General features: G+C 53.5%; 2 protein-coding genes across 2 annotated transcripts; one reads left to right on the plus strand and one right to left on the minus strand.

Annotated features, from left to right (window-relative positions):
- The first annotated feature begins 7,196 nt into the window (after positions 1 to 7,196).
- On the plus strand, positions 7,197 to 12,407 carry DLX3 (distal-less homeobox 3). The gene is made up of 3 exons (XM_061391426.1): positions 7,197 to 7,745; positions 8,782 to 8,972; positions 10,551 to 12,407. Exons 1-3 carry the CDS (start codon positions 7,421 to 7,423, stop codon positions 10,896 to 10,898), a joined length of 864 nt encoding a protein of 287 aa, XP_061247410.1. The 5' UTR covers positions 7,197 to 7,420; the 3' UTR covers positions 10,899 to 12,407.
- Positions 12,408 to 26,977: 14,570 nt separating this feature from the next.
- On the minus strand, positions 26,978 to 32,772 carry DLX4 (distal-less homeobox 4). Its single transcript, XM_061391427.1, has 3 exons — positions 32,142 to 32,772; positions 28,572 to 28,768; positions 26,978 to 28,167 (listed from the first exon to the last, which is right to left on the minus strand). Exons 1-3 carry the CDS (start codon positions 32,404 to 32,406, stop codon positions 27,925 to 27,927), a joined length of 705 nt encoding a protein of 234 aa, XP_061247411.1. The 5' UTR covers positions 32,407 to 32,772; the 3' UTR covers positions 26,978 to 27,924.
- Between the last annotated feature and the right edge of the window lie 37,266 nt (positions 32,773 to 70,038).

Here is a 70,038-nt window from a genome sequence, read left to right on the forward strand (position 1 = left end):
TGTCTGAGAAAGTCCTTTTCAAAATATTATTTATTTACTTATTTTTGGTTGTGCTGGATCTTTGTTGTATGTGGCATGGAAAACAGACTGATGAAAAAAAAAAAAAAGAAGAAAACAGACTGATGATTAACAAAGGGGAAAAGGAGGGGGAAAGAGATAAGTTAGGAGTGTGAAATTAACAGATACAAACGGCTATCCATAAAATAGATAAGCAACAAGGGTTTGCTGTACAGCACAGGGAACTAATAATCTATAGCGGAAAATAATCTGGAAAAATGTATATCTGAATCACTTTGCTGTGCAACTAACATTTTAAGTCAACTCCACTTAATTAAAGAAAAAATTCTATGTGTTGTTACTTTTTCTTTCCTTACTCTAAAAAAGATTTCACTCCACTCTGATCTTGCTTGCATGGTTTCTGAGAAGTTTAATATAATTCTTATATTTGCCCTCCTGCCCGCCCCAGCCCCTGGCTTCATTCAGGGTTTTCTCCCCACCCCACTCCCCCGCCAGTATGAATAAACCCCAACCACAAAAGTGTCCCCTCCGTGATCTCCTTCCTTCCTCTAACCTCCTGGGGACCCCAGCCTGGACTCTCCTCCACTTTCTGCCAGTCATTCTACTCTGCACATCATTTTTTGCCCTGGAAACTACTTGGGTAACCCTTGCTAATGTCTGCTCCTCCTTTGTCTGTCAAGCAAAGTCCACCTTGGTCAACTCTACCATCTGCCCACAGCTGGCACTGAACCCAGCTGGAGAGCAGCCCACCACTTGGGACTCCCACCAAGCCTCCCAGAATCACGAAACCCCATGACCTCCACAAGTAGGAGAGCTCTGGACCCCTGGATATTCTTCCATGTCTCCTGGTCAGTCCTACTCCTGGTCCCCATGGCAGCTGCTGTTTGGGACTTTCTTATCTTTCTCCACTATCCTTAAGCCTCTGGGACCACCCACCATCTCCCTTCTCAGCTAACTTCATACCTGCTTCGCATATACACTCATACATGCATGCTTGCATGCTCAGTCACTCAGTCATGTCCAACTCCTTTCGACCCCATGGACTGTAGCCCTTGGCCTTCTCTGTCCATGGGATTTTCCCAGCAAGCATACTGGAGCAGGTTTCCATTTCTTCCTCTAGGGGCTCTTCCAAACCCAGGGATCGAACCCACATGTCCTGCGTCTCCTGCATTGGCAGGCAGAATCTTTACCACTGAGCCACCGGGGAAGCCCCACCCCCAAATGTCTTGAATCATTCTATTTACTCTGAAGTGTTTCAAGCATCCAGAAAAGTACAGAGAATGGCATAGCAAGCAGCCATGTGTCCAGTACCCAATGCTATCAAATTACCTTCTGTCCCCAAACTTGAGAGTGGGCCCGCCTGACCCACAGACCACAGACTGCCTGGTCTCAAATTGTACTTAACTTCTGTGTGTCAGTTTCCCCGTTTTTGAAAAGGTAGAAATGAGAGTGCTCAGCTCATAGGACGGTGGGCAGAGTGAAAGAACCTGTAGAACATATAAGTAGAACATTTTGAACAGTGCCTGGCACTGAGTCTCAGTGAAAGTCAGCTCTTGTAGGAGCATCTTTCCCTTGACTCAATGGAGAAGAGAACCTGCTCTAAGGTAACCCCTTGGGCAGGCTTCCAGATTCTTCCCTTCCCATCGATTGATGGATGACACTCTTGATTAAATTCTCCCTGCTGACGGCTGAAATTGACATCTCAACAGTCTTCCTCTCACTTAAAACACACAGACACCCCTCCCCATGTCCCAAGTGCCCTCCAACAACCACCTTCTCCACTCCTCCTCCTTTCAGAGTCAAACTTCACTTGGTCTCTGCACATCCTCCTTCCCACTAACCCTTCAGCTGGCCATACATTTCCCTTCCCTTGAACCCACTCTTCCTGATATCATCAAATGCCTCTTTGAGATATCATCCTGTGGGTACATTTTGGTCCTCATTCTGGCTATTCACAGTAGGGCTTGACCTTGCTGACCACTCCAGCCTCCTTGAAACACTCTTCTGGCCCCCCTCAAACTCGGGGCCACCTCCTTCTGCATTGCCTCACACTTTCTGTGCACTCTCTCACAGGTGCTGCCCTGAGACTCTTGGCCCTCTGTTCTCTCCCCACCGCCCTGTCCTAGACCATTGGACCCACGCCATCAGACTTCACTTACCACAAGATGCCCCAAACCCCTAATCTGTGTCTCCAATCCCAGCTTCTTTACTAATGGTTCAGATCCATGTAGCCAACTGCCTGTTAGACAGCTCCTCCTAGATGTCTCAAAAACACTCAGACTCAACATGATCAGAATGCAGTTCATGGCAAAACCACTCTGGAGAACTACTTGCAGAATTTTCTAAAGCAGAACACATGCTCACACCGTGCCTTGCAATCCCACTCCTCGTGTCCAACAGCAGTGTGTACATACCTGCACCAAAGCCCATGAACAACAATGCCCACGGCAGCAAACTGGAAACTACCCAAATGCCCATCAACAGCAGAACAGATAGATAAATGTTGGCACATTCATTGCTAGAAGATCTGCCTACAGTACTGAAAATGAATGATCTACAAATATGTCCAACAATATGAATAAATTTCACAAACATTACGTTGAGCCAAAGAAACCAGACATGATGTGCAGAACTGACCGGTGGTGCTAGGAGTTTAGACCATGCTCACCTTGGGAAGCTGTAGCTGAAGGTACTGGCAGTGTTTGTTTGTTTGTTTTGGCCGTGTTGCGTCTTAGTTGTGGCATGTGAACTCTTAGTTGCGGCATATGGGATCTAGTTCCCTGACCAGGAATGGAACCAGGCCCCCTGCCTTGGGAGCCCGGAATCTTAGCCACTGGACCACCAGGGAAGTCCCAGTGCTGGTGATGCTGTTTCTCAACCTGGTACTCACACCGGGAATAAACTCAGGTACCAGCCATGTTTGGTTTGTGCAAATCATTGATTATGGTTTGTGCACTTTTCTGCATAAATTTGATACTCTGATGAAAAGGTAAAAAAAAAAAAAAAAACGGGACAGGTCCTCTTCCTCATCAAGCACCCCCTCTCCCTGATGTTGTCTTTCCCTCAGATAATGGTCTCAACTTTCCACTCAGTTGCCCAAGTCAGAAGCTGGGTGTTACTCCATGCTCTTCCCCTCTCATTGTCACTCACAACCAAGCACATTCCGTCTACCTTCTAACCATCTCTCAAATCCACCCACTTCTCTCCCCCTCTGCTGCTTCTTCCTTAACCCAAACACAGCTCCCCCTTGGTTTCTGCTTCTGCAGCAGCCTCCCAGACTCCAAGCATATCCTTCTGATTCATCCCCACACAGCCACCAGAGGAAACCTTCTGGAATGAAAATTCAATCTATTCTGGTTAAAATTTTTCAGCGAGTCTCCATAGCCTCCAGATAAATCCCACTCTCCTGCTCCAGAGTCCCAGGAGCTCTGTGTTCTGGGGCTCTTACTCCACTGCAGCTTTACCTCCAGCCTCCAGCCTGTGCTTCCCCATCCCAGTACATCCCTCACTCACTGTAGTGAAATGGTGGCATGGATATTCACTTCCCCCACTAAACCTGGACCTCCATGGAGGAGGCCACTGTGTCTTCCTTGTCCACTACTCCATTCTCAGAACCTAATATGGCAGAAGCTCAGGAAATATCTGTTGTATGGAGTCCTTTGATGCACCCAGGGGTGCATCTGCAAGGGAGTTGGAGAGGAGATAGAGGGAATTTCCCCTTTAAGAGACAAGAGTCCTATCATCAAAATCTTAGAACATCAGAGATTGAAGGGACCTCAGAAGCCATCTAATAATCCACTTTTTTGTTTACAAAGGAGAAACCTAAGGGAAGGAGTCACTGGCTGGACAAGGATGGGTGGGAAGAGGGAGAGGTGGTAACTTCAGAGTAAGGCAAAGTCATGGTGAAAAGTGAGTATTTAGTGTTGATAGGGCTTCTAAAATAAGTAAAGATAACATTCTTTCTGGGTGTGATGGGGGGATACTGCAGGTGGCCTGCTTCCCAAGTCTACCGGAGTGCAGCTGGACACGCCTCCTCGCAATGACCACTAGGTGGCGCCAGCTCACCAGACAATGAAGAGAACAGGAGCTGGCTGACTCACCCTCTCTGGCTCACCCTCTGGCTGGGTCCTTCCTGCGTTCCTTCCCTCAGACCTGGCACTCTGTAAATCCAGCTGCTCTGGCAGTGCCCAGGTGGCATAATATCTGGGCTGTAAGGAATCGCTTGCTTCAACAGAGAACATGTTCTCGTACCAGAGAGAGGGTGTTCGATGGACTCCAAGGCATTGGCCAGCACTGCCCCTTCTCCCTCCTGCCAGCCTCCCAGAGGCATCAGACTGTCTGCCCTCCATCACCCCTCCACCAGGGGCAGGACTATGCCCGGGCTGACACCTGCTCATCTTGTTGGCTCAGATGAGGCGCAATGGGTGGCACTGGTCCCACTGAATCCTCTGGCAACCTCACCACCCTGAGCTGGCAGGTGCCTGCCCAGGGGCTGGTGGCTCCAGTCTTGCTGGCCTGACGGGCCCCTTTGGGGCCACATGGCCTCATCTGGGAAGCTGCTCCTATCCTGGAGTGGGACAGCTTGATGCCAGAGCCTGCCCCAGGCTGCCGCTTTCCCTAACCCTGCAAGCGTACCCAACCGAGATGATTCAGCCCCTCTCCAGTATTAGGGAGTCCTAGTTATTCATTCATCAAACATGTATTGAGTGCTGACGTTGTGTGTGTGCCAGGACCTGCCCTTGGTATCTAGAACATAGTAGTGAACTAAACAGATACGATCCCTGGTGTCCTGGAGCACAGAGGGCAATGAGGGGTCAGATGCTAACTTCACATTACCAAACAATTATTTAATTGCTCTCTTCAGTCCCTAATGCTGCAGTTTAAATCTGCTTTTAGAACTCTTACATTTTCATAGCAGAATGCAGCATAGAAATTATCCTAACGTAACCCACCATCACCACCACCTTTTCATGATTCCAGGATTCCGAGCTCCCAACCCACTGCTCCTTCACTTTACTTAGGAGTGCCAGAAGGAGGGAAGGGAGTGAGGCTTCACTGAGTACCGCGTGAGTAAGGTAGACTTCCTTCTGTCTCTGCATTACTTGGCGTTTCTCTGTCTCAGTTGACGGGTGAATGAATGAATGAATGAACCCCCAAGAAGGGGCTTATCCAACTCTGGAGGGCTGGGGGCTCCAAAGCAGTCCCTGCCTGCCTCCCCCGCTTCCATTCTGGGAGGGAGGGCCGGCCCCGCCCAGTGCCCTTCCTGCCCCTAGCGCCGCGGGCTCTCCAGGCGCCCTCTTGGCACCAGAACAGAGGGCATCCAGAGCGGGTGGTAACTCGCCCCGCCACGGGCTCGGAGCGGCCGGCGATAGGCGCTGGGGGGACGCGGAGATAGACAGACAGATAGCGCTCCCCAGGCCCAGCCCCCGCCCCCACCTTTCCCACGCCGCGGCCTCTCCACTTGGGCCTGGCAGGCACTCCTGCCCCTTGCACCCCGGACTGTGGCTTTCTGTCTTCGCCAACGGCAGCTCTCAAAGCCCTGAGAACCCTGACAGCCTACCCTGGCGGTCTGGCTTTGGAAAGGGGCACAGAGCCCCTTCCAAAGCTTTCTTCTAAAGCAAGCTTCTCCACCGGACAGAGTCTACGAAAGAGACCCCTCCTCCGGGCTGGGCAAGACTTGGGGATGCTGGAGGGCCAAAGACTGACCAGAAGGTGGCGCGCTGGCACTATGCGTCCTGGGACAAGTTAGCCGAGTCAGGCGGGGGAAGAGGACGGGAGAATTGACCGCGGAGCCCTATGTGAAGGTTGTATGCAACTAGGAACTGATATTTGGAAGAGACTCCTTCTCCCCCCAACCAAGAAAGGCGGAGAACAGAATCGAAAGTGGAATGGATAAATGAGCTAAAGCTTTGGGAGCAGTTTGGATGACTTAGAAAGCTGGCCTTGTAGGCCAGACAGAACTAGGAGGTGGGAGTCCCCAGGGAGGAGAGCCTCTTTCTTGGGGGGGACAGGGTTCAGTGGGCCATCATGGTTCTCAACTACTTGAGGTTGGGAAGGTGCTGAGAGTTTTATGTGCATCTGTATACAACTACAAATTCACACGCAGACACCCCATCCCGTGGTCCTCCACTCACACTGCTTTCAGACTCCCATATACACTGGCTCACTCTCTCACATGCACACTCCTGCACTCATGTGCATTCTTTGTACGAACATGGACTCTGTATGTGCTGCAGAACACATGAAATCCCCACATCACACACCCCTGGTCTCTAAAAATGCTCACTCTGTCTGGGTATGAGAAGTCCCAGAAACACAGAATCTGCCCCCAAACTTACTGAAGCACAGAGAGCCAGCCTGTGTCCCACCCATCTTCATGGGGACCATGTTCTTTCCCACAAGCCTAGGTCATCTCTGAAACTTTTGGAGACAAATTTAACATCACCACACACAGGCTGTGCACCTCCTGGAGCTTCCCTGGACCCAGTGATGACTTTTTTAGGCCTGATGCACTTTTGTCTGATGGACCCCTTCATTCATTAAAAACATTTTTTAAAGTTACCTTTTGTGATTGCATTGCTGTAAAAATGATATAGTAATATATATTCAAACTTTTTCTTTAACCTATTTTTTTTTTCTTTCTTCTAATTAAAAAAAGAAAAAACTAGAACATTTTCATGAGCCTGGGTCCTGCCACTTTGGGCATGTTTGCCCGTCATTTGCCCCGCCACCCCACACACCTTTAACCACCTACCTCACAGACACCCAGCGGCCAAATTCCCCTCCTCTATGGCACCTGAGCCCACCTTCCACTCACAGGCAGAGAGACAGACAGACGGACAGACCTGGGGACTCTTGCAAAGATACCCTTGTCCCACTCTTTCCTCCAGGAACACCGAGGGGTTATCTGGGCTGGGGAAGGGATCCACAGGAGGAGGAACAGAGGGGTCTGTGTGAGTGTGTGTGAGAGAGAGAGTGTGTGTATGACTGTGCGTGTGTGTGAGTGTGTGTGTTTGTGTGTTGAGTAACAACAAAGAATGAGAGAGAGAGAAACGAAAGAGCGCAAGAGCATGTTTTGCCTGGAAGGCAAGACTTGCAGCCAATCAGAGCGCTGGGGCCTCCCTCTGCGACTCCACTATTGAGTCTATAACCGGCTGGCCGGGCGGAGCTGGCAGCATTTGACTGTGGCTTGGGACGCGACGAGAGGCGCGCCGCGACCGCCCGAAGACCCGCGATGGTCTAAGCGCCCCTCGACCGACCCTCCCCAGAGACGCTGCCGGGAACCCTCCCCCTCGCCCTCCGGACACACAACCCCGCCTCGTCTCCTCCGCCTCCCCCGAGCTCCTGCCCGCTTCGGCGTTCCGGCTGAGGCCAGCCCGGGGGTGGTACGGCGCCCGCCAGGATGAGTGGCTCCTTCGATCGCAAGCTCAGCAGCATCCTCACCGACATCTCCAGCTCGCTCAGCTGCCATGCGGGTTCCAAGGACTCGCCCACCTTGCCCGAGTCTTCCGTCACTGACCTGGGCTACTACAGCGCTCCCCAGCACGACTACTACTCGGGCCAGCCCTATGGCCAGACCGTAAACCCCTACACCTACCACCACCAGTTCAATCTCAACGGGCTTGGAGGCACAGGCGCTTATTCGCCCAAGTCGGAATATACCTACGGAACCTCCTACCGGCAATATGGAGCCTACCGGGAGCAGCCGCTGCCCGCTCAGGACCCAGGTGAGGACCGCGGGGTCGCTGAGAATGGGAGGCACTGGGAGGTTCCCGAGAGAGAGGAATTGGAGCCAGAATCTAGGGGAGCGTCCCGGCTAAGAAATGTACTGTCTGAAGTTAGAGACGGTGAGCTAGATGACCCCAGAGTGGACGGACGACCTTCCAGTCCAGAAACTGGTCGCCTTTGGGGCGTGGTGCACGCGGGACGCCGCGGTCGGTCCCGGGTGAGGATCCGGGTGAGCGAGGCGGAGAAGGAGAGGGCCCTGGACAGTCAGAGAGCCTCCGGATCCAGGTGCTTTCCCGGCACTTCAGCAAGCGGCTCTCCATCGGGCTCCGGGCAGGCGGCAGGCGCTGGGAGTTCTGCGACCGCAGTTTGGAACTGGGCTGGGGAGGGGGAGAAAGATGAGGGGGACACGCGGAGAAAGACCCCTCAGAATTCCGGAAACAGGGAGGGAAGCAGCAATTGAGAGTGAAGAAACGGGGGCAAAAAGAAAAATGGAGGCATAAAAATATGTTTTTATAAAATATAAAATATTTTTATTTATAAAGTGGAGGCATAAAAATGGAGAGACAAAGTGAAAGAAAAGACAGAAGAAAGGATCTGAGGAAAGGGCGAAGGAAAAGGAAGTCTGATGTGTCCGCAACTTTTTCTGAAATCTAAAATTATTCTGAAAAGAAAAGGTCTAAAAAACAAACAAAAAAAAAAGAGCGAGAGAAGTGACCGACGGCGAGGTCCTGTGAGAGGGCGGCGAGCAGGCGGGTGGCAGGGACTGAGGGGAGCGAGGCGGCGGCAGTGCGCGTCCAGGGGTGGCTGGCGCCGGGACCCGGGGAGCTAGGAGCCCGGGAGCGCAGCGTCGTGGGCGGCCGCCGGCCAGGCTCTGCGGCCGCAGCTCCCTCCCGGGGCGCCGGCGGCGGAGAGCGCCGCCAGGAAGTCCCGGGACGAGTCGGTGGGCCGGAGGGTGGGGGCTCCCGCGGGGCTCCGGAGGGCGACGGTGTCTTTGGCCGAGGCTGAGTCGCCCACCTCCCGGTGCGTTGCCTGCAGTGTCCGTGAAGGAGGAGCCGGAAGCTGAGGTGCGCATGGTGAACGGGAAGCCCAAGAAGGTCCGAAAGCCGCGCACGATCTACTCCAGTTACCAGTTGGCCGCCCTGCAGCGCCGCTTCCAGAAGGCCCAGTACCTGGCTCTGCCCGAGCGCGCGGAGCTGGCCGCGCAGCTGGGCCTCACTCAGACGCAGGTCAGTGGTGGGCGGTCGAAGGCCGTGAGGACTCGGTGGGGTCCTCCGGGACCCCGGGATACCCCAGGCACCGCTGAGCCTGGATGGCTTAATAAGTTGCCTGCAGGCCCTTGAAACCCTTGTCTGTGGGTAGAAGGACCCCCAGATCTCAAACTCGGTTGAAGTTTGTGCATTAGCACGTGTACAGGTGTGCATATTTGTGAATCATGCGACTGAGTGTGGACTGAGTGCGTCTATCAGAAGGAGAGGTATCCTCCCTCTACCCCAGAATCCCCAGCTTCCACAGGCTCCCAGCAGCGTTGGTCACTGCTAGGAGTCCGCATCATGCTCCCCACCACCTCACCCCACCACCCCAGGCTAGGTGTGTGTGAGGGCTGTACATACATGTATATTCATGTCTGTTTGCACACAGGCTAATATGTGTACAGTACATGTGGGAAACGCACCTAAGGAGGAAGGCCTTTCAAGGGCCACTGTGTTTATTGATGGACACATGTACTTGACTGGGCACCGTGGTGAGTGTATGTACAAAAACGTGTGCTTGTATCAAAAGACTGCATTCCTGCTCAGTACCCAAATGCTCCACCCCTTGTGTGCTTGGAGGCAAGAACAAATTCCCCACAAAGGGGGGTAGGGACTCAGAGGTGGCAGTCCCCCAGCCCCAGCCTGTCCCTAAAGCCCCCAGCAGCCTGTCACTGCTCAGGGGAGGAGTGGCAGACGCCTGGCTCCCTACAGGTGTTGACAGGCGGGCCTGGGTTGCGGCTGCGTGGGGCCCAGTCCGCCGGGAATCTGGGTCACCTGGTGAGGAGCTGATTCATTGTTTGTACCAGTCATGGGGTGGAGAGCGGCAGGCGGAGGGGGAGATACCCCAAGGGAAATTTGGGGAATCATGGCTCACCTGCTCCTGAGTCCCAGATCACCCCCACTAACCAGCCCTGAAGGGCTCCTGAGTGTGCGAACATGGGAGCTCATGTTTGCAGGGCGTTTATCTGGGTGTATCTGTGCATGTGTGTATCTTTATAGACTGGTGCCTGTGTGTGAAGTGGTGAGTGGGTATGTTCATGCACATGGAGATGCTTATGTGGGTGTGTATTTGTCTCTGTATATCTGTGCACCTTTGCTTATGGGTTTCTAATGTGAACAAAATGCTGCAAACTGCCTCCTCCCCTCTGGAGTTCAGTGGTTACTATGTCAGGTGTATGGCTGGCTGCTTCGAGTTCTTTGTCTGTCTTAACTTTTTTGAGCATTATAGTGACCCTATGAGGTAGGTAATCGTGCTGCCAGCGTCCCCATTTTGCAGATGAGGACAGCAAAAACCAGAGAGGTCGGGTAACTTGCTCACAGTCACACACTTAGTAAGTGGCAGAGCAGAATTTGGACCTAAGCCGCCAAAAGTTCTAGCTGAATTTCTATCCCCAGTAGAAAAAGATGCTGGCCCAGAGGCAGGATGCCTGGATTTTGCCTGGGTCTCATGTGACAGTGGGTTCTGGCCCAGCCCTCTCCAGATTGACTTCCCCAACGGGTTTTTCACTCGGTGTTCTAAGAGGCTAACTAGCTCCCCCTTTCTTCTTGGGGCAGGTGAAAATCTGGTTCCAGAACCGCCGTTCCAAATTCAAGAAGCTCTATAAGAATGGGGAGGTTCCCCTGGAGCACAGCCCCAACAACAGCGATTCCATGGCCTGCAACTCACCACCGTCACCTGCCCTCTGGGACACCTCTTCCCACTCTACTCCAGCCCCTGCCCGCAGCCAGCTGCCCCCGCCACTCCCGTACAGTGCTTCCCCCAGCTACCTGGACGACCCCACCAACTCCTGGTACCATGCACAGAACCTGAGTGGACCCCACTTACAGCAGCAGCCGCCTCAACCAGCCACCCTGCACCATGCCTCCCCTGGGCCCCCGCCCAACCCTGGGGCTGTGTACTGAGCACCTACCCGTCCTGAACCTCTCACGAAGGAACCCCGGGACCAGGCAGAAGGCGCCTCCGTCCTAGCTGACACTCAGGAATCATCGAGGAGCACAGGGGAAAGGACATCCCTTTCCCCTTCCCTTGCCCCTTCTTCCAGGGACCCAAGAGCTTCCAGAGGAAATTTACATGGACCAAGGATGCCCCCTGAACCTCCCACTCACTGCCTAGACACTGGGGTGCCCCTCCAGATGTTTGGGCACTCCACTCCAGCTGGGACAGCTGTTCCCCTTCTGCTCCAAGAGCCTGGATTGGCTTCAAATGGCTCATCACCTTCCAGATTCTAAATCTTAGTACTCGGTCCCCAGACTGGATTCCTTGGGTACTGGGGAGACTGTGGAGTGTGCGCAGGTCAGGCTTGGGCTGGGCTGGGGCACCAGGCACTGTGGATCCCAGGACCTGCCAGGCCCAAGATCCTCCCCCAAGCCACCTGTGGTTGTCTCCTTCCTGAGCATCCCCTCTGCCAAAAAGACATTGGACCGTGAGACTGGGACTCAGGGTGGGGACCTCAGCGAGCCCTGCCCTGAACTTCTAGCCCTCGTTTAAGATTTGAGGGTTACACCAAAGAAAAGCCCCAAGTAAGGGAAGCTTTTAATATTTGTGGCTTTAGAGAGAAGAATTCAAGGAGCACCTCGCCTCCCCAACTCTGGTCGAAGAGGAGGGGTGGGTCCCAGGCAGCCTTCCCGACCACCCATTTCTTCTCCCATGTACAGGACTTTGCACAACTTTGGTTTCAAAAGCTGTTGAAAAATAGGAAGACAAAGGGCATTGTTAACAGTTAGGACCAATCTCCCCTGCGTGGGCGCCTCTGCTCACCCCCGCGCCCCCACCCCGCCTCTTCCCACCTCTTCCTCTCCTCCAGTAAGCTGGCGCCAAACCCCAAATCTCCAAGGAGACACACCAGGAAAGACAAACCCCCGAACACCCCCTTTCCGGTGGCCTTGGAAACAGATTGTTCCCGCCAAGACAGAGAATGTCGGGTGAGGTGCACGGTGTTATAACTCGGTACCTTTAGGGGTGAGGGGGTGGCTGGCTGAAAGGCTGGTAGCACTGGCTCTTCCTGGCCCAGATGTCCCCCCAAAGCTAACTTTCCTCCACCCCTGATGTGGTCAAATATCGAAGAAGAGGAGGGGTAGAAGACTCTAGCTATATATATAGTATGTATTTTTTTTTTAAAGCAACAGAGAGAAGCAGTCTCCTCCCTCCTGTGGTTTCCTATTTATGTGGCCCTTTCCTCCTGGATGTACCTGCCTGTGCGCAGTGAGCTGAGAGAAACAGAGATGTGGGCTCCGGCTGGATTTGGGTTTGGTGGGAGGCGCAGGCGCGAGGAGAGACATGGTGGATCTCAAAGAGTCCCACCCCAGGGGGACGGGAACGAAGCCAGCTCCCACCCTCTCCCAGCCTTCTCATTTCTGCTTTCTTATTGGACTCACCTTTATATATAACATTAATAAAAAAGAAGAAAATAACCACTGAGCTCTTTGAACTGGAGGCTAGAGGCAGGCAGCTCTCAGGGGAGGGCTGGGAGTCAGGGAAGTTGTTTGGTGGGGAAGGACCTCTGAGCAGGGGCTCCTAAGGGATTTAGAGCCCTGGGGACCTACTGCTGGGGCTCTGAGCTCAAGAGCTGAGTTGGGCTTGGCTGGGGGAAACAGATGCTTCTGACCACACGGCTGGCCCACGGTCTGGGGAATGGAGGCTCCCAGCCCTTGGCCTCCCTGACTCCACTCTGCTTGGCGTCCCTTGTCGGCGTGATTTAGCAGCCCCCCACCGCTGCCTGCCGCTGCTGGGTCACCTCAGGGCTGCTCTTTGATCCTGGGCTCACACACAGACATGCTGCACACATGTGTAAACCCCCTGCCTCCATGCCCAGGCATTTCCTTACCACTCACCCTCCTGTCTGTCCCTTTCAGTTGGAGGTGAGGGCGAGGCCTTAGGCAGGGATAACACCACTGCTCCCACAGCTGGCAGGGACCCCAGGCCATTGAGATCCAGGCTGGGCCATGGAAACAGACAAGGGGGGTTCCACACTGACCTTCTCAGGGAGTGCTTGGGCCCTGACTCACTGACGGCCTAGGCCAGCAGTCTCGCCCCCTCCTCTTCCAGCTGCCCAACTCCAAGACTCTGGAGACAGAGAGCTGGAGGTCGCAGCAGGAACGGAAGTGTGCGTGAGCAAACATCTTGGCCCAGATGGGAGATACAGATGGGATTCATGCACACGCTGTGAAGCCACCTCTCACACATGTACCGAGACTCACATCTCTCTACCATCACACATACATGGACTCATGTTGTCCTCTGAGGCCAGATACTGAATGCACACCTGAGACACATTAGCATCACACAAATATACGAACAATAACACTCCAAGGGATACACAGGTGCACACACACACAGCAGAGACAGCTCCCTATACTGGAAAAAGTCTAGACTGGAGACTCAGCAACACCATCCAGCAGCCAGGGTGACCCAGCTCAGCCTGGAAACTCCCTGTCGGAATCTCAGCTTCTCACCTGTTGAATGGGAACAACAATCCCCACCCATTCGGGCCTCTGGGGCGACTGTGAGCCACAAAGCAGAATAAGGATGAGGAAGCAGAACAGAAGGGCCCTGTGGAACAGCAGGACTCCAGAACCTGGGGACCTCCAGCCTCCACCTTACCCTTCTGCCTCTCAGAAAATAGGCCTCCCCTCCCCCTTGCCTGAGGCTGGCGGAAGGGAGGAGGGCCTCCAGCCCACGGACGCCAGCCGGGCTGGCAAGGGTTAAGTGGCAGCTGCCAGGCGGGGCTGAGCTGAGCAGTTTGGGTTGAGGGCTGCGTGCAGGCAGGAGCAGCGAGGCGGCAGCCGGGCAGACTTGCTGGAGACACTGCATTTTATTAGGGCTGGGCTGCCAGCAAAGGGAGGGAGAGGGAAAAAAAGGGCAGAAAGAGAGAGGAAGGAAGGAGGGAGGCTGGGCGGGCAGGCTGGCTGGCGGGCTGCTTCGGGATGAAAGGATGTTGTAAGCTCCTAATTCCTCCCTGCTCATCCCTGCTCTGTCAGGCTGGATTAACTGCCCGGGTGACCTCCCTCAGGGTCAGCCCCACCCCTGACCTCCCCTTCTTCCTCTCCTCACCTCCAGGCCAAGCAGGTCACCCTCTTCACCAGCCTAGGGTGGGGCATGGGGGGGCACGGGGACAGGTGCTTAGGTGGGGGACCTGGCAGAGTGCCCGGGTGGGGCGGCTGAGCCCATCTCCTGCCAGGTGCTTCTTGACTACACCCATTGCCTCGTGACAACCTTCAGAGAAGAAGAGGGGGGCGAGGGAACCCCAGTCTGCCCCGAGGGTCACTGTTCTCCAAACCTTAGTAAGGGCTGGATTTGTTAAACCCATATTCTGTGCCAAGCACGTTACATGTGATCCTCAAAACAGCCTGGAAGGTGGGTGGTATAGTGCCCATTTTTCAGATGGGGAAACAGGCTCATCTGAGAGATACAATCTCCATCAATGTTACATAATTACATGCATGTTCAGTTGCTCAGTCGTGTCCAATGCTTTGCAACCCCACGAACTCTAGCCCACCAGGCTCCTCTGCCCATGGGATCTTCCAGGCAGGAATACTGGAGTGGGTTGCCATTTCTACTCCAAGAGATCTTCCCAACCCAGAGATACATAACTAATACGTGGCAATGCTGGGATTTGAATGCTGGTCTGTCTGGAGAATGGGTGCTCTTTGTAGGCTTTTCTGCAGCACACTTCACTAAAATGCCCAGGGTAGGGTGTCAGAGAGCTGAGCAGCTCTGCCTACCCCAGCCCTCCAGCCTTCCTTCCTGGGTTCTTCCCTGGGAGGAGTGTGGGGGGAGGGGCTGGCCTTCCTCCTCAGGGCTGATCCTTGGAAAAGCTTGATGCTAGAGTCAGGAATGTGCACGCTGGAGTCAGCTGACCTGGGGTGAATCCTGACTCCACTACTGACTGTCTGATCTCAAGCAAATCCTTTAGCCTTTCTAAGCCTAGTACCTATAGCATAGGACTAATGCTACCTGCCTAGCAGGTAGTTGTTGAGAGGACTAAATGGATAGTGTGTATAAAATGTTTCACAAGGTACACAGCACATACCAAGTACTGCTCAGTATATCAAAGTTGCTGTTGACGATGGTGACAGGATGATGGGGCTTACTACCCACCTTGACTCCTGCCCCGTCCCACCCTCGATGCCACTGATTCAGACCCAGGCCCCTGGCTGCACTTGCCATCTTGTTGATCTGCCCACCTCTAGGTGCACTCCAAAAAGGAGTGAGTCAACCCAGTGTTTTCTGAACACCTGCTCTATTTCTCACACTGTTCTAGGCACTGGTGCCACAGATGACTGAGGCCTGGGCAAGGAGGCACAGTTCTGGGTGAGGAGCTCCAGGGTCAGAAGCAGGGACTACCCTGGAGAGGCCCCTGGCTGGGCAAACCTGACACAGCCAAGGGGGTTGGGTGGGTTGTCAGAGGAAAGGGGCAGGGCAGCTGGTGGTGGGTGGGAAGGAAACGTGGAAAGGCTTCGTGGTGGGGGCAGCATTTGAATTGTGCCTTGAAAAAAGGATGGCAGCATGAGAGGCAGAGATGGGGGTCTGGGAACATACTCCCTGGAGATCCCACCTGCAGAATAACTCCCCTCCCAGGACTCACCGGGCACAAGGGAAGGAGGCTTGTGGGGGAGCCTTGAAGGCTTCTTGAAAGGCAATGGCAACCCACTCCAGTGCTCTTGCCTGGAGAATCCCAGGGACAGGGGAGCCTGGTGGGCTGCCATCTATGGGGTCGCACAGAGTCGGACACGACTGAAGCGACTTAGTATATAGTATATATATATATATATATATATATGCTAAAGGGAGGGATGGCATGGACCCAGAGAGTTCTTAAATACTCCCCTGGATGCCAAGCTCAGGGAAGGGTCAGGATCTGGCAGTTGCCAGCCCCTCAGACATGCTGGGAGCCACCCTAACTCTGAGAGCCTGGAGAAAGAAAACCCCTACCCCTCTACTGGGAGGAGAGGGCTCCTGCCCTTCTCACTTGCGGAAATGGATAAGAAGGATGATCTCAACCCCTGTCTCTGAGGCCCCTCCCTTTAAGGGGTCCTGGATACTAGGGGGTCTTAGAGACTTCACCCCAATTCAGCCTGCACACACCACCTGCCTCAGCAACATACCATCACTACCACCTACTCCCCAGGCCAGCGGAGCCTCCCACCTCTGCGGGAAAGGGGATTCCAGGCACCGAGACCGGACATTTGATGTGCAGCCTCCCCACCTAGGTGAGGGCTCTGGTTGGCTAAGTCAGGCTGAATTGCATCAACCATGCCCGGAGGGGATGGCAGAGGAGGGCTGGGGGGGAATGAAGGGGGGAGGAGAAGGGAGAGCCTTCAGCCAGCACCCTGGCCTCTGTTTTTCCAGCTTTAATTGCAGCGTTAATCACCTTAATAAGCTGTTTACCAACCACCCAGCAGCCTGAGACTGGGAGGTTTAGAAGCCAAAAAGTGCTTGGAGATGAGTTTCCTGAGCCCCAGGGAAGAGGGGCAGGAGGACAGTGCTGATGGGGGCCTTGGTGGGGCTTGGGGCAAAGGGAGCAGATGGGGGGCTGGCAGAGAAAGCTGGGGGAGTCAGGAAGGCCAGCCTCCAGCTCTTTGCAGGGGCCCAGACCCTCTGCCCCAGAAGCCCTTGAGTCAGTCCTCAGGGAAACCTTCCCAGACCTTCAGCCCAGGTCCCCAGCCCGCGTCTTTCTCCTTTGTCACTCAGCCAGCTAGTCACTGCTAACTGGATGACTCTTCTCTTTCCAGGCCCCCAGTCCTCGCTCTGTGGAGGCAGAGCCTGGGTCTCACCTTTACTGTCTTGTCCCCAGCTCAGAGCACTGGGCAGGGATGGCATGGAGAATTTTTGTTCACCCTGGGGAGGGTTGCTGAGAGGCAAACAGGGGGCGGGGGATGTCTTTCATACCAAGGTCCCTGGGGGTAGAGCTTTGGACTGGGATATAAAGCATGAGGACAGGGGTTGTGTATGTTCACTCTGTGCTCGTCATGCTGGCTGGAGAGCAGGATTTCAGTGGACACCAACTGTCCAGGTGAATATGTGAAGCCTTCTCTTGGGATCCCTCATACAATCCCTCCCACTCCCATTAGATGAGGGATTGTGGGGCTGAGGGGGGAATGATAACCACCTCCCGCTCTCAGCTGTTGAGGGCCAACCAGACAATGAGAGGAACACCCAGCACCCAATCACTAGCTGCTTGGCGAGCAATGCAGGAGCCAAGAGTAGCTGCAGCCTCAGGGGTCATCATTGCATCTACTCGTCCATCGGGAAGTGTCTCCTGAGAGGCTGTGTGTCTTGCCCAAAGTCACATAGCAAAGGAGGGGTAGTGAATTTAGGAGACCTCCTGGCAAAGGAGAGACTTTGGGATTGGTCTGTTGAGCCCCAAGGTGGGCTGTCTGAGAGAAGGAGTGATGTAGGGATCCAGGGTGGCTAGGATAGACGCCCTGGCAGGAGGCGAAGCTGGGGAGGGGGCTGAGTGGGGAGGGGCCTCAAGGCCCAAATGCCTGGGCTGTCTCCTGGAGCAAGTGTGAGCAGGACTGGCAGTGTCTGCTGAGTGAGCAGGGTCCCGAAATTCACACCCTGGAGGACTTGCTGGGGCGGGGGAGGGGGTGCCCCCCAACCCAGGCAGTTCAGCTTATACCTGGCAAACTGGCGGCAGCAGCATTGTGCCCTTCCCTGCACACTGAGGGCATCTGGCCACATCCTGCAACACTTATGGCATTGTCCCACACCTGCCCCTGGGAGCAGTCAGGCCTGCCCTTAGTTCAGGAATCACCAGTGGTGCTGGGTAGGGGAGAGCAGTGACGTGCCTTCAGCTAAGAGAGGGTAAGGGGAAGCTGAGGAGAGCAAGAAGCCACAAGAAGCAGGAGTTTGGCTGGTAAGGAAGGAAGTCTCTCAAATGCAGACTTGGATCCTCCCAAGATCAGGCAGTGAAGAGGCTAATGAAGCACCTACTGTGCACAAGGCTTGTGCCAGAAACTGTCACGGGCACAGTCTCATTTAATCTTCTCAGCTGCCTGGCAAAGGCAGTGCCATCATTATCCCACTTCCCAGGTGAGAAAACAGACTCAAGAGGTTCAACAGTTTCCCCTAAAGGCCTCCAGTGAATGTGTTTCAGAGTTCAGCCTCCTGAATCCCTGGCCTGTGGCCCTTTCACCATCCCATGGCCTCTAAAATTGAAATGGGGAGAAGGTAGGGAGGATGCCAGGCTTAGCTTTCCCCCTTGTTCCCAGATCAGCTCTGTGTCCTTAGAGATACCAGTGTTTCATAGAGTAGGACACATGTGCAAACACCCAGGCACACGTATGCACATTTCTGAGCGCTAACCCTGACTTTGACATTTACTATGTATCTTCAGCTAAGTCATTTGCCCTCTCTGAGGTTCATTTTCCTCATGTATAGAAATGGAGCTAAGCATATGTAATTTTCAGGGTTCCTTAACACAAAGCTTGGCACACGGATGGAGCTCAACAAACGATACTGCCAGTTCTAGATGAGACCAGTGGTGTGCAGTTAGGACACTCCTCAGTTGACTTGGGAGTTCTAGGTGCCCTCAATGGGCCCAAAGTTTACCCTTTTGCCTAACGAGGGGAGTTCTCATATATACAATTCCTCCCTCTACTCGGAAAGTCCTTTCTTGATTCCAACCTAAGTCTGCCATACTTCAGATGGAATGGAAGGACAGCCACCCAGGACAGAGCCATGTGCTGGGCCTTCCCAACAGAAGGGAAGAGGGTGGAGTTTAATACAGGCACACCTTGTTTTGTCGTACTTCACTTTATTACACTTCACAGATCCTGCAATTTTTCTTTTTTTTTTTACAAATTGAAGATTCATGGCAACCTCAGATTGAGCAAGTCTATTAGCACAATGTTTCCAACAGTATTATTTTTTAATTAAGGTATGTGCATTTTTTTAGACATAATGCTATTGTACACTTAATAGACTACAGTAGAGTGTGAACAACTCTAGTACAGTGTAAACATAACTTTTCTATGCACTGGGAAACCAAAAAATTTGTGTGACTCACTTTATTGCAATATCCATTTTTATTGTGGTGGACTAGAACCAAACCAAAATATCTCAGAGGTATGCCTGTATCTTTTAGTTACTAATCAGCTAAAGAGCTGCTTCTTCACATCTATATACATCTATCTATATCCAATATAACAGGAATATATTTCCATATTTATTGCAAGACTAGAGAACAGCATCCTATATTTATCTTATATCCAGCCACTATACCAAAATTTCCCTACTTCTGGAATATTTTCCCCCTAAGGTCTCTTTGGTGATGGACAGGGAGGCCTGGCGTGCTGCGATTCATGGGGTCGCAAAGAGTCGGACATGACTGAGCGACTGAACTGAACTGAACTGAACTGAAGGTCTCTTGTTTTCTAGCTACACAATCAGATATCAGTAAAGGAGGGTGGAGGGCTTCCCCAGTGGCTCAGTGGTAAAGAATCTGCCTGCAATGCAGGAGACACAGGAAACCCGGGTTCGATCCCTGGGTTGAGAAGATCTCCTGGAGAAGGGCATGGCAACCCACTCCAATATTCCTGCTTGGAGAATCCCATGGACAGAGGAGCCTGGTGGGTTACCAGGAGTCCATGGGGTTGCAAACAGTTGGACACGACTGAAGCGACTTGGCACACATGCACATCAGTAAAAGAAATCTCTTTTTTTTCTCTGCTTTTTTGTCTAGGAGGAGGGATTCTTGGGTTTCAGTAGAGGCAATCATTCACAAATGAAGAAGTCAGGAACCTCAGCTGCCTCTGCATGAACTCTGGCCCAGGCAGGTTCTGGATGATCTCACTTTCGGATACCTTCCCATCTAGGGTACTCAGAAGGCTGTCCTGGAAACACAGTTGGAAGTCCTCACCCCTTCCAAACAGTAAATGCTGGAGAGGGTGTGGAGGAAAGGGAATCCTCTTGCACTGTTGGTGGGAATGTAAATTGATATAGCCACTATGGAGAACAGTATGGAGAGCCCTTTAAAAACTAGGAATAAACGAACTACCCTATGACCCAGAAATCCCACTACTAGGATTATGCTGAGAAAACCATAATTCAAAAAGACACAGGTACTCCAATGTTCAGCACTCTTTACAATAGCCGGGACATGGAAACAACCTAGATGTCCACTAACAGATGAATGGATAAAGAAGTTGTGGCACATATATACAATGGACTATTATTTGGCCATAAAAAGGAATAAATGTGGGTCAGTTGAATTGAGGTGGATAAGCCTAGAGCCTGTTACAGAGAACGAAGCAAGTCAGAAAGAGAAAAATAACATATGTTAATGCATATATATGGAATCCAGAAAAATGGTACTGATGAAACTATTTGCAAGGAATAGAGACAGACATAGAGCACAAACTTGGGGATACAGTTGGGGAAGGAGAGGGTGGGACGAATTAAGAGAGTAGCATTGTCATATATACCCTACCATGTGTAAAAGAGTTAGTGAGAAGCTGCTGTATAACATAAGGAGCCCAGCCTGGCCCTCTGTGATGACCTAGAGAGGTGGGATGGCAGGGGTCGGGGGAGGCTCAAGAGGGAGGGGATATATATACACACACACACATATATGACTGATTTGTATTGTTGTATGGCAGAAACCAACACAACATTGTAAGGCAATTATCCTCCAAATAAAAAGGAAAGAAGTCCTTACCGTTTAGCCAGTGTCCTGCACAACTCCCTCCCCTCCACATAAAGCAGCTCGGTCAGCCCACCACTCTCGCCATGGGAGTGTTTGGGGAAGACAGTTGGTCTGAGGTTCTGCTCACAGGTGGAGACCAGCAGAGGAACAGGGATAAGTGGACAAGATCCCTCAGGGACAGAGACAGAAAAGGTTTTTCTTGCTTGGCAGTCAGAGATAATACAACTAATCCTTGCTGAATCCTGATTGTATTTAGAGGCTATTGTGTTTTAACTCATTTAGTTCTCATCACCCTAAGAAGCACAGGCTATTAACCATTCTCTTCATTTTCCAGATGAGAAAGGCGAGGTACAGAGAGGTTAGGAAACATGCCCAAATTACACAATGATATAAACCAATGTTACCTCAATTAAAAAAAAGAAGGAAAAAGGAACTTGCCTATGGTCATAGAGTTGGATTTGAACTTGGGCATCTGGCTCTTTATTTTTTTGTGTTCCTGGGGATGACTATACTCTTCATTATGTGGTAAGTTGGTAGATCAGAGGAGAACTGAGGCAAAGGAATGGGTCACCGTACATGCTGGCATACCTGGTATATTTCACAGCACATTTAGGGTGGGCTCTGTCTCCATGACCTTCTGAGATATCATTCCGATCATTATCCCCACTGCACGGGTGAGGAAATAAAGATCCAGGAGGTAAAGTGACTTGCCCAGAGCCTCTCAGCTGAGTGTCTGCATTCCAGGGACTCCATGAAGTCCCTCTGGACGAGGAAACACATTTTATTTTCCAAGGGGCCAGGGGAAATAGTTCATATTGTTTAGATGGGGCTGCCAAGGGGCTGGGAGTGGGAGGGAGTTGAAAGCAGGGATGAGTCCCAGGGCAGATTCAGGCTTTGGGAGAGAGGAGGGAGAGGGGAGAGGAGGACGTCACCAGAGGTGGGAGCAGCCTCCATCAGTGGGTCCAGCTGATCCCGTGGGCTTGGGGAATGTGACAGGAGCCCAGCAGAGGCATGTCAGCAGCCTCCCGCAGTCTGGTTTCCCCCAGGATCTGTTGGAGCAAAGAATTCCCAGTGGCTTCAGGGCTGGGAGGAGGAGTCTGCAGCAGGCCCCAGCTTGCAGGGGCAGAGAAAGCAGCTCCTGGGGCCAATCTGAAGGAGTGGTCTGGTGGCTCTGTGGCAGACCTGGTGGGCAGTGGGAGGGGTAGGACCTGGACAAGGGTCTCATGGCCCTATCCATACTTAGACCTGGCCTGCCATCCCAAAGAGAGCTGGAGCACCAGGCCTGGGGAAAGGGGGCGTCCAGCAGAGAAAGGAAGCCCTGAAGGGGAAGCCCCTCAGTCGGAGAGGGGAGCCGGTGCCCTGCTCTCTGGCAACCTCCAGTCTGAGGAAGGAGCACGGGTCCTGACATGTCAGGTTAAACAGGCCAGAGAACATGATCACAGGGACGGGCTGCCAGGCCCGAGGGGATTGCAGAGCAGGGTCCCCCCAAGGAGCCTCGTGATCGGAGTGGGATTATCTAGATGTCATGCTCCTGGCCTCACGATTTGGCCTGTCTGTTATTCATCAGCTTGAAGTAGGGAGGGGGAGAGGATGAGGGACTAAAGGCCAGAGTGGAAGTCCTCAGGCCCGCCAAAGATCTGACCCAAAACTCATCTGAACTCTTGAAAGGGCACGGTTCAGATGAACCTCAGAGGAATATATTCCACATATATTCCACAGAAAGTGGAAATGAAGTAATCTCTCCATTTTGGGGCCAGAGAGGCTGAAGGCCTGGCTCTGTGAGAGTGTCTGTCCTCCAGAAACCTTGATGTTTGGAGGAGCTTGAGGCCAACTCCTTTCCCTTCCTGGGCTGGCAGACACATCCCCCGGGCTGCCAGTGGGGCTGAGGACCTTAGAGATGAGACGTCAAGCTGTTGGGGTTGAAAAGGCATCCAGTCTCGTGGGAAAAGCGAGGCCCTGTATTCTAAGAGCTTCCAGTCTGACAGAAGACACAGGCTGCGCTGCAGTGCCCCAGACTGGAGTGGAAAGTGCTGGTAGACACACATCAACCCCTTACACACAGACACACAGACATTTAGGAAGGGAAATTATCTAAGCTTCAGAGGGGGTGTGTAACTTGCCCAAGGTTATACAGCAAGCAGAAACCGAGCAGTGCTTTCCTCACCACCCCATGACCCCTGCAACCCCTCCTCCTTGAGTTGCCGTCAGGGCCAGGGCACAGAAGGCTCAGTGGAGCCATCTGGGAGGACAGCCTTTGGGTTCCTGTGCCAGGGCTGGAATCTGTGGCTACCTCTCAGAGCCACCGGATGTGCCAGGAATGGCTGGGACGGGAGCTCTTGCTAGAGCTCGGGAAGGGAAGCAGGCAAGGCTTCACGGAACAAAGCAAATAAATTCATAATCAAATTATCAGATTCTGTGGCCATTCAGCCATTCAGTCTCCCTCACCAACTGCTTACCAGGGAAATATTCCCAGAAAATAGATCAACAACCAGGAAAAGGGGATGGGAATGAGAAGTGAATGGGAGAAGCTCACACACAGGGAATCTAGTCTGTGTATTTCTGGGGATGTTGCAGTCTGTTTCCGCATATGTTTAAGTCCCTGGGCATTTCCTTCTTGGTTCATCCCTCTGTGTCATACTTTTCTCTATGAGTATGTAACCTGGAGTGTACTTCTCCAAATATGTCCGCGTACAACCGTGGAAGGCTCACGTGTGTCTCGTGTGCGGTTCTGCCCACTCCATGTGCACCGATGTGTCCACCTATCTGTGTGTGCACTCTGTTGTGTGGCAGTGTGTGTACTTAAGATGACCCCGTGCCTGGGTCCTTACATCTGTCTGTTTCTGTGTATTTGTCTGGAGCTTTTGTACTTTGAGGTTTAGGGTAGAAGAAACTTTAATTCCTTGCTTTAAGCAATCTGAGCTGGCCAGGAAAGGGGGAAGGGGAGGCATGAAGAGGCGGCCACTTTTCTCTCTGTAACTTTCTTCATCTTGGAAGGGGAGAGACAGCAGTCGCCCAGGGACTTGCTGCCAGAATTTCTCCCTGGCTGCCCCAGATCCAACAGCAATGCTATTCGGAGAAGGGGCGGGGGAAAAGCACTGGAGAGGGGAGACTAGAACTGAAGGGCCCCTCCTCTTCACCCATCCTTGACCTGGGAGAAGCCAGGAGACAGATGGGAGAGAGGGGAAGATATGAAAAAGAAATACTTTGGGGTCAGTGAATTTTTCTTTACCATCCTAATTGTGAAAACATTACTCATCTCTTGGAACAGAGGTTCCCAGGCGAAGTCGGGGTGGGGGGGCGGTTAGAGGAGTTTTTGCAGAGGCCTGAAGCCCATCCCCACACATTGGTCTTGGTCACTGCCTTCCCCCACCTTCCTCGCCAGCCCCCTCTTGGCACCATCACCTTCCCCCAGGCCAAATGAGCCCTGGCAAGGAAAGGGTTATCCCAGGTCAAAATTAGGGGTGGGAAACACCTGTGAGATGCTTTTCTGAGGGAATAAGCTTCAGTGGCCCCAAGGACAGAAAGCTGAGAGGAGACAATGGCAAAAGCTGAGGTTGGACGCCAGGCAGAGCTAAAAAGCTGATTATCAGATCAGGGGAGGAGAAAGGGGGGTGTATCGTTACCTGCTTGGAAGCAAGAAGTAAGTTTTGTCCTCTCTGTCCTTTCCCCTCTCTACCGACATCCCTTATACATTCTGGGGAAGTCCTTGATCTCTAAGGCCTCATCTACACAAGCCTCAGCTACCCGGATAACATTCCATTGACTCTGGATACAATCCCAAAGGCAAGTTCAGGCATCCAAACCCAAGTGAGGTTTGGAGCTGAGTAATCAGCTGCTAGGGATATGCAGACTTTTTGTCGGGGGAACAACCAGCTCCCCACCCCCATCTTGCTGGGCAGATCTCAGGGTGGGGGAGGAGCAATCTGTCACTCTGTCTTCCCAGCCCCCTCCCACCGACACAAGCTCCCTCTTCCCACCTGCAAGTAATTTGGCCAATGGGAGGGCAGTTCAGATGGCAGTGTGGAATCCCTCTAGATCTGTGTGTGCTTGGTGGGGAGGGGGCTAACTCCTTTCCCCCCAGACCCCATGTGCCCTTTTTCTCTTCACAGCAGCAAATTACTTGTAATTATCTCACATTGCAAGCCTTCAGGAGCTGCTCCCAAAATTGCTTTAATTGAATTAATTGAATCTCATTTTGTTGGGGGAGAGATGGGGAACATGTCTTAAAATAGCCTTGGGGGAGAGGGAAGAACAGCCCCAAGTCAGATTTCTTGTGGCTGAGACCCATGCAACTGAGCGAGTGAGCTCTAGGCACAGCTGCTGGTGCTTCTGCATTTAAGACCTTGCCTGTGTCTGGCTTTCAGAGGTGCTGATCCAGGATGTGTGGAATTCTCTAGTCTTCAGCCCCCTTTCTCCTGCCTGCTCTGAATGGATGGCAGTGGCAGTATGAACTCAGCCTCACTGTGACCCCTCCTCTTCAATACATACAGCTGCTATAAACACCATTTATTATTAATGAGTGCTTACTATGTTCCAGGCACCATGTCAAACATGTTACAAGCACTATCTCTTTTCAACATCACAACCACACTGGGAAGCAGGTCCTATTAAAGTTCCCATCTTGGGGGAAGGAAAAGGAGGCTGAAAGAGAGGTTAAGCAACTTTCCAAAAGTCACACAGCAGAGCAGGACTCTTTGGAGGCCAAAACTCCAGTTCTTAACCATTCTATAGTATCCCGCTCCCTTAATGACCCAATTTTCCCAGAGAGGTGTCTGCACAGAAAGGACCCCCAGGCTCCCTTCCTGCAGCTCCAGTGGTTTGTGGGAAGAGAAGGGGGTGCCTCTCCTACTGGCGTCCACTCCCATCAGCTGTTAGGAGCCCAGGGAAACTGGACCAGCTCCCAAGTGGACAAGGATTCCTGTTTCGGCTGGAAAGGGAGGGGGGCGCTGTCAGCTCAGCTGGCCTCTGGCTGGAAGAGTAATTATACTCCTGCTACTTGACTTTACAACTTAGGCTGTTGTTTTAATGATGCGACTCGTGTTGGGCTGTCCAATTAATCTCGCCTTTGGAGGCTTTCCGAGATGGGGCGGTAGATCTTATCTCAGGTCTGTGGAAAGAAGAGTGCAGCAATGTGGGAGGGAACAGCTGCCCTAAGGACCTGTGGCCTCAGTGAAGACCCAGAGGAGGAACCTGGGGCTGGGGCCACTGAAAGCCAGTGGAAATGGGGGTTGGTGGCCAGGGGCAGGAGAAGGTGTCAGTGGGGAGGGAGCAGGTGTCTCTTCTCCTGGCATCCTCATTCCTCCCTGCTCCTGGACCTTGGCTTTGGTCCACCATGTGTCATCTGCCACCCCCAGAAGATCACTCCATGTGTATTTTGGAGAGTAGGGGGTGGCCCCTCAGGGCCTCGGAGGGATTGACTGCAGGCTCCTGAGGTGGGGGGCTCCCACTGCCTCCCCTACATAATACTCCAACTTGGGCTTGTCTCTATCCAGTCTGGGTTGGCGTGAAGTGCCTGGGTGGGCTTTCCAGCTTGCTAGGGAAAAGGTTTAGGTAGTAAGAGGGAAGTCTGACTTGGGAGCTTCTAGCCTGGCATTGGAGGTCCCTCCTCCAAGGTCTCGGGCCAGGCTGGACTGGATTCCCTGAATTATTTGCCATCCCCTGTCCTCAATCCCCGAGAGAGAGAGAGAGAGAGAGAGAGAGAGAGAGAGTTTGTACTATGCACTCACTGTCCCCTGTACTTCCCTAGCCTGGTACTTACCACACAAGTGGCTGGTCATTCTCTAGCTCCCTGTTATCCCACAGGGACTGCCTCAGTCACCTTGATATACCTAAGACCTAACACAGAACAGGGGCTCTTTACATGTATAGATGGAGAAGTCCAGTTCCTTCCAGGGTTTTCCTTCTTCTCTCCCTCCTGCTCCCCTTTCCACTAGCTGAGTTTGGGCCTTTCCACCCCCAAGAGACACTTCTCCCAGGGGAGGACTGGACTGCCTCAGTGAGTGTGTCCTCTCCCAAGGTGAGCAGGGACTCTCCCTGGACTCAACGTGGACACAGAGATGTATCCGGTTCCCTCCAGAACTAGGCCAGGAGAGCATCTGCTATAATGATCACTCAGACTTTGATCATTCCCAGTATTAGCATCTTCTGGTTTCACACTGGTGTGTCTGAAAATGTGGACATTATTAGAACATTCCAGAGCTAGAACCAGATAGCCAGGTAGAGGTAGAGGACTCAGTGCCTCTAGTTCAGTGCTGCAAGAGCCAGCTGGGAGAGAAGAGAAAGCTGAGCAATCAGCTCCAGAAGTCAGAACAAGAACAGACCTCAGCCAAGGCCTGGGTTTCTGTACAAACTTTAATTTCTGGATGTTCATCACATGGGGGATGCTGAGAGCTTGCAGGGGGAGCGCTGCTACTCAGATTGGATATAAATATGAGCAGTTCCTTTGGACTGAGACGGCTATGAGGAACTGAATTGCTAGGTTCACCCCATCTGTTTGGGACATCTCTACTTAAACATCCAAGAGTCTGTTTGTCCCTATTCTCCACAAAGTTTTACCCTACTGAGTTCCAGAGAGTGTATGCCTGTGGATTTGTTTAGGTATTCCGGATGGGAATCAGACTCTTAATAAATACTTGTTGAACTTGATGGATAATTGGATCCATTATCTACTCAAAGTGAGAAGATACGGGGGAAAGAGGGGCTTTCTTAGGAAAGGAGCAAAAATTACCCATAGGTCCACAAAAGTCCACATTTTTGGTATCCCATCTTCTTCACAGGATGGTAAATAGATGTATCAGTTATGGAGGTAAAAAAAATCTAGAAAAATCAGTGGGTGTGTCTCAGTGGTGGTCAACTTGAAGACTTGTCCGCTTCTGTCCACATCAATGGGCTGGGTAAGGCCCAGGGCACACAAAGAGAAAAAACACTTAGTGTTTGTTGCTGGTTGAATCCCAGACTGTAGTGGGACTGCAGTCATTTCAAGAAGGGGTGACAAGACTAGGGGTCGTGGGAAGTCTGAACTCCAGCCAATAAGTTTTTTTCCAGAGCCTCTGACTGGAGGGAAAGTGTCCAGTCCTGGGTGGGGGTGGGGCAAAGGCTAAGGCTATTTGGGTTATGAGGCAAGGAGGAAAAGACTCATCACCCCATCCTTTTCCTCCTCTAGCTCCTCATCCTCCTGAGAACACCCATCTGGTTTCCTCCCAGCCCAGAGAGGGTGCAGGTGGGTTGGGTCCTGCCTGGGCTCTGCAGGAGGCTGGGGCCTGACCTGCTCCTCCTCAGACTCACATCATCTGAGGTGGAGCTAGGACATCTGGGGAGTGATGCTGATACCAAGCTCCAAAGCTGTTGCCATAGCCACCAGTGGGCAGGGCCCCTGCCTTGGGTAGATCCCAGAGGGCTGGAAGAGGTGGAGAACAGGGAGACAGGGAGGGGGACCTCCCAGGGAAGTCCCCTTCCTGTCCCCCAGAGTTCTGCTTCAGGAGCTTCTTATACTTGGAGCGTTTGTTCTGAAACCAGATCTTTACCTATGGGGAGAAAAGGGGAAACAATGGAAGATCAGGAGGAGTGACCAAGGGAAAGGGGTGCAGCAAGAGGGACTCACTTGTCCTGGGAGAAGAGCAGATGTTGGGAACATTGGCTCCAGGCCTCCATAAGCCCCTGAAGGGCCTGAATTCTGGCCTCTGAGTTAGTATCCAGTTCTCCCAGTCTGAGTACCCTCTTATATGCCCTGAATCACCCCACCCACCCCTTTTCCGTCCCCCATCCCCTCCTACCCCCCACCCTTTTTAACACACTCTCCTAGTCTACTCCAGGCCAGCTAAGAGAACTGTGAAAATAAGGCTGGGGACTCATCAGTCATTCACACCTGAGGGTGAGTTCCCAGGGAACACACTTGGGGAGGGCTGGTGGAGGATGGGACTGGCCCCACCTGCGTCTGGGTGAGGCCGAGCTGCGCGGCCAGCTGGGCCCTCTCGGGCAGCGCCAGGTACTGCGTGTGCTGGAAACGCTGGTTCAGGTGCTGCAGCTGCAGACTCGAGTAGATGGTCCTCGGCTTCCGGAGCTTCTTGGTCGAGGCCTGTGGGCGCCGCTCCGGGGGCTCCGGGGACAGCGGCGGCTTCTCCGAGTCTGGGGGGCGGCACGAAACTGTGTGTGCACGGATAGAGAGGCGGATGCGCCGTCTCACTGCTCATCTGCATCTCGTTCACATTCTGGCCACGAATTAGCAAAAGCTCAGGCACGGGGCTCGGCCCTGCTCTACCTTGCGCTCACCCTCCTTTCAAACCCCACGTCCACTGCGTGCCGGGTGGGACTAGCCGCAGCTCTTGCCCTCAGGCAGCTCCTACTCTCAACGGTCCTACGACCCTAAGAGAACTGCGCCAAGGGCCGGAGCGAGGGTAGAGGCGGCGCCCCGCGGCGGGAGGGCAGAGTTCAGCCGCGCGTGGTGGCGCCAGCTTGGGGCGGGGCGGGGCAGAGGGCTGGGGCGAGGCTGGAGAGGACGAGGGAAGGGCATTCCGGGCGGAGAGAACTCAGACGCACTGTTCAGAGGCCAGAGTCAGTGTCTGCGTGGCAGCCTCCCCGCTGCCGGAAGACGGGCGGTCGGAGGGGCCAGACAAGAGTGGGCCTTGAACGCCAGGATGCGCAGTCCTCCCAGCATCAGAGTATGGAAAGTGCCCCAGGCTTTGCCATCACCTCCCGTATTGTGAGGGCCTCCTTCTCCTGAGGCACGCCCTCCAGGAAAACTGACATCTCTTCCCTCCCCCAAGGCCTGCTGGCTGAAAGAGTAGGCTTTCAGGGGCTCTAGAAGTCGGTTGGTGCAAGACCGCCCCCTCCTCCGCCCGGCTGCACTCACAGAGGGGTTCCCGATTGGCACGCAAGGTGACCGAGGTTCGGAGAGCGCAGGCCCTCGGGGCGGCTCCGGGATAGCGCTGCGGTGCCGCCGCGGGAGATGCGGCCACCTTCTGCTTTCCCGTTCAGCCCCTGGAGGAACCTCGGTCGAGTCACAGCTCTGCCCTGGGATGGGGAGAGCAAGGGGTTCCCCTCTTCTGATTCGAGCGTCCCACCCTGCGCCACCCTATCGGGACATCGAGACCTTTCGTGCAAAGGGCAGGGCCGGGATGGACGGAGCGGCCGAAATGTCCACGGGCTTAGGGTTCGTTGCCCGCCGCCGAGCTCAGCGGACCGAGCCCTGGGCCCCGGGTGCCTAGACGCAGAGGGGGTCCGACCGCGTCTCCCACCGCCTCGCCCCCGACATTCTTCCTCCTTTAGGGCTCACCCCACCCACACTTCAGGTCCCCTGCCCTCGTCCGGCCGCGGTGACCCCGTGCCTTCACCTCCCCCGCATCCCTCACCCGTGGTCTCCGGCGCTACGGGCTTCTCAGATCCACCCCCTGGACCCCCGCTTCAGCCAGTTCCCAGAAAAACCGTTGGGTTTCCGCTCCCGCCCGCGCCTGTCGGGCCTCCCCTGCTTCAACCCCGCTGCTCGCCGCCCCGGGCCGGCCACGGAGCGACCACCCGCGCCTCTTGGGCTGCAAAAACTGAACAGTTCGAACTCTGAGGCAGAGACAGCAGGAAGCCTGCTTCAGCTGCGAAACTCTCAATGCCCTCCTCACCCTAACTCTCCCAGCAGACCCCACTCCCAGTTTCTTTCCCCACCGCTGCTTTCTCCACACCAGTTGCAGCAAGTCAGGACGAATCTGCCCAGGTCGCAATTCGGGAGAGCGAGGGCCTCCCTCGAGGCAGCGCAGCACCCGCCTGCTCATCGGGGCGGTGGCAGACAGCTCACTTAGAGCCAAACCTCTCCCTGAGGCAGGGGTGAACAAACTGGGGGCAAAAGGAAGACCCTCGCAAGTCCTCTCTCACACCCCAATCATTTAATCTAGAGTGAGCCAAATCCCTCAGGTTCAGTGAGGTTTTCGTTGGATCCGGGGAAATTTTGTAAAGAAAAGGAACTCTCCACTCTTTAGTCCTTAAACCAAGAAAAGGGAAGGGAAGACAGGACTGAAAATACCAACCGCAATTCCAAGATTTCTCTTAAGGACAGGGTTATCTTATTCCTATCCCACTAAACAGACACACAGGCACACACAAATGTACCATATTAGCATATACTGAAGAGAAGAGACCAGAGGATTCAGTTTTTTAGAAACCAGATCATTGGTAGAACGCCCCCTCCCCGCACTACTCCCCCCTCCTCCCCCAGTTGCTCCTCCTCCAACCACAGACCCAGCAGCAGAAAAGCAGCAGCTCCAGTTTTGGAACAGAAGGCAGTTAACTTTGGAGGGGCTTTGAGGAAGTTCCCTAAAATCCTCTTTTCTGGCTTCATGCATGAAAGCCAATTTGCAAGGGCCAAGCCTGAAAAACAGGCTGTGTCCTTGATTCATTCACACTTTCTTTCGACCTCAGTTTGCTCATCTGTACATCAAGAAGGTTGAGCTCCTGAATCTCCAGGGTCATTCCTGGCTCTGATGTTTATGAGGTCATGTGTTTCAGCAGAGCAACAAGGAAAGGGAGGGAGACATTTTGGTCCTGGGCTGACTCCAGCTAAGTCACCAAGTGAGTGTGCCTCCTTGGAGGAAACTGTGCCAAAGACAGTTGTGGGGGCAATTTGGTGGGGGTAGGGAGTTCAGGGGAACTAAGCTCTAAACACAAGCCAGTACAGAAGGATGTATGTGTTGTGTTGCATGCGTACAGCCCTGTGCAAGGCTAGGACCAGGAAGACAGGCCAGTTCCCTAGCTTGAGGCCACCCAGTGAGCACAAAGTTGCTCCAGGCAATGGAACTGGGGCTTGACCTACCCCAAAGGCAAGGGGTGTAGATAACAGGAATGGCCAGTTCTTTGGCTGGAAGGCTGAGATCTACTACCAGAGTCTGCCTGACCCGCCTGTGGCTACATTCTTAGAATGATGGGTAGTAGGGTCTTAGCCCCTGACTCTATCAGGTCAGTGTTTGGTCTCTGTCTGACACATTCAGGCAACAGTCTGCGGAGAAGGGGAAGGGCCCCAGTATATGCCCCCACTTCTACTGCCTTCCAGCGGGGACCTGATTTCTAGTTATCAGGCTTTGGCTTGAGCACTGCTTTCTGAAACAAGAACCGAGAGAGGGGCGACATTGAAGAGAGGAGGAGTGCAGGATGGAGAGAATCCTAGGGGAGAGGCTAAGCACCTACACCCACATCTGGATTGTTTCAGTTTTCCGTTACACAACAAAGTAGGTACACAACCCTGCTGCCCCAGGGGGTGGGGTAGGGAGCCCAGCCACCCGGCTTCACACACTGCAAATCGAAACCAGGTCGGTCTTGAAAAGAGACCTAGATCAGCTCGCCCCCGCCCCTCCTCCCTGTCTCCCGCCCCATCCCTTCGCCCTCCCCCCACCCCCAGATCCCTTGGAATCTGAGTGAGGTCTGAATCCCGCCAGCTGCGCCCAACCAGGCGAGGGCGAAGTTTGGGGGCTCACTGGAGCAGGACCCCAGAGGTGGGCAGAGCCGCCGCGGCGGGACTTACCTGTCTCCCGCTCTTGATGAGCCGGCTGAGACGGCGCCGTGGATAGCTGGCAGGGCAGGTAGGAGTCTCCGGGGATGGCCGGCCCGGTGTAGGGATAGGGCAGAAGGTGGCCATACGGCCCAGAATAGGGCAAATCGGGGGCGGCTGCGGTTGCGGGGGACAGGCCAAGCTGGTAGGCAGCCACTACCGATGGCACGGGGGCGATGTCCGGGAAGACGGCTTTGGAGGCGTCCGGGCCAGGGAGGGGACAGGGCAAAGAGGTCATTGCGGCCGGGGCCGGGGCCCGAGGGCCTAGGCCATGGCCAGGCAAGGAGTCCGCTCCCTCCGCCAACTCTTTTTTTTCCGAGCCTCAGGCGTTGGGGCCGGATGAGCCCCTCAACCAGCCTTCCCCACACTTATCCCGGGGAAAGTGTCTCTCTGAGCCTCATCAGCGGAGAGCCGGCGCCTGGGAAAGGGGTTCGGGGGGAGGGTGTCCCCCATGACTTTTCCCCTCCCCCCTAAATCCATGGGGCCCCCACTCGGCTGGCTCTAGGGTTCGGTTCCCGGGACCCGACGGGGTCCCCGCCCACTTAAACGCAGCGGATTGGCTACCACACGCGGTGACCTCACGGAGGCCTGCAGCCGGGGCCTTCCCCCCACCTCCCCGCCACGCTCCCACCCCCCGCCCCCGGGGCAGCCCGGGGTAGGGAAATTCAGAACCAGGAGATGGGAGGCGAGCGGTGCGAACTCTCCATGCCCGGCTATCTCGGGATCCGCTGCAGAGAGGTGCTGGGGTTGCAGGACGATTGGGGCAGTCTGGTCATAACGGCACAAAGGCAAGGAAGTCGACAGGGCGGCAATGCCCAAGGGCCGAGGGGAGCAGTGCCTTAGCGGAGGCGCTGTGGCTGCGGGGGCGAAAGGAACCTGCGGTCGAGCTCTCTGGCTCTGGGGGATCTGTGCGGCGGTTATGACCCTGCCGCTAGGACCAAGCCCGCCAGTCCCGCAGCTTATTCAGCGCGTCGGAATGCGTGGCTGCCGAGCGCCGGCAGTATGTTGGTAAACAGACGCCGGGTCGGAGGAGGTGCCGCCCAGCGCCCAGCCGGCCCAGCACGCGCGCAGCGCGCACGCCCCCGCGGGGCGCCCTGGGCCAGGCACGCCGCGACCGCCGCGATTGCGTCTCACCGCCACCGCACCCCCCGCACCCCGCCCCGTCCTCCCTTCCGCTTCCGGCAGGGGCCCGGGTTCGGTTGCGACAGCGCCGCTCCTGCAGGCCCCCGAGGCCCAATGAGGGATCTGCCGTCTGGGCTTCAGCCAGTGCGGCGCCCCGCCTTTCCTGGCGCCGCGTGAGGCTTCAGCCTCGCACGAAGCTGGACAAAATCTGGGAGTGGGACGCGAGTCCAGTTTGATGGCTGCTCCTCGGAGGGAAATCCCTGCTGGGTGCTGGGAATACGGCAAGCCGGGTTCGTGGCCTCATCGTTCCAGCCTGTGTGCAGGGCCTGCCCCTAAATAGTATCCAAGACCTTTCTGGGCTGGTGTCTGTGTGGCCACAAGTATACAACTTCACAGGGACTCTATTCAAATACAACAGATACACTAGCGTATACCAGCACACCCGTGTCTTACACGGATGTTCACATTAGCATCCCTCCACGAACAGAGGTTCATTTATGGATCTGCAAATACAGAGTATATGCTGTGATGTGTACACATCTACACACGCAAAAATGAATAGCAAAACCCTAAATAAAAGCACTGTGGTTGTCTCTCACACAGACCCACAACTATACAAATTTAATTGACGGTTCACACTCTAAAGAAAACCCAAGCATATAAATATTTGTATATACTTGTACCCATCCTATGAGACACACCAGTCCACACACATCTAAGCTGCTTCGTGTTAGGGGTGTGACAGTTACACACACACACACCAAGCCTGTCGGTCCTCAGATTCCCCAGCATACTCATATACAAAGCCTCTGTCATTTGAGTGTGCAAACAATTCATGTTTGTACACATACGTGTGCTCTCTATCAGGGTACAGAGTGAAGGCAGCGGTCTTAGAATTGGGGGGTAGGAGAGGACAACAATTGGAAGAAGAGGGAGGCTTAGAAGAGGAAGAGAAGGCAGGCAAAACAGGGGTGGCCAGGATAGACAAAAAAAATGGAAAAAGTATGCAGTCAGTTGTCCTGAGGGAAGGAAGAGCAAGTCAGTTTCAAGCTGATGCGCCGTTGCAAAGTAGAGAGATGAATTTTGCCAAGAAAACACTCCTCTGACACCTGGCTCTGGATTTTCTCACCTGAAATCTTGGAGTATCAGGAGAAGGAGCTCTGTGAGGGAGTCCCCTCCTTTGGAGATCTGGGACCCACTTCCATCTCATCCAACAGGGTTTGGCTGGTTGAGAAATGCAATTTCCATATGGGACTTCCTTTCTCCCTTTCTTACCCAATTCTAGCTACGCCCTCACCACTTCCTTAGAACCGGGGCTAAGAACTTACAGGGATATGGCCTTTGAAAACTTCTTGCCACCATCATCTTCCTCTGGAGAGAGGCAGCCACACAACAGTGCCATGGTGGGCTCCAGGGATGGCATCTCAGTGCGCACCAAAGGAGAAAAATGCTCTTTGAGGCTCCTGGTGCCTCAGGGGTAAAGAATCTGCCTGCCAATGCAGAAAACATGGGTTGATCCCTGGGTCGGGAAGATCCCCTGGAAAAGGAAATGGCAACCCACCCCAGTATTCTTGCCTGGGAAATGCCACGGGCAGAGGAGCCTGACGGGCTATACAGTCCATGGGGTTGTAGAGTCAGACATGACAGCAACTGAGCATGCATGCATGGCTGTCCGGGAAGCTTTCACAAAGGAGGTGCTTTTGAGGTGGAACTTAAAGTTTGGGTTGCAGGGCCATGTATTCAGAGTCCTTCCCTTGCTAGATCTATCGAGAAAGGGCAAGGGCAGCTTCCCCAGAGGCCCCTGAAGCAGTGACTTTGGGCATTCTCTGAAGCCAGGGGATTCACTGGGACTCATAGTGAGAGCTTCTCCTAGGCTCTCAGGGGCCTTCGATGAGGTCATGCAGCTCCATGCAGCAGCAGGCAACATCCTGCAGTCCTTTAGAATTTATGAAGTATTCACAACATCCAAGCCCTGTGCATCTTCACCAGAAATCTGTGAAGTGGCTACTGTTATTATCCCCAGTTTACGAACAAGGAAATCTCTATTTCCATCACCACCTCCCTCTTCAGGGCTCCCTCTTCCCACATGCTGGAGGGTGTGGGGCTTAGAAACTTCGAAACATCTTTAGGAAGCTTCGTGGTCTCAGATGTGGAATCCCCATGGAGGGGTCCCCTCTGACCAGTGCCACAACTTTGAAGCCTGGAGGGAGAGTGGGGAGATATGGAAGGGATAGGGGAAAGGTGGAAGGGATAGGCTACTGCTGCTGCTGCTAAGTCGCTTCAGTCGTGTCTGACTCTGTGCGACCCCACAGACGGCAGCCCACCAGGCTCCAGGCAAGAACACTGGAGTGGGTTGCCATTTCCTTCTCCAATGCATGAAAGTGAAAAGTGAAAGTGAGGTCGCTCAGTTGTGTCAGACTCTTAGCGACCTCATGGACTGCAGCCTACCAGGCTCCTCTGTCCATGGATTTTCCAGGCAAGAGTACTGGAATGGGGTGCCATTGCCTTCTCCTAGGCACGGGCTAGGAAGGGCTGTAAATCTGTGTATGATGAGAAGGGAGGGAGGGCCAGCCTGAGAGGCCTGAGGCCTGGATTCGCATCCCAGCTCAGCTACTAACCGATGGCCGGCTGTGATAGCCTGGGTCAGCCATGTCCAGTCTCTGAGACTCATTTTATCCACTAAAATGAGGAAGCTGCGCTTAAGACCTCCAAGCCATTGTCATTTGCTTTAGAATAAATTGCAAAAACCAAAATCTAGAAACCTAATAAAACCAAGATGAAGGAGGAGGAGGAGGAGGAGGAGGAGGAGGGGAGGAAAGCAGGCAGGCAAAACGTATGAACTAACTCTCCTGTCACTATCAGTACTTCAGCCCTTGCTTGTCACAAAAGCCAGAAGTGGCTCTCCCAACTCTTTCTCACGCAGGTCCTCTCCCTTAGTGAAAGGGGCTCGCTTGAAGAACTCCAGCACCGAAGTGAGGGCCTGGGAGCGGACATTGGGGTCCCGGCTGGGAGACACGGCAACCCTGAGGGCTGGGGACTCAGCCAAGCATCGATGAGTGGACACGAAAGATCCGCGCGGTGCACGATGGTTTGCAGGCTCTTCGCAATCGCCCGGCAAACACAATCCCACCCGATGCGGTTTTGATTCTTGGCGCAGAATAAGCGCCCTCGGCGGTGGGATTTATGCTTCACTCGCAGTCCTCCGACCTCGGACTCTGCCCAGATGCCGGGAACTCCATCCAACAGAATGCCTCTCCTCGAAAACACCCCCAAACACCTGAAGAGTGCAGTGCTCGCCGCGAAGTCCCTGAACTCGGTACCACACGGCGCGCCCGCGTTCGGGAGCAAAGGGAAGTACATGCCAGGGAGCCGGGCGCCGGGGTCTGCAACCCAATGTAGGCCCTCCACCCAGCGCCTGCGTGGACCTGCCCTGGGGCGTGGTTCCCGTCACGACCCGGCCCAAGGCTGCCATTGCGGGATTAGCAGCTCCCTTTTTCCTCCATCCCACCCATGGACCCCAAACGAAATTTTAATTTCGTCTGTTCTCCGTGGAATTTAAGTCCTACTTGTCGGAGCTTTCGTAGTAACTCGGTTTGGGAAAACTGTGAATAATCCGGTTTGGCAGGGAAGGGAGGGGGATGAAAAGTCTTCCCTCCGCTGGGCGGGGAGCGAGGTGGTTAAAGCCCCCACTCTCGGTGAGGCCCGCGAGGGGAAGGGGAAGTCTGTAGGGGCCCGCGTGCCCCGCCACACACAGGGATTTGACTCTTGCTGAAAGGTGCATGAGTAATTGTCTCTTTTCTTCTTTGTGATGGAGCAGTGAATGAGCGTGGGCTGGCCGGCGGGCTGGCTCTCCGCGCTCCGGGTGCGCATACCTCCACGCTCCTGAGAGCTTTCTCAGTGATTGGCGTCCCGGCCTCATTTTCCAGATCACCTGGGAGAAGTTCCCGGGAAGGGAAAGGGGGAGACCATGGGGTCAGCGCCGCCCAGAGATCCCGGCACCGCTCGGCAGGCTGGCTGTGCCCTGTGTTCTCCGGCAGGCTCGGTCCTCAGTCACTTTCCCCGTATCATTGCTTTATTTCCAAATTTCACTCCCTCCCCGGGAAAAATCTTTTATTGGGGTTTGACCGGGACATTTAAAGTACACACATATACGAATTCACCAAATTCATTAAAAACAATACCATGAACCACTCTTGGACCAAATAACTCCCTCCCCTCCAAAAAAGAAAACGGTTAACAAAAAATGGGCGGCCCTTTTGAAGATGCGTTAGAGGCGCCGCCATCCGCGACGGGAAAGCCATTTGGCTGGCCTTGGCCCCAGCCCGGTGCGGGGGCGGGAAACGGCCGGGTTGGGGGCGCGGGAGTTCTGGGCGGGTGTCCCAGCCCCGGGCCTGTCCGGCGGGCAGACCGCGGGACGCCGCGCTAGATGCCCGCGGGGAGCGCGGAGAGCTGGAGGGAGGCCCAAAGCCAACCCGTCTGCAACGAAGTCGCGCGTCTGGAACGAAGGCAGCTCATTTGGTTTCTCCAGACCTTTCCAGACCCTCGCACGGAACCTAGGGCGTGTCGCCCAAGTCTCCATCGCCCAGCCCCAGACGGAAGCCGCTGGTAGGACGTGGCTGGAGTGGGAGCAGCACCTAGCGAGCACTGACGAAGTGGGTGCGTGCACGGGCTCACAGAGACACAACACACTCCCTCCCAGACGCCAACAGCCGCAACACACACTCCGTAGGCCACCACGCCACGCCCGCAACACACACACAACCGCATCAAGCCCACCACACAGGTGACACGCACCTGGTTACTTAGCCCCATCCCTCTAGACCCCCTGGATCCAGCGGAAAGTCTAAATGGTGGGGTTATTGGTTTCACTTTCTGTAGCCAAGACTAGACCCTTTTGAGATACGGTGTGTTTTTCTTTCGTAAGAAAAGAGTAGGTCCGATCCTGTGCCTAGTCTGGGTTGGAGTCTGGGAGAAGGGGGACAGCCGCACCTCTGTTGGGCTGGGCCTGGAGAATGACCGGAGTGCTTTGGCGAGGGGTCGGGAGTGGGAGGGTGGATGGGGGGTCCGGGCCTCCACATGGATGCCGAAGTCGCACCTGCAAGCCCAAAATAAGAAATAATCACGAGCACCAACAATACCGCCCCCCGCCCCGCCCCCGCCGCCGAAAACCAAACTCCGCAGCCTTTAACCCTGTGTACCACCAAGTTGGGCTCTGGGGGTGATGTTGGGGGGAGAGTGGACAAGGAGAGAGGGGTGGGAGGCAGCACAGTCCCTCCATCACTCCTCCCAGCTCTTGCAACCCTCCTCCACTGGGCTCAACTAAGGGAGGCCCGGGTGCGAAGCCGAAAGGAGGGGCGGGCTCTCGCCAATCTGTTTAAGAAGGGAGAGGTGGCTCCCGCAGCTCCTCCTGCCCACATCTACCCTCCACGTCAATCACCCTTATTAATTCCCGCTGGAAAGGATCACACAGGAGAGGTTCATCAACTGCTGCTTGGAAAAGGCTGGAGGGCAGGGAATGGTGTAGAGGGGGAAAGGGCTTGTCCTTGCTGGAGGGGATTGGGGGCTCTGCTCCTCCTGACCTCCAAGGGGAGCTGAACTGAACTGAGCTATCCTTTCTATCTTCTCAGACCAGTTTACCCCTTCTTTCCAGCGAAAACTCCTCTCAACTTGTGAGCTGATATGCACCTGTCCTGGCCCCACCTTGGCTGAGAGGTGGCTCCCAATCTCTGAGGGAGACAAGCCCTTCGCAGAAAGTGCCCAAGAATTAACGGGAACGGGGAAGCTCAGTCCCACTCCTGGCTACTACCAGGCAACCCAATAGGGCACTGCTTAGCTGCCCCGGGATGTGGGGGTGCGGGTAGTGATTCTGTGACTGTGGGAGACACAGGGGGATCCAGATGGAAGCACTGTTCCTGAAAACAAACCTAAGGAAACTTCTGGCGTCTTTGAAGGCTGAGGTGAGCTTGGGTATTCTGAAACCCTGTGTCTTGGGTAACACAATAGTGATGGTAATAACAGTGAACACTTATTAAGTGTTTTCTGTGTTCCGGGCACTATGCTAAGCCCTTACATGGATCATTTTATTTATCACACAGATTCTATGAGGTAAGTATTCATTTTATCTCCACTTTACAGAGGAGGAAATTGAGGCACAAAAAGCCTGAGTAACTTGTCCAAGCTAGAACAGGCCAGCTTGTCATCTTAACCACCGTGGAGTTGTCTTACCTGAAGAAGCACCACTCAGCGAGGATGAGAGGAAGGGTTGGGGAGGAGGAGGGGACCCAGGAAGATGAATGCCTTCTGTGGAATGGTGCTGGGAGAACTTATAACATCAATGATGGCTGATGTTTATTATAGGCTTATGCTTTATGTGTATTTTTCTTGTTGACATCTTCAAACAACCCTGCAAGGGGATCCTATCCCTCACTTTACAGAAGAGGAGACTGAGGCACAGAAAAGATGTGTGTATAGTCTACACCCACTTGATGGGAGGCAAGGAAGTAGGGAAAGAGCTGACACTGAGAGTCAGGAGGCCCCACACTCTGGAGGGCCTCCAATACCAGGAGCTTAGGATGGGGCTGTGGGCAGAGGAGAGGACAGGGATGGGAGCTGAGGGACTTCCCAGGGGCAGCTTGGGTATGACCACGTAGGCTGGCGAGGGAAGAGTCTGGTGGCAGAGAGCCCAGTTAGGAGGCTGTTGCAAATAGATCGTGTGTGAAATGAGGAGGGTGGACCCAGAGGCTTGGTGGCAGAGGTGATGGAAAGAAGGGGACGTGTGAGAAAAGTTGCTCTGTGACAGATTCTGCTGGGCCTGGTGATTGTACAGGAAGAGGGTAGGAGCAAGTATGACAGAGAATTTCCAGGCCTGGGCAACCAGAGGAGCCTGCGGAGTGTTTGATTCAGAGATTCGGCGTTTGGGTGAGTGGAGGGACCTACATTCTAGGTTTGAGTGCTCCAGCAGGCAGCCAGACACGCTGGTTTCCCTCCATGCCCCTGCACAGGTGTATCTCCCTGGGGCCCAGCCAGGGTGCACAGGTGAAACTTGCATATATGCAGATGTATGCAAATGAGAGTAACTCAGCCTGGGCCCTGAGCCAAGAGCCAGGGGAGGAGAAGGGCCACCCTCATCCTGACTCACCCGCTGACACGCTGCCTGGAATGCCACTTCCCCAGCTGGGCTTCCTCAAACTTGGGGAACTTGCTCCTGGAATCACCCTAAGCTCAGGCCCTGAAGATCACAAGCCCAGGAGACTGGGGTGCTGAAACTGGGGACTGTTTTAATCAAAATAAGGCTTTATTCTGAATCCTCTTTGCAAAATGGTGGCAAGGGCGGGGGGAAGAATACCAGGGTAATACAACTTTTTAAGCATAAACCTACATGGCAGTCCCCAAAGCATTTTCATATCTGTAACTTCCTTGGGGCCTCACAGTAACTTGTGAAGTAGATGATTTATTAGACTCATTTTATAGATGAAGACACTGAAGCCCGTGTTGTGAAGTGCCTTGCCAAGGAAAGACCTGGCTAGTGTGTACAGAGCTGGATTTCCAATCCAGACCTCTGACTCAGTGCTCTTTATACTACCGTATGGTTTGGTGATGGGCTGAGGGAAGGGGAAGCTGATTCTGGATGCTGAGGTTTCATTTGGGGACCTCCTGGCACTCAAGTACCCAGACAGTCATGGGAAAGACTCCCCTAAATCCTCTTGGTCTTCAAGAAGTTCTCACTGAAGAACTAATTCCTTGTTAGGAAGCTTTTGATTTTAGATCCGAGGTCACACCCCTCCCATCTGGCTGGACCACGGACTCCACTTCTAGCTCCTTCAAAACTCACTGCAACTCAGTACTTTCTTTTTAAGCACTTACTAGGTACTGCTCTGGGAAGGGCACAGTGGCAGGTCAACCTTGGTCCCATCAAATAGTGAATCTGGCAATTTCTATGTATCAAGTCCATAGGGTCACGAAAGTTGGGCATGAGTGAGCACCTGTGCATGCACATGTGTTAAAATGGTGATTAAAAATACAAAGAAGAGTGAATTAAAATACACATTTGCACAGAGTTAAAGAATGCTTAGAAACTAGGTATCCAGCTCAAGAAATAAGACTCTCCCAGGTCCTCAGGTACCCCACTGAGGGACCCTTGTGGACTATAATCCTCTCCTCCACTTGGGTATTCCAGGTTTTGTGATAACAACTTTCCTGCTTTTCTTTAGTTTTATCATCTATATCTGCTTACTTTCATCTGTTTGCGAACTTTTCATGAATGGAATCATACTGTACACATGATTCTTGCTTCCCTCACTTGACCGTCTGTAGATTCTAAGACATCCTTCTGGCAGCATTGATCCTCTCAGATGCTCACAGGGGGCGGAGGCCAGAGGGGGGGTGGGGGGGCAGTTGCTGTGTGAGGACAGGGATGGGGTCTTTTGCCTCAGGGAACACAGTATCCAACAAAGGGGCAGGCATATAATAAGTGCTCAGTATCCAGGCACTGAATGAATAAGTGAAGATGAGTGAAATGGTGTACCTCTGGTTACATTAATGAGAAATCCCAGGGGCAGGGGTGATATAGGAGACCATAGGGTGACAAAGGACCCTTTGTCCCTCCCTACTCTGCCACTGCTCCTCAGAGAGCAGAGGCTGTGAACGGTAGCATCTGCCTAGATTCTGGTCCTTTTCACAGCTTAGCCAGGAAAGCACACTTTATTGACCTGGGCAAATAAAACTTCCCTGTGCCTCAGTTTCTTCACCTGTGACATGAACATAATAAGCCCACCTTTATAATGTTGTGAAGTTGAGCAAACTACCCTGGTACATAGATGTTTCACGTATGTTAGCTCCCCTTCCTCTTTCTGTTGGTTCCTTTAGCTCACCCACTGGCATGTGCCTGTCCCCATCACTTAATCTTTCTGGAAGGTATTAGAGCCAACTTGATTATAAAGCTTATGTTCCGGAGGATTCGGTGATGACTGAAGATTTCAATCCCAGAACCAAAAGCTCCTGTAGGGAGGGCAGGGACCCTGCCTTCCCCAGCTCCTCATCCTCATGGCATCTGTCACTGTGCTCTGCATTCCCAGATGTGCAGGGAGACATTTCATCTCCAGCTAATCCAGGAGCCACCCTCAGCTCCTCCTAAGTATAGGAGTGCAGGTGAGGGTCTGTCCCTTGGTAGTGTTAGAACTCTTTCCCGCTGAGGATCTCAGCTAATCCTTATCATCTAGTCAGGTGGGGCAAGTGTTGCCATCCCCATTTCACAGATGAAGAAACCAATGCTCAGAGCAGCCCAGGGCTATGCCCAACATGGTACAACCAGTACGGGAAAGGGCTGGGATTGGAATCCTTGCATCCTGACATTGAGGCTCTCTGGGTTTTTCCAGAGCCAGAGTTGATGGGAGTCAAGATTTAAAGAGAATTAAGATAACCAGCCCCACAGAAAATGGGCAGTGAGCTGTAAAAACTGTCTGTGAAAGTATGAAAGGACTCAGACTGATTCTGTGTGATTTTTAAGGCCAGAATACTGAGAACCAAATGGAAATGTATATTTAGGTCCAATATAAGGAAGACATTTTAAATTAATTAGAGCATTCCAAAAGTAGCACATTCTCCCCCTCTGGCTTAGGCACCAACTCCCTCTGCCTTGTGTGGTGAGATTCTCAGATCTTATTTCTTCTGTTGGAATAAGGCATACTGGGGAACAGGTTTGCCTCTCTTTGAGGTTTGCTTCCTCCAACCTGCGTGTGGACAGTTCATCCTCAATACGTATTTGAGGTGGTTGGAGGCATCAGGCAGAGTCTGGGGGATAGCACTGTAAGACGTGACTGAGAACCTGGGTTCCAGATCAGGTGGCAGTAGGTTCGAATCTCAGTTCTGCTGCTTGGAGAGCTGGTTTAGAGTTTCTGAGCCTCATTTTTCTCAACTGTAAAATGGAGTTAGTAATACAAACCATTAAAATTGTTGTAAGGATCAAATGACACCCTGTATGTGACTAGCTGAGTGCAGCCGAGCACATGGAATGCTAACGATGCAGCTTTTTGATGACGTGTATACTTGAGGGGCTGCACCAGAGGCTGGAGAAATGGGGCAGGTCCCCACAAATGTCCCTCCAATTTGACAGCGTATGATTCTTCTATGAGCATCAGGAGAGGATCTGAGTAGAAACCTGGAAGTAGGTTGACTCAGTGGAGGAAACTGGGTTCAAAATAAACAGAACCCCAATTCAGAGTCCCCAGGTACTTGAAACTGTCCCATGGACTTTTCCTACCTTGCCCTGCCTGCCGCCCCTGCACTTAGGCAAGCCCTCAGGCCTGGGGTTGGGACCTAGTGCTACAGAACCACGGGATCATTATCCCTGGAAAAGGTACCAAGAGTCCCCAGACCACCCTGGAAACCCACCATCAGCCAAGCACAGGGTCCCAAAGTTCTGTTTTGGCTGTCACCTTCCTTAACTACAAGCCCTTCACTGGCCCAAGCCTCTAAACCAGCCAGATGCCGTAGCTACCCTGGGAGGGTGACTGTTGCTCCTGCTTGCTGGGCACCCCAGGCTAGGAGAGGCCTTCGGCAGCCTCTGGAGTAGTTCTTGGCCTCCAGCACTGCTGCTCCTCGTTGTTTCATAGTTCTTAGAGCTGGAAAGCACTAAGGAGGTCCCCAGAGCCAGTGGGTCTTCAATTCTGGAATCAAGGTCTGGACTGGACCTAGTAATATTTATATTAATGAAATAATTCCTTCCCCACTGCCCACCATGAGAAGCTGCTTTGGCCCGGCTCCCTTACCCTTGTGTTACACATGGAGAAGCTCAGCCCTAGAAGGGACTTGACTGGACCAAGACGACATACTGGAGCTGGACAAAAGCCTGGTTCTATGGCCCCTCATACAGGATGTTGTCCACCCAAGCTGCCTGTCAAGGTTCACTCCTTGTGAGGTAGGGGGGAATTGATACAGAAGTCTTTCCTGAGTCTGTCCCTGACACTACCCTCAGAGGTTGTGTCAATTACACGAGTGCCATACACCCTCCTGGAAATGGCCACTGAGAAGAATGAGACTGAACGGTCTTGGACTTGCTGGGGGCCTCCCTAAGGTCAATGCGTGGGAGCAAATTGGTGTTTGGGACTAGGTCCATAGAGGGTCATACAAGCACGCATTTGGAAATAGCCATTACACTGGTGGACAGTTTTGGTTTGATTAACAATAACCTCTCTCTTCAACAGCACCCAGCACGGCACCTGGCACACAGGCTAAATGGTGGCACGTGGAATAAATGGATGAGGTTTAATGCTGATTGGACCATTAGCATCTCCAGAGCTACATGCCTCTCCCCTCGGTGGCTGTGGGTGTGGAGACTCAGCAAAGCCTGAAGAATGAAAACAGTGGGCACTCAGAAAAGAGGACGGCCAGGGAGGTACAGCCAAGAGAGGGGTTAAGCTGGCGGCTGTGGATCGGACACTCCCATTCCCATAGCAGGGCCTAATTCCCACCAGGTCTCAGTCTCAGAGGGTCCATGAGCAGAGTGGGTCTCCGTGATGGTGTTTGCAATATGGGGATATGAGCATGTGACTAGTGTGTAACTGAGACTGCATGTGTGTGACTCTTTGTGGCTTGGGCGTGGCTCAGCGCATTGTATGCTGTGTGGCTGTGGGCTGCATGTGACCATGGTGTGGCTGTGTGTTTGCGTGACTATGTGGGTAGAAATGGGCATTGCCTGTGTGATGCTGTGTATGCCTCTCGGAGGCTGGCTCTAGAGCGCTGGGTGTCAGTGTGTGCACATGGCTGTCTGTGCAGCTGTGTGTGCGCCTCTGGGAGGAGACGGCTGTCATGGGTGTACATGACTGTGTAGGATCTGTGATGTTATTCGAGTGTGCCTTCTAGTCTGGCTGTGTGATGGTGAGTGTTTACGCCTGGTGGGTTGCATGCCCTCAGTGTGTCACTGTGTGTCCCTCGGGGACTCAGCGTGTCACTATGTGTGACTGTGTGTGAGACAGCATGCCCCTCAAACCACCTTCCTTGAGCAGCTTTGATGTGGTTGTTTCTAGGGGCCGTAGGACGCCAGTCACACTCCTGAGGACTTCAAAAGATGGCTGTCCTTTCTGTCAGCTGGCGAAAAACCCATTTCCCCTCACCCTCACCCTCTCCTCTGCCTGTCTTAGAGGCCTGTTTGTTTTCCTATTTGTACTGCCTAGGGTGAGTTCATGGCCACAACTGACTCACCACTCTTTCCAAGAGACTTGGGGAAGGAAATAGGGGTTGCTTGGCTGGGGCCTCTGCCCACTAGCCCGGGGACTTTCAGAGCAGGGCCAGGGGGAACATCGGGGTCCATTCTGGGCTGTGTGAGCACCTCAAGCCATTCACCCTCCCCAAACCTGCAAGGCCGAGGAGTCTTCTTTCACGGTAATTGTCTAGTGGCCAGTCTCCTACCTCAAATAAGAGGCCTCTCTCCTCATCTAAAAGTTCTCCCTTCCCTTTGCCAAGGTCGATTAAAAAGAAAGTTGGAGCTTTGGAGGGGCCCTTGGCATCTCCCTGGGAATCGGAGTCACCGCAGGTAATCCATGCTTGGTCCAGTTGAAGCAGCAGCCCGTGTGGCTCGCCTCAGCAGCACTGTTTGGGCGCCCCCTATGGGCAGAGGCTGCCCAGGCTGAAGGAGGCGGAGCTAGAGGCCCGCACGGTTTGATGGGAGAGACACAGTCGCCTTCTCCGAGCCGGGGAGTCTTCCCGGGCGTCAGAACCCTCCAACACACAGGCTCTGAGAAGACGGACAAGGAGGGTTCAAACTGTCACTCCCTGGGCCAGGAGGAGAGTCATGTTCTGAGTCTGAGGTGGAATCAGAGAAGGCTTCTGGAAAGGGCTGAGCGAATTGATGCAGGCTGGGAGGGAGAGTGCGTCCCGGGGACCGGACAGCTGGGAGAACTGGGGTGGAACAAATATAGGAGGTGAGGTGAGCGGGAGGAGGCTGCAGTGGCATAACCCTCATGTGACATGGTGGGGGGCAGGGGAGGGGACTCTGGCTGGGCCCTGTCCATGTGGCAGAGGAACTCTACCTGAACAGAGAATCTGTGGATGGAAAGTCCCTGCTGGCGTCTACCTGGTGTCCCTCCGGCTGCAGCTAGCATAGAGCACCCGAGTCTCCCAGGAGGGAGCTCAGAGGCTGTCCCTCACCACACTTTTCCCAGCTCTAGCTTGGGGAGCTGAGGCCCTAACCTTACTCCCAGTCAGCTGGCCCAGGCTGCTGACCATCCTGCCCCCACATGCCCCTGCCAGGCTCTTACCAGCCAGTGATGAAAACTTCCCTCCATTCCTGCCCTCCTCAGCTGCTGCTTTGGAAGCTCAGTCCACAGAACCTATCCCTCCGCTCTCCTGACCCTGGCCTGAAACTCCTCTACTTCAAAGTTAGAGGTATTTGGGCCACCGTCCTGGAGGAATTGAGAAGAGCTTCAGACTAAGTCAAGGGGCTGGGCTTTAGGGGACTCACTGGGCAAGGTGTTTAGCCTCAGTTTCTCCATCTTCAAAATGGGGCCAATGGCCCCTGCCCTGCTGGGCTCCCAGGGTGGGTGTAGGGAAGGTGCCAGTGAGCTCATGGGTGTGAAGGCCCTGGTGAGCTGTAAATAGTCTGGTGCTCGTGGGAGGGAGGGAGGGAAGGAAGCTGTGTTATTCCAGCTGGGCCTGGCTGCCTGCATGGAGGGCTTGGCCAGTGGGGGGCTGGGGACTGTGAGGGTCTCTTGCCAAGTACTGGAAACCAGGGTATTTAAGCCCAGCACTCCAGTGAGATCTGGGTGTAGGTAAGACTCTGCAGAGGCCGCATCAGGGACTGTGATATGAGCACTTTGGGCAAACCATTTGGACGGCTTTGGGAAGAATGGTGAGAAATCTGAGGTCACTGGTGACGTCACTCTCAACCTCCCTGACATCCCTGCTTCTCAGGGGAGGAGGACAGAGATGCGATCTCTGTCCCTAAGCTCTGGGGACAGGAGGCTGAGAATGTTAGCTAGCAAGAATTCAGGGGATTAGCTGTGGCTTTTTCTGGTTAGGAAGATTCTGGAGCTTCAGCCAGCTTTTCAGGAGGGTCTTGCTGTATCTTTCTCTTGTCTCTCAGAGAAGTTTCAGACCCACCTCTTCCAGAGGCAAACCAGGGCCTTCCCCTAGGTACCCTTGTCCCCTCCAACCCATTTGCCTACTGACTCCCTCTACAGAGTCACCTTAGCCTTCCCCTCCTGAGCCTTTGAACAGGCTACCCTCCCCATTCTGGAATTTCCTCCCCCAGAAAATGCCCTCCTCAGCCTCAGATCAAGTCCTGCCCCTGTCAGTTTCTTGCCAGGTGACCCTGGTCAAGTCACCAAACCTCTTTGAACCTCAGTTTTCCCGCCTGTAAAATAGGGCTAATACTACCTCCCAGGGTGGTGAGAATAAAGAGATAACACATAAAGCCCTAAGCCTACTTCCTGTCCCTGGTGAGAAACTCAGCACCTTCACTTTTCCCAGCATCCTTTGCAGTGCCTCAGTTTGCTTTATACACTGATTTGCCTTATTTATGGCTTTGTAACAAAAGACAGACATAAGCTAAGAGCTTACTATATGGTTAGCACCATAGCATGCTCAGTTGGGGAGAGATCCAGAAAAGGTTCTCTGCCCACCTGGAAACATTTTCTAGCCAGGGTGGGCAGCTGACGTCCATATACATGGAGCATCCAACCACTCTGACAGTGCAGCTATCATGAGACCAAATGAAGAGCAGGATTGTGCGAGGCAGAGGATGGTCAAGGCAGGAGTGGTTTGAGGGACTTTCTGGAGAAGGAGGCCCTGCAGGGTAAGTACAGAAGACAGAGGGCATAGCAGAAAGATGACCATGGTGTACTCAATGGGGACACAGGAGTAAAGAGAAAGTGTGGAAAATGTTGGGAGTGAAGACTGAATTAAGAAGATCATGCCAGAAGCTGGAGACCCTTAACAGCCAACTCCTAAGGTACATAGGAGGACTTAGATCGGACATAGTAAGAAACAGGGAGCCAAGGCAAGGGAGCCTGAACAGGGAGGAGGGTTAGAAGGGAAGGGGTGGGCTGCCCATTTATTAAGCATCAACTGTATTCCAGATTGTGGCTAAGTGCTTATTGTCTGTTTTCCTACTTAATCCCCAAGCAACCTGGTGAGATACACATTGATCCCCCACTTTATAGACAGGGAAACGAAGACTTGGACAAGTTAATTAACCTCCTCAAGGTCATAGCAGAGAAGGCAATGGCAACCTACTCCAGTACTTTTGCCTGGAAAATCCCACGGCGGAGGAGCCTGGTAGGCTGCAGTCCATGGGGTCGCTAAGAGTCGGACACGACTGAGTGACTTCACTTTCACTTTTCATTTTCATGCATTGGAGAAGGAAATGGCAACCCACTCCAGTATTCTTGCCTGGAGAATCCCAGGGACAGAGGAGCCTGGTGGGCAACCGTCTATGGGGTCGCACAGAGTCGGACACGACTGAAGTGACTTAGCAGCAGCAGCAGCAGCAAGGTCATAGAATTAAGGAGAAATAAAGCAACTAAGCTGGCTAACTGCAGAGTCCATGCACTTCCTGGCTAAACCCAGTTTCCCCAAAAGAAGATGGGGGTCAGCACTGGGCAGCATCCTTCTTCCTCTCCTTGCCCTCACCAAGCCCTTGGTGGAGTTTGTTTTATAGACTGGATCTGTCTGGGGCCAGGGTGGATAGAGTTGCCTTGGCAGACTGATTTTCCATTTGCTTAGGGGATGTAGAGGAGGACATGGGACCACTGGTCTCTGGTCAGCGTATATGGAGGAGGAGTCTGGAGGGCCTGGGGTGAGAGGGAGCAGAGGTGACTGGGTGTCTGGGCCTCCTGGCCCAGGAGGAGCAGGAGGTTGTTGACAGAACTGAGGAAGCCACAGCAAGTTGTAGAAAGAACGAGAAGTCCAATTTAGAACACACTGAGCCTGACACATTGGGTCAAGCAGAAAAGCCCCAGCTTTGGAGCCCAGCTTGAGCTCAATGCAGAGGCCTGAGCTTGAGGATTTATAAGCATTCTTTTCTGTCCCCTCCAGACTGGTGATGCCCAGGGAATGGTGACTGTATTACCTCTTTCCTTGGTCTCCCCACTGGCCCTTAGAGTGGGGTCTGGGAGTCATTTCAGGAAGGGACTAACTGGCAGCTCCGCTTGCCTTGGCCCCTTCTCCCCTCCCGCTCCTCCTCAGCCCTTTGATGCCTGGCAGCCAAAGGACCAACTCCCTCCTCTACCTGGGGTCTTGCTTGTACTGACTCCGCCAGCACTTGGGTTAGCTCTTTGTGTCTCTCTCCCCCAGGTCACTCATCTCCTTCAGCAGAAATCTCTTGAGTGCCTACTACACCAGGCCTTGTGCTGGGCCTTAAGGACATAGCCATCCTCGGAAAACTTACATCCTAGTAGGGGAGATAGACAGTAACCAAGATATTAGAGAGAAACTCATTTTAGCTAGTAATCATGCTGCGAGGAAGAATAAAGCTGAGGTGTGGAGACAGAGGGATGGGGCTGCCAGGAGACACAGGGACACTATTGTAGATGGTGGCCACCTAGGAAGGCCTCTAGGAAGAGCACTTTTGAGCTCTGAATGACAAAGGTGAAGGGAAGAGCATTCTAGTTGGAAGGAACAGCCAATACAAGGGCTCTGAGGCGAGGTCAGAGGTAAAGCTGAGGCAAGCGTTTCTGTAGAAACAGCCAAGAGGGCTGGGAGGCTGGTGTGAAGTGAAGGAGGGGAAAGGGGAAGACGAAGTTCCAAGGTGAGAGGGGCCTGGCTGCGGTGGGGCCTTGTGGAGTTGCCGTATTATTTTGAACAAGGTGGAAGGGCCTTGTGGGGCTTGAAGCAGAGGAAGGGCTCTCTGATTGCATGGATAAAGATCCCTTTGGCTGAGGGTGTGAGTGTTGAGATCAGTCAGGGCCATTTCTCATCCTTCTTCTCTAGGATCTCAATGCCCTGTAGCCCCCAGACACGTCTATGCATCTGCAGACATGTCCCAGGGAACATTCCAGAGGTGCTGCTTTCATGTATCGTCTCATAATGAAAAAAGTCCTAGGAAAGATTTTGGGAGACCCCAATGGAGTGACTTGGAGGAGGAAATGGCAACCCACTCCGGTATTCTTGCCTGGAGAATCCCGTGGACAGAAGAGCCTGGAGGGCTACAGTCCATGGGGTCACAAAAAGTCGACTAACACACACACAAGGGAGTGGCTATCATGAAAGAACTGCCTCATTTGCCCTTTAGGGGGTCCCTTTGTCCCCAGCCAGTGTGGGTATGCCTCAGGGTCAGGGGCTCTGTGAGGAGGGTGGCTCCTGACCAGGGCCCACATTGACACCCAGACAAAAATCTCGTATCTGGAGAAACTGAGCGAAGAGGGAAGGGAGGCAGGCAGGTGGTGCAGCAAGTGATTCAGCAGGTGACCTTTGCCCTCTCCTCTCCCCCAGACCCTGCTGGAGCCCCTGGTTGCCCAACGTGCGAGGGGGGCAGGGGCAGGGGCCTCTTCTGGGTGGGGCCTGTGGCATCTGGTGGCCTCCTGGGGGCTGACCCTGGGAATGGACGCCCAGCAGCCTTGGGAAAGGACTGAGTCAGATCCGGAGAGCAGCGCAGGGCGGCCCAGCTGAGGTCACGGTCTGGTGGCTGGAGGTGGCTTCCTGACCCGAGTCCTCCACCCCCAGCTGATGTTTGTTCTGAGGGCCCTCCAACGTGCGCCAGGCGCCTTCCTGGACTCAGGGTAGCACTCCTGGGACGCAACGCACGCAGAGCCAAGACCAAGCCATGGCTGGACTCCAATCTCTACCCCTCTGTGGACCCAAATTGACAGAGGCCGACCCTGCCCTCAAGGAGCATTCAGATTCAGGGGAAAGGCACAACCTTGCCCCCAAAGAGCCCCTGGTCTAAGAGAAAACTGAAACCCATTTAAAGAACTCTAAGATGACAGGACTTCCCTGGTGGTCCAGTGGCTAAGACTCTGGAGGAAGGGGACCCAGGTTGATCCCTGGTCGGGGAACTAGATCCCACATGCCACAACTAAGACCCCATGCAGCCAGATAACTAAATATTTTTTTAAAAGAACACAAACATGGGAATCCAAAGGAAACTCTCCAACTGGATCAAGATGAGTGGAGGATGAATGAGGGTTGGGGAGAGAAGCACTGTGCGCTCAGAGCTTAGGCAGTAGCTGTCCTGACTTGGCGCCCCTGTTCCTACATGGGTCAGCTCACTCCTGGCTCCTCCATCCGGAAGCTCATTCCCTGACCCCCTCATTCCCACAAGGCACTGCGCGGGGAGTTGTGCAAGGGTCAGGCGGCAGGGTGGCAGGCTGGCTGGAGAGGGGAGATTGCTGTCTCCCTCCAACTCCCTGAGGCCTTCCCTCCTGCAGCCCGGCCTCTGTGCAGCAAGCACCCTCCTCCGCGGTTGTTGTCGGCTGTCTGGCCTGAGGCTTCCCCTCCCTCCCCCACACCTTCCTGCCCAAGAACAGCGGCCAGAGGCCTAAACAGGAGAAAGCCAGAGGCCTAAGACAGGAGAAAGCCAGAGGCAAGAGCGGGCTGAGGCATGGCTGAGTCCACAAGAGCAAGAAGAGAGTCAAATGTCCCCTGGACAGAGCCTTGTGCTGGGAGGTTTCCTGCCTGAGATGGGCATCAGTAAGCACCCAACAAATATAGCAGGACTTAGCCCCAGGCTCAGAGATGCCCAAGGTGGACTCTAGATTTAAAACTATGAAAATCAGAGGGTCCTGGAGAGAGATGTGAGTGAGTGGTTTTATAACACTCCCAGCCATCTCCACCTGTAACTGCCTACCTTGGAAGGGAGTGAGCTACCCATCAGAGAGGCATTTAAGCAGAGATTGCAGAAGTTAATCATCCTCTCATTGAATATTCATTGACTACCTTCTGTAGGTGGCTCAATCCAGGCAGTAAGTGGGGAGGTGGGCGCTGAGTCACATGGGAGTTTAAAGTCCCTTCCAGCCTGGAGAGCCAAGGCCGTGTCAATCTAGGCAGGGTTCTCAGAGGAGGCGGCAAACAAAAAAGAAAGGACTTCTAAGCTGGGCTAGGAATGGCCAGGCCTGAGGCCTGGAGCCTGCTGAAGCCTGAGGCAAGCTGCTGCTAGACACCAGTCCCTGCCCTGGGGGTATGCGGGCTTAGGTCCTGGGGGTGCAGAATGGGGAAGGGGAGCCAGACAGCTTCTTAGAAAGTGGTAGGCAGGTGAGCAGGGCTCCCCAGTGATAATTAAGGAACAAAGGTGCCGAGGAGCAGGGAGCCTGCGCGGGCCTCTGGGGCAGGCGGGCTAATGGGAGCCTGGAGGAGAGGTAATAACAAGCGGAGAACTGAGCAGACAGCCCGGCGTCGCTACACCCACAAGCCACCCCCTCGCCCTCCTGCGCCAGAACAATAACTGAGCACCCAGCTGGGGGTGAAAACATGGATAATACACAGGCAGGCTGTTTTGGGCAGGCGCTGCAATGAGGTGGCTGCAAAAGGATGTGAATATGTGGGGAGAGAGAGCCTGGGAGAAGCAGATGAGCCTGCGGGTGGCAGGAGAGGTCAGAAAGAGGGTAGGGGTGGGGGCAGAGAACTTGGGCAGGGGTATGTTGGCCTGGGGTGGTGCCTGGGAAGATGCTTAAACGGAGCACTGTCCCCCGCAACCATGTTCTGGTGACTCCTGTCTCCAGATGTTACAGGTGGCCATTGAGGCGAGAGAGCGGGGCTCAGAGACAGGGAGCCTGGGCTCTGGTTCTGCTTTGGAAAGTATTGTAACCCAGAGTAAGGGTTTGAATCTTGGGCCTCCTCACCTGTTGAAATGGAAGTAATAATATGTACCATGCAGGGTAGTGGAACAGTTCAGAGGGCTGGTGTGCAGGAAAACCCCTCGCTCATGGTACCCTCAATACAGATATCCCCAGACTAGATGGAAATCAGACTTTCACCTGGAGCCACACACATGGTTAGTCGTCTGTCGGAGCCTGCACACCAGCAAATGAACAGAATTCACTCACAGAGCCTCACACAACATTTGAACTTCCCCAGTCCTTCCCACTGTACAGACACCTGTGTGTTACACCCGTGACAGCAGAGTCCCTGAACTCCCCTTTTCACAAATTTCCCAGGTTCATGCAGCTCACCAGCTGCACCCACCAGAAAGAGGCCTGCAAAGCCACCCCATCCCCAAGCCATGCTGTAGTGTGCATTCCTGCTCACCACAGAGAACCCCCGTCAATGGATAGAGTGCTGAACCAGTACAGACACATGGTTGCCCAAGCGTGCACACACACACCTGTGTATACTTCTGCATGTGCCTAAAATTTTGGAAACAGGGCTGAGAGATTGTCTAGGTCAACCCCTGATTCGAGACTAGAGACCATTCAATGCTCTCACAACTGATGGTTGTCTAGTCATTGGGGATTTTTGCATGCACACACATTATATACATGTGTTCACATGCACACACATCTGTTAGTGCATTTGGCTAGCACAATAGTTGTTCTCCTCCCCTCCATACCCCTCCATAAATTCTGGCCCAGCATAGTGCTGTCTGATTCATCTTCCAAGACTCAGCTTTCCCCATATCTCTCTATTGCCCAGACACCCTATGTGGCACCCCATCGCCCTCTAAGATGAAGCCCAAAGTTGCTTCATTCTGTTTCTTGTTCTTTTTTAAAAATATTTTTTGGAAGATTTTTTTTTTATGTGGACCATTTTTAAAGTCTTTATTGAATTCATTACAATAGCGCTTCTGTTTTATGTTTTGAGTTTTTTGTCCACAAGACATATGGGACCTGGAATCAGGGATCAAACCCACACCCTCTGCATTGGAAGGACCACCGGGAAGTTCTTCTCCCTCTCCTGCTTCAGTGGCTCCCCCTACTTCATGCAACACCAGTAATCTTAGAAGACATCAGTTCTGTCCCCAATGCAGTCCATGAATCCCTTTTAAAAGTTGTTGTCAAGCCTTCATTTGAGGTTCCGGTGATGAAAACTCACTACCTTCTGAGCTAGCCCATTTCCTTTCGTTACAGAAAGCTGTAGTCATTTGAGTTTAATCTAGTAAAAGCAGCCCAGCCTGGTTCAGCTTCTGCTGCCTCCTGGAAGTTTGCTGTAACCTCTTGCTCCATGGTTCTCCCTTGAGCATCCCCTCCCTTCATGTCGGCTATCATTTTCATGGCTCCTCTTCTTTGCCACGAGACTGAGCCTCTTGGGGACAGAGTGCTTGGAATAACACAAGTGCTCAGTAATTGGGCATCTTTTTGGTGGGAAATGCTCACATGCACACCCATGTTCAGCTGAGCATGTGTGCAGGCCTGTCCCCGTGCATTCTGGGAATGCACAGCACGGCGACTGCAGGTTCTGACACGGGTGGGCTTCAGAAATAATGACAGGAGACCCCACTGACCTGAGACTCAGATGCTCCAAATTGCCCTGTTCTGTTCCCATTTCCCTGCAGGGGAGTGAGCACAACTTAAGAAGGGATCAGAGGTGCCTCAGCTACTCTCCTGGAGCCCCCAGACTGTCACAGCACCGATTAATTTTGTGATGCAATTGCAGCCACAGTCCCAGTCTCTGACTCCCTCCCTGCATTATTTTTCTGCACAGCACACATCCCCTTCTACAGGCTCTATCACTTGCTTATTTAACTATTTTCTATCTCACTTTTCTAGAATATGAGCTTCTTAAGCACAGGGATTTGGGACTGTTCAGTTCATTTCTGTATGCATGTGGGTGTGTGTGTGCTTAGTCGCTTTAATCTTGTCCATCTCTTTGCAACCCTGTAGACTGTAGCATACCAGGCTCCTCTGCCCATGGGATTCTCCAGGCAAGAATATTGGAGTGGGTTGCCATGTCCTCCTCCAAGGGATCTTCCCAACCCAGGGGTCGAACTCCTGTCTCTTATGCCTGCCTGTATTTGCAGATGGGTTCTTTACCACTGGTGCCCCCTGTGAAGCCCTCATTTCTGTATCCCCAGCTTAAAATAGCACCTGGCACATGGGGTCATTATCTGTCGAATGAATGATGGTAATAGATTTCTTCTCCATCATCACCCCTGGACAGTGAGCTCCAGGAGGGCAGAGGCCATTCCTGGATCTGTCTGCTCAGTGCCCAGTGCAGTGTGGGGTGCACTAGAGGAGCTCAAGTCCATGCCTGTTGGTCGAATGAACAGGAGTCATCAGTAGAGTTCTTGTGCATCCACAGCACACCCAGAGCCACCTGCTGGCACAGCCATGGTGAAATGGGCGAGAGGACCAAGCCTAAGAGGAAGAAACCAGTTCCTACTCTGGGGGGTCTGCACACATCCAGCTCCTGACAGCCTCACTGACTGACCAAGCTGCAGTCTTGGGATGCAGACATGCGGGTAGGGGTCATGCAAGCTTCTTAGGAGTTCTAGGAGAAGCAGGAGGAGCTGGTGGCTATGGCTCAAAGGGACTATCAAAGGGCTATGGCTCAATAGGGTGGAAAGTGAAAATGAAAGTCGCTCGGTCGTGTCCGACTCTTTTCAACCCCATGGACTATATAGTCCATGGAATTCTCTAGGCCAGAGTACTGGAATGGGTAGCCTTTCCCTTCCCCAGGGGATCTTCCCAACCTAGGGATTGAACCCAGGTCTCCCACATTGCAGGCGGATTCTTTACCAGCTGAGCCACAAGGGAGATAGAGGGGAACTGTTTGGCTTTATGCCCTTTTCACAAACCACAGAGTCAGCCCCTTTGTCATTTTCTAATAGGGCACCTTTGGGCCTCACTCAGTCTTTCCGACCTCAGTTTTTCCATCTGGAAAATAGTAACAGTATTAACTTGTAAGTGAGCCACTAGTATAGAGCAGGCGCTGACATGTCATCTGTTATTGTGAGGACATTGATGATGATGATGAAAAAACAAGTAGAGGGAAATAAGGAACCCAGCCTCTCACTTCCTAGTCCTGGGAGTTGTCTCAGAATCCTCTTCTGCTTGTTGGGTTAAAGGGAACAGGATCCCAGGGGGCTGAGCTTTCGGGGAGCTGAAGGCTAGAGGGACTCAGGGACCCAGAGGATAGAGGGCTGGGCCAGCAGAAGGCAAGGTGCAGGGAGACCAGGCTCTCCAGTCCAGGGGAGAAAGGGAAACTGAGGCAGAACTGAGCCCCTCTAGTTTCCGTGCTGCTCTGCATTATGCACCAGCGGGAGGGGGGCACAGTGGCAGAGGGATGGCAGCATCAGGAAGTTCTCCCAAGGGACCTGCTATCAAGCTGCGGACTTGGGATGTAGGTTCCATCGGCTCTGGGCAGAGAATGTCCTTGCCTTGGAGGTCCCAGGGATAGTGAGAGAGCCCACTGGGCAAGGAGTCAGGAGACCCAAACTCCAGCCTAGGCTCTGCCTCTCACTCACTTTGGGGCAAGTCACTCCCCCTCTCTGAGCCGTAGTTTCCTCCTCTGTCAAATGGGAGGATTGACTGGATGGTCTCTGATACTTCCCTGGTAGACAGGCCGTGGTTCTCTAGAGAAAGGGAGGTGAAGCACATCAGTGTGACGCATGGCAGATCGTAGTTGCTCAACAAATTTTGGGGCCCCAACATGTTTGGAGCTGTCCTCTGAGGAGAGAGAAGGCAAGGCTCCCCTCCTACTCCACTTGCCCCCCCTCAACTTCTGCCAACAAGAGAGTCCTCCTCCGGGGAGCCAGAGGAACCCTCAGTCAGCCTCCTTGGCTGCCCTGCCTCTTTCCTGCCTCCATCGTACCCCAACTTTGTACCTCCCAGCACCCCACCTCCCTTCTCCCTCGTTCACCCCATAGCTACAGGGCAGCTGCCGGGGACTGGGGGGCAGCAGTGGAGCTTCCTGCCAACCTCCTCACAGGCTCTCTGGGTCCTGCTCAGGTAGTTGAGACCTGGGCAAAGACCAGGATCTCAGCTGCTTGTCCCTACAACTTCTATCAATAGTTTCTTCAGGGTCCAAGTCCTGTAGACGTCAGGGGTATCAAAGCCTCTGTGGTCCCAGCACTGAGACAGACTGAGCTCTGGTCTCTCTTCAGTGAGGCCCCTGCCTATGAGAGGGTCCCGATCCATGGGGGAGGCAGCCTACAACCTCACCTCATGGTGGAAGAGCCGCCTTAACAGATGATTTCCAAACAGCGTGGGGCATCTGCAAGTGTGCCCATCTGCCTGTTGGGGCTGGCGGAGAGCACACGCGGGCAGAGATGAGAAGGGGAGGAGAGGTCATCTCAGGCTTGGGGTGGGCACAGTGTGTTCCAGCGATGGGACCGGAAGCACAGGCAGAGGCCAAGCTGCGGAGGCCGCGGTGGACCAGGCCGAGTCCAGCAGGAAATGGGTAGCGATGAAGCTGACCATCCGTCCCTAAAGTGTGCAGGGCCCAGGACTACAGTCCAAATGGAGGCCTACAGATCAAGATACTAAACTGCTAAATAAAATGTTCTTCTTGCCTTTCTTGACAAGTAGGCTTTCATAACAATTAAAATTTAAAATGTGTATAAAGCCATGGATTTTATATGGCTGAATATTAATATGACTAAAACATTCTAATATAACAATTAAAATTAAAAGGCAAAATACCGATTATAGCTAATGAATATCAATACAGTAAATTAGAATTATTAAAGTAAATCTAAATGCTTAATTTAAAATTTTATAAATATAACTATGTATGAAGAGATATTTTTATAAGATATAATGTTTTGTAATTCCAATGTTCAGTGCCCATTGAATTACCAATATAAAGATTCACTATCAAATTTCACATGTGGTACATCTAGACTTACACTTATGTAAATTGTTCAATAAATTATTTAGTATAATAAAATGTTTCTCACCTGCAATGTGCATCTGTTTTTAATATTACGCTAATTTGTGTGTACTTCTGGAACTCAAAGAGAAGCAGGAACGTGGATGCTTGATACTACCAGGAAATTTTATTACATAAGAATCCATTGCAAAAAAAAAAAAAAGAATCCATGGCATTATTCTTGAATTTTTTCTTTAAAATAACATTGCGTGTATGCTAGCTGCAAGGAAGGATTTAGCAAGTATATCCATTTACTTTTTGTTTCACCTGAGCACTTGCACAGTATTCACTGATGTCACTTGTAGAGTAACGTTGGGATGGTATACAGACACAGTTGCTTTTTGTTTCACGATCTTAGAGCAAGACCATCCTGGTGTGATCAGTGTTAATCACAAGAGCAGATGTTTAAAGTTCTGGGTTGTGCCAAGCAGCACTCAGTACCAGATCCCGCATAATCTAGGCATCCAAGGGTGTTTCAACAAATGTTGCACCAGTGCCGTGTTCATGCTTTGAGGGGCCTGGAGCAGGGGGCCCTCTTGCTGGCTCTAAGGGCAGTACTGCATCGAAGGGCGTTGAGCAGAGACACGGCATGGTTACATCCTCACATTAGCAAGACCACTATGGAAGTTCTGGGGAATAGATCAGAGGGAAATAAGGAGTCTGGGGGAACTTTTCCGGGGCCCTGTTGAAATAATTTCTGGGTAAGAAAAGATGGAAGCCTGGACAGAGACATGGGTATGGGTGTTAAATGGTGAAGAAAGGTTAAGAGGGATATTTAGGAAGAAAGTTTTTTTCTCCTTTTTTCCATGGTCTCTAGAATATTCTCTCCAAGATGGGGTAGGGGGACATACACCTAAAGTAAGAGAAATTCAGAATCAAGGGCGAATGATGACCAAGATGGACCCAGTCCTGAACTGTTTGATGTTCTCCAGCAGATAGCAAGTGATGAACCAGAGGCCTCGGTTGGCCGACCATCCCCATGGGGGCAGTGCCTGTAAGTGTGAAGAGGTGGATCAGAGTTAGACCTCAGGCAGCTCTGCTCAAGATGGGTGCAAGGTGGAGGACAGGCTGGGGCCAGGGAGAAGCATCCCCAGGCAGGGCCTGCTTGGTCTGGGGCCAAGTGCCTGGAGGCATCAGGCTGGACAAGATGACCTCACAGGGAACTCTTCCAACTCCAGGCTCTCTGCCCTGATCCCAAGGGCTAAAACTCCGCCCGCGTCCTCTGCACTCCACCATGTCTACACCTGGCAGCCCTTGCAGATGGTTATCTCCCCTCCCCCTACCCCACGCCTCCACCCGCCTGTCCGTCTGCCAACAACCCTACTCCTGGCCTTTCATCTCGTGCCACAGCAGCCAGGTCCGACGCGGCAATCCCCCGCCCCCCCAGGGCTGTCCAGCTCGCAATTTCTCCCAGGCTTGGAGCCCACAGGCGGGAGGCCCGGATGCCCCGGGGCCATAGCCTCCTGCTGCAGACCCTGCACGGGGTGGCCTGGGGGGCCCACCACTCCTCACCCAGTGAAGAGGAGCACACACCCGAGGCACACCCACAGTGTCCTTTCCTCCCTGGCGACCCCCCCTCTATTGGTCCTCACCCCAGGACCCCTCCTGCTTCCAGGGCCTTTTTCTTGCCCTGTCCTCTCTGACTTGAAGGCCTGGGCAGCCAGGGGAAGCCCATGAGACTGCAGGAGAAGGCTGGACAATGGAAAGAACAGATGTCAGGGAGGATGGCCGCCATTTTCTTCACCCAATTTTTCTTCTTTTCCTGAGTTTGGCAGAGGCAGGCGCAGTGCTGAGGCAGGGGGCTGGATGAACTGACCAGTGGCATGTCAGGATGGTCAACTCCTCAGGTGATAGGTTGCCACCGCAGGCATCAGTCCTCTTCCAGCCCCAGCCCCGTCCGTTCCTATGGCCTTGGGGGAAAACCTAAGGTAAAGACAACTGGCATAGGTGGGATGGGATAAGTCCTCTGATACTGGTGGGTGGCAGTCACCAGGAGGCTGGGGGAGGTGGGGCGGGAAGCAGAAGATGCTTTGATGGGGACAGGTAGGCTGACCCAATAGGTCCAAATTGATCTCTAGGCCTCACCGTGGACTGAGGTCTGCATGGGACTGAAAAGCCTGAGATACAGTCTTCTCCTCTGGCTGGAGTGAGTTGAGTGAATCTTGGCCATCCCCCTGCCTCCAGCAGAAAAAAACAGAAGCCCCCTTTGGCAAAGGGAGGGCAGAGGCTTGATCCAGAACCTCCCCTCTCCCAGCCTGAAGCACCCTCTGGGCAGCCAGGTGGGCCTGGCCTGAGTTCTGTGGGCCACGGTCATCCAGGAGCCAGGCCAGGAAGTGTGGGTGCCTCTTGCTCAGGCTGGGGGGGCCCTGAGGTCAGACCTTCCTACTTGCTCCCCCACAGTACTGGGGGCCACCACCCACTGCCGATGACATCCAGGTGACTTTCCTGAAGCCTCGTCACCTGCTGCTTCCTGCTCTCCAGGAGCCAGGCGGGGAGCAGTAGGGAGTGGGGAGCTCTGTCGTCACCCCCGGCTGTTTTCCAGTCAGGTTGAATGGACAGATGAGAGGAAGGCATGCTCCTGGGGGCTGAGAGGTCCTCAGAGTTGCCCAGAAGCAGCATGACTGAGCAGAGCTTCGAGGGATAGGCAGGAATTGGAGAGAAGGGCATTCACTGCAGTAGGGGAAAGAGGCAGGCAGGAGCCACTGCTACCACGCTGGCCACTCAGCGTACTGACTGCCAGAGCTCCAGACCCATGGTGTGCTGAGAGGGCCGGGAGGAAAGTGTCTGTGCACAGAGCAGGCAGGATTACCCTCGGAGGAAGCGGGTGAAGGGACATCATTATTTTACTGTTTATTTTCTGACACTGTGGAAACTCACGCAAGAATGCATTCATCTAGTACTTGTGGAATTAAAAAAATATATAATAAATGGTGAGTTCTGAATAAAGTGCTGGCTGTAGTTAATAGAAATGTACCAGTGTTTGATTCTCGCTGGGATAAAGTTACCTGAGCGATACAACCAAAGGAAATTTTTGTGTACATACAGTATGGGGGAAAGTGTATGGGAACTTTCTGTTTTATCCTTGCAACTTTTCTGTACATCTAAAATTATTCTCAAGTCAAAAAAGGTGTTAAAATATGGTAAAAAAACAAAAAGAAAGAAATGCGTCACTCAGACAAAGTGCTGCTACGAAGAAAGTCCATTTGTCACCTTGCCGCACTGGTGGCTGACACAGGCCTGACTGCGAGGCTTGGGGGGCAGATGGATGGGACAGGCCCACTTGGGAAAGGTCAGTCATTCCACAGAGCTCAGCTGGTGGGGGAGGCTGTGAACGCTTGACCAGGGGCATCAGGAGTTAGTTTGTCTTCATGGGCCAAGGAACTGCTGGATTAATAGCACTCCAGACAGTTTCTGGGTCATCCAGATTGTGCGATGGGCTATGGTGCCGAAATGCAGGAGCTGTGGGAGTATGAAAGCAAGCTCTTAGAAGGAGGGGACATCTCATGCCTAAAGGTAAGTGGGAGATAGAAAGGGGGCGAGGGGAGGAGAGCCTGCTAGAGAGAGGGCCTGCATGTGGCTCCTTCTGGAGAGGAGGGGAGAGGCAGCACAGGGTCACCGCCAGAATGTGGAATCCAGACTCCTTACTCACTGTGTCCCTGGGCAAGTCACTTGAACTCATGGGGCCTCAGTGTCCTCATCTATAAAATGGAGATTATCATTCTATCTGCCTTGCCTGCCTCCCGGAGGCCTTGGTGTGGCAAGCCTCACATGAGACACTCACTGTGGAAAGGCCTGGCGTGGAGCACAATCACCCTGGGAAAATGAGCACCACGTCCACAGTAATGGCAGAGTGCTGGGCACCCCCTCTCCGCCAAAGTCAGTTCTAGCCACACTCCGCCTTGGATGCAGACCTTGGAGGAGCTCCCCACACCCACCCCTCATCAGGATCCTCCCTAAGAGCCAGTGACCTCCCCACAATTGCTGGGGGCAGATGCCAGCCCTCCCCGGGACCCCCAGGAGATAGCCAGAGTCCCCCACGGTGGGTGGGGGTGGGCAGTGGAGGCCCGGGCACGCAGGCTGCCAGCGCTGAGAAGATGCTGAGGTGGAGATGGAGGTATCTGTGAGGGCCCAAGCCCAGGGGGGAAAAAATTCTTGCTGGAGCTGTATAATTAAAATCCTATTAAGCGGCGCCTGGCAGTCTCCCATCAACCCCCACCGAGGCTCCACGCTGAACCCTCACAGCAGCTGCGGCACCCTGCTCTCTGGGCACCGGCTGGGGCTGGCTCTGCTTGGGGAAAGCTGAGGGTCAGGATACCGCTGGCCTTGGGCAGAGCCAGGGTGGGCTGGGATGGGCCCGGGAGAGGGGGAGTGCGGTCAGGGCTCCAGGCCAGGCCTGCCTCTGGGCCGCTGAGTCCCTTCCACCCTTCCCTCTGCCCGGTGAGGACTCAGCGGCCTCTCTCCACCCGCTCAGCCCCTCTGCCTGCGACTGAGGCGCCATCTTCCTGGCTCCACATCCTCTGTCCTCCTCGTCTCTCCTAGGCTCTCCGCTTTCCTCTGGCAGCTCCTACAGCCCTGTGCTGCTCTCCCTCAGCTCCATCCTCCTCAGCTCAGGGCTCTCGGCCCCTGGCATGCCCCCCTCCTCCTAAGCTTTATCCTGTCTGAGGCAACATCCCTTTTTCCTGCCCTCCTTGGTTCCAGGCTCCTTTTTTCCATGCTATCTGCTGGGATTCCCAATGCAATTTCTATTTAACCCTTTTATCTGTGAGCCAGCCCTTCAATATTCATCTCCTCTACACTCTCCTGTCTTCCTGCTTCTACATCCTGAGTACATTGGTGTCTTATCTCCCCCATTGGATTGATTAATGTCTCTCCCCCATCACTCTGGAGAGCTCCCTCCCTGCAAGCAGAACCTGAACCGTGTGAGTTTGATATGCTCAAGGATTGATTGTTCTCCCTTCAGAAAGTCATCCATCCAGAGAGCCATGGTGTCCAGTCAAAGCAACAGAGTCCTGGGCAAAGGATAGGGGCTCAGACCTCGGGGATCCCCACCTATCCCTTCAGAGAGGCCTAGAGATCCATAAGCAGGATCAGTGAAATGCGGATGGGGGTGTGGGATAGAGGGCCTGGCTGGGCCTGGCCTCATCCCCTGAACAGTGCATTCAGCACCTCTCCTGACCCACACCCCTAGTTTCAGAGCCTGCCCCTTAGTCTTCTGCCTTGGGCCACCAACGGGAGTGAATATCTAATCCCCTCAGAGCAGGTGGGAGCCTGAAGTAACCTAATCTCCCAGCCCTCCCCCAGGTGCCAGCCCCAGATGACCTTGGTCAGTGAGAATGGTTTGAGGAGTGGCAGGCTGCCTGAATGCCAGCTGTTGGAGGGGGGCTGGCCCAGTGTGCCCTTTCCGTGTTTCCTCGACCCTCTCCTGGATTACAGGGATGGAGAGCTTCTGAGTGGTCCTCTGCCACCACACAGAGCTGACCTCACCAGGCGGCCCCTGAGTCTCCAAGACCTCGAGGGCAGAGAATTTCACTCCCTTCAGAACCCCTCTCGGATCCCAGAGGGATGGCAGGACCAGGGCATGCTGCCTTTTCACCTTTCCAACTGGATTCTGAGTCTTTCACAGGCTGGTCTCTGACTCCTTGTGAGCTCAGCTCCTCTTCCGGTCTGAGAGGAGGTAACACAGGAAGGGGAGAGCCCTCTGCTCAGCCCCCTCCCTCCAAGTCCTACTTCTAAAATTCTCAGCATCAGCCTAGGAGTTCAAGGGTTGAAGTGTGAGCTCTGCCACCAACCGGCTACATGACCTTGGGCAGCCATCACTCCCCCTGCCCCAGCTCCCAGATCCATTTCACCCTCTTTGTGAATCTAGGGATGCAGACATTGACTGACATCTCTCCCTGATGCTGCTTATCACTCTCCCCACCCCAGTCAGGCTCCCTTCCTGCTTCCCCCTTACCACAAGGTACCCACCCAGCAACTCTTCTCAGCCCTTTCACTTCAACAAGCATTTATAGGGCACGTACTATGTCTCAGGCCCTGTGCCAGCTGAGGGGGTTATGGAGACAAGACATCGCCTCTGTCCATTGCACTCCCTCCTTGTTCACGTCATTTAGGAGAAAGATAAAACCAGAAATGGAAGCAAAGGCAGGTCAACAGGAAAACATAGACGCTGTTAGACCTCCATGCAGATTTATGCAAACAAGCATGCAAATGAACGAAAGAAGGACGGTGGGATCAAATGGCGTTTGAGCCTAGATTTTGACGTAATGTTCAAACTGGATGAGACACTGGATATGATATGGTGAAAGTGGGGCCCAGGGAGGAGAAATGCCTCCACTGAAGGCCTGTGGCACATAGGTTGGCTTTGGGACCAGAGCCAGAGCTCTGTGCACCAGGCCAAACGGAAGAAGCTGGGCCTTCGGGGGGACGTCCCCAAATTCCCCCAGAGTGGGACAGCTAAGAAAGCTGTGGCAGCTCAGGCCACGTGAGACTCAATGTCTGACACATCTATACCTAAGGCAGCCAATCTCAGAGAAGTTGGTCCTTGCCTTAAAGGTTTTAAATTCTAAGAAGGGAGGTGGGCAGTAGCCCATGGACAGTAATACAAGGTGCATCAGCCATGTCCCAGGGAGAGCCTGGGCGTCTGCTGACGAGGGCTGAGGCGGGAGAAGCTGTCCCCAGGGGAGGGGACACGGAGGCCGGAAGCAGGCCCACGCTGGACTCCCTCTTACAGCAAGTTAACTCTGTCTCCCGAATTGTCCTTCTACTCAGGTTTGGAGTAGGTGGGATCCTTTATCCCTGTCAAAGCCACTGTTTAGGTCCAAGCCCTTCATTTGGGCTGAGAAGGGCTGTGACACCCCTACTAAGCTCACAGAGTCAGGCGCCCTGAGCTCTCTCCTCCCCAGGTCACATTCTCCAGCTCTCACCACCGACAAGGAGTCATCAGGCCGAAAGGAGCCTGAGGAGACACATCACATGCTGGGGAAGCCTGTTAGGGTGACAAGGTAGGGATAGACGGGAGAAGTGGGGAGCCAGGCTCTTCTATTCTGGTTCCTTCTGCTTCCTGACTCTGCCTCTCCCCACAGCTCCCCTGGGAGACCTCAGCTGAGACCCCCCCGCAGTTGCAGGGGTGAAGGCTCAGCCAGGGGCACCCACACACCTGGTCTAAAGCTGTAGTGATGCCACCATGCCTAGTCTTCCTGGATGTGGGATCTTCCCATGATGACAAAGTCCACGGGCTTTTCATTCCGTGGTGAGGACAGTGTGGAGGGGGGAGCCTGCTGAACGGATAGCAGAGGCAACCCCGCATGCTACCCCAGAGAAGGATCCAGGGTAGCAGATAGGGCCGAAGCCAGCTCCTGTGTTAGTTAGGCACTTATCTCAGAGGCCCTCATCCACAAAAGTACAAAGTTCCTCCTGAAGTCTGCCCTCCATCGCTCTGGCTGCAGTATGTCGCCCTCCCTGTACATTCATGTCAGCACTAAAAGCTCAGCTAGTGAGCAGGTAAGTATTTATTTTCTGCCATAGACCCAGCATACTGTCTGTCCATACGAGCCGTGGAAGAAACTGACCATAAATCCCAGCACTTGAGAAGGTTACAGCTTCGTGAGCAACACATTTCTCTGCAGCAGCCTCCACACTTCTCCACTCCCAGCCTTCACTTTCCCTCAGGAGCCCCAGTTCTGCCGACTGTGTTCTCCAAAGTCTCTGCTGTGCCCTGCGCAGACCCAGCTGGACAAATCGCTCCCCTCTCTGGACCTCTTCTCCCTGTCTATAAACAGAAGGGCCTCGTTCCCTTTTGTTGGGGGGTGTCTCAAAGATCTCACAGCCCACTAGGCCCCAGTCGGCTGAATCAAACCAGGTCATACTCCCAGACCGCAGAGGGAGCCTCTGCCTGCCCCAGGAGGGCTGAGATGCAGGCTTCTTCCTCACCCCTGAGGGCAGGGCCGTCCTTGCTGACAACATCAGCTTGGTGCCCTCCAAAGTCCTGCCAGTGTCAGCACTCGCCCCCTCCTCACCCCGTCTCACCCCGCCCAGCCCCACCCAGCCAGCTCCACTCAGGGTGACAGCATCACCAGCCTCTTCCCAGAGCGGGGGCCTCTGGCGAGCTGATGAGCAGGAGGGTGGGGGTCCCTCTGCTCCCCACGTCCTATTACCTAAAGTGCCACCGCCCTGACTCTATACTAATTGGGGGGCTCATTTGCATTTTGCCTTTGCGAGACTTCAGAGAGGCTTCCTGCCACCCCATTCCAGGGGCTCCACAGAGGTCTATTCAAACCCACAGCTGGCTTCAAGGGAAGGAGAGCAAGGCTGGGGAAAGGCAGGAAGTGGGAGCTAGAATAGGCACTGGACCCCCAGCTTCTCCAGGAAAGGGTCTTGGCAAGGTCCCCAGACCTTGTGCCAGTCCTGACGCAGGGACCAGGGTGGGGATGTAGGGGGTGACGTCCTCCAACTCCCCAGTCTCAGTTTCCTCATCTGTAAACTGGGGCTAATGACACTTAACGAGCGATGGGGGTGGGGGGCATGTAATTAGCTCCTGCTGGCTCTGGACTTTGAAGTGGGGTGGAGGAGGGGGCTGGCTGGGAGGGGTGTAGGCAGGACAGAGTTGGAGGCCTGAATGCGGCATCCTGCAGAGGGGAAAGGTACGAATTCAGGGACTCTCTCCCATCTGAAGGAACGCAGAAAGCTGAGCTCACACACCTAAGGTAGGTCCTGGAGGACATGGGATAGACAAGCAGAATCAAGGCCTGGAGGCACAGAGAAGCCCAGTGTGAAACCAAGAATGCCCAAGTCACCCAAGAAAGGTGCTCCATTCCCACCCCAATAGGTAAGGAGAGGGGCCTTGGGATCTAGACCAGGAGTTCTCACATTGTGCTTTTATTTCATGAGCCTCAGTGGCCCAGCACATACCCAGACACACAAGGCATGTGTCCACAAGGAAAGACAACAGCCCTGGGCGCATGGGCTCATGGGAAGCTCACGAGGAAGTGAGAGAGGGTAGGGGTGGTGGGAGGGAAGGAGGTTATGGGGACTGAGCCCAGGGAGGTGAGGACAGGAGGGAGGGAGCCACCACCTCCCACGCCCTTGGCCTTTCCGCTCGCCCCACGACGTCAGGGCTGAGTCACTGGGAGAGGCCGCTGTCCAGCAGGGGTGGGAGGACCCTGGGGACCAAGTCTGGACACTATCCCAGGCCAGACAGTGCGTGGGGCACCTTTGGCCTGGTTGGCGCACACCAAGGATGCAGGCTAAAGCCAACCATCCACAGTCCCACCACCCACGCCTGGTGGGCAAAGCTTTGGCTGGGCCTGGGAGGCCCCACAGGGCCATCTGGGAGGGTCAAGAAGTCATCACTGGCATCCCTCTGCCTCTGGACAGGTCAACAAGGAAACCATCTAAGACTCAACAAAATATATATTGGGAAGTCCTTCTTGACGTCAAATCATGCATCTTCTCGCTACAAGCTATACCCATTGGGCCTTCATCTGGCGTAAAGACCAGCTGATCACTGCTTTTCCTGGGACTCCTCTCTGCCCCACCAGGCTTTCTCTCTCTAGTTCTGTTTGTTTCCAATAGCTGGTGCGTGGAGATAGCTGGATTTAGCCAATGGATGGATGGAGCATGCGAGCAGAGTCTCAGACCCCAGGATTAACAACCCAGAGCCACAAAATCCAAGTACTAATCTGGTCTCCTGAATAGAAAGAAGAGCTGTTCATTTGTTCCAGATATTGATTGATATCTACTGGGTACCAAGCCCTGTTCTAGACATAGGGATATATCAGGGCTGAGGGGCCTGTTTCTAGAGGAGGCCTCAGAGGGAGAGGAGGATGTGGGCTGTCCAGGGAAACTGTGGGTAGAAACTCCACCCACCATAAATCCCAGAGGCTCCCTCAACACAGGCCATCACCTTCCCACTGGCCCTCTATGGTCCTGTCTGAGCCAGGGACTCGCCAGCTGGAACATCTGGAATAACTGACGCGATGGTTTACCCACTCATCTCCACCCACTGAGTGTGTGTTGGGGAGGGTGGCAGGTGCGACGGATGGGGTGCTGGCTGGGCAGGTTGGTAAACCTCCTTGAAACGCAGGGTTTTCTGTTTCCTGGGTTGAGAGTCCCCAGATGTCTACGGTGAGAGGAAAGCTTCCTTAGATACCTGGGACGTCCACCCAGAAGCTGAGGCCTGGGGCCCTCCCCCCGACCCCTGCCAGTGCTCACCTCTATCCCTCTCAGGAGCTTGCCCTCCTGGCTGTCACCCAGCTCAGTCACTGTCTCCTCCCTAGTTCTGTGACCTCCCTGGTTCCTGTGGTCTGTAGGGCAAAGAATCCTGGCAAAGATGTTATTACCTCAAGTGAATTAGTTCTAATCAAAATTGGAACATGGATATATACAGACGGTAGATTAGATACAATATTGAATTGATGCTAAATTATGAAATTGATAACCATACTGTGGTTAAGGAAGAGAATGTCCTTATTCTTAGGGAACACAGGCTGAAATTATTTAGGGATAAAGGCCACGATATATGTAACTTACCCTCAAATTGTTCAGGGAAAAATATCTACATTGAGAGAGAAAGAGAAAGCAAATGGGATTAAATATTAACAATGGTTGAAATTTTTTCCAATGACAGAGCTAAAAAGAACGGCTCCCCCATTTCTAACTCTTCCTTATCTCTGCACTCCTCCCATAAAGCCCTGGGATGGGGGGTCCTGGGTCTCATTCACTCATTCATACAACAGGCCCAGTCCATAGAAGACCCTCAGAAGTAAGCATGGTCGACACACTAGAGGCATTCCTGTCTTTCTGCCTTTGCATTTGTCCCTTCATTCCCTGACTTATGGGTAAACAGTCTCCATCACTCAGCACACGTCCTCTTGGTTTCCCTAGAGGCGTATGGAAGCTTGTCACTCAATCGTGTCCAACTCTTTGCAATCCCATGGGCTGTAGCCTGCCAGGCTCCTCTGCATGTATGGGAGACCTGGAGACAAACGTACAGAGCCCCTTTTGGGGGGTCTTTGTGGTTCTGTGTGGGCCCCAGGCCTCTACTTCAATGCCCCCGACCCAGACATTGATCTTGAGGTTGTCCTCATCCTCCAGGCCTCTCTGGGGATGGAGAGTTTTTAGAGGTGGAGCCCTGCCCACGGGCCTTTGGTGCCTTCTTCCTCCCTTCCTCTTCAACCTGCTGCCCTTGGAGGGCATGCGTGGTCCCAAATCCCGGGCAATGGCTATGGTCCTGGTGGGTGCTGTGCAGCTGTGGGCCAAGCGTCCAGCCCAAGAGGGGTCTCCCTCCTCTTTCCCACTTTCTGACCCCTCCTAGTCACCCCTGAGCCTGGCCCCCATACCTGCCATCCTTGGGCTCCTGATGTGACATCACAGGGCTCCCCCCAAGCACACACCCCACAGTAGGAGTGACTCCCAGCGCCATCTCACCATCTCTTCTCTGGAACATCAAAGGCCCAGGCAGCAGCGTCCCCCTCCTCCCAGCCCTGGGGGTAATCAGAACCCGTGTATGTAAATGCTGGGCCTTTCAAATAAATAAATAAATACTGGAGCACGCTGGGCCTCCCACCCCTCACTGTTGCCCTGCGCCCTGGGCTGGGACCTAGGCACAGAGCCAGCCCCTGACGAGGTCTCAGGGACCGCCTGGAGCCGGAGGTGTGTGTGAAGAGTTTCGCGTGGGTTGAGGCCTGGCTTATCCTCAGCAGCATCAAAAAGACTGCATGTTGTGGGGGCCCGGGAAGCTGTGAGGGGAGGGAGGGTCCCTCAGCTGGTGCCCTCCATCTCTCACAACCCCACCCATTCTACCTCATGCACAAGCCACCCCGCCTTCACCATCTTTGACTCCAGAGCCAGCCTGCCTCTTCCAACTAGTTCGATTGCATCCCTCAACAGGGGGAAGAAGAAAAACAGAAAAGTGTTATGGGAAGGGAACCCTTAATAGGCCAGGGCCCTGCAGGGTCCCATAGCAGAGGGCAGAGGGTGGGCTTCATCGAGCAGCTGAGGCCAGGAAGAGGAGGAG

This window comes from Bos javanicus, chromosome 19 (genome assembly GCF_032452875.1).
Source record: "Bos javanicus breed banteng chromosome 19, ARS-OSU_banteng_1.0, whole genome shotgun sequence".
Lineage (NCBI taxonomy): Eukaryota > Metazoa > Chordata > Mammalia > Artiodactyla > Bovidae > Bos > Bos javanicus.

Bases quoted from the DNA above. Each gene is read 5' to 3' on its own strand.
- DLX3 (XM_061391426.1), top strand. From the start codon at position 7,421: ATGAGTGGCTCCTTCGATCGCAAGCTCAGCAGCATCCTCACCGACATC. The intron at 7,746-8,781 runs GTGAGGACCGCG...CGTTGCCTGCAG, and splicing joins GCTGCCCGCTCAGGACCCAG to TGTCCGTGAAGGAGGAGCCG. The intron at 8,973-10,550 runs GTCAGTGGTGGG...TTCTTGGGGCAG, and splicing joins TGGGCCTCACTCAGACGCAG to GTGAAAATCTGGTTCCAGAA.
- DLX4 (XM_061391427.1), bottom strand. From the start codon at position 32,406: ATGACCTCTTTGCCCTGTCCCCTCCCTGGCCCGGACGCCTCCAAAGCC. The intron at 28,769-32,141 runs GTAAGTCCCGCC...GCCGCCCCCCAG, and splicing joins TCATCAAGAGCGGGAGACAG to ACTCGGAGAAGCCGCCGCTG. The intron at 28,168-28,571 runs GTGGGGCCAGTC...TTCTCCCCATAG, and splicing joins TCGGCCTCACCCAGACGCAG to GTAAAGATCTGGTTTCAGAA.